The sequence below is a fragment of the Eptesicus fuscus genome, chromosome 17, assembly GCF_027574615.1.
Source record: "Eptesicus fuscus isolate TK198812 chromosome 17, DD_ASM_mEF_20220401, whole genome shotgun sequence".
NCBI lineage: Eukaryota > Metazoa > Chordata > Mammalia > Chiroptera > Vespertilionidae > Eptesicus > Eptesicus fuscus.
Genome location: NC_072489.1, coordinates 7,080,759 through 7,152,847, shown reverse-complemented (window position 1 = coordinate 7,152,847; position 72,089 = coordinate 7,080,759). Strand labels below are relative to the sequence as shown.

The following is a 72,089-nucleotide window of genomic DNA, read 5'->3' as shown; positions in this document are numbered from 1 at the left end:
ATTTCCAAAAATTGGACACAACCAAGGTGCCCTTCTGTAGGTGAATTGATAAACCCTGATACATCCAGACAATAGAATATTATTCAGCACTAAAAAATGAGCTATCAAGACATGAAAAGACATGGAGGGATGTTAAATGCATATTACTAGATGAAAGAAGCCAATCTGAAATGGGTACACACTGTATGACTCCAACTCTATGACATTCTGGAAAAGGCAAAACTGTGCAGACAATAAAAAGACCAGTGGTTGCCAGCAGTTGGGGAAGGGGAAGGATGAATAGGTAGGTGGAGCAGAGAAAATACTCGGTATGGTATTATAATGCTGGGTATATGCAATTAAATCCATAGAATGTGCACCACCAAGGGTGAATGCTAATGTAAACTATGGGTTTTGGGTAATAATGATGTGTCAATGCAGGTTCATCAACTGTAACAAATGTACCACTCTGCTGGGCGATGTTGATAATGGGGAGACTGTATATGTGTGGGGGCAGGGGTTGTATGGGAATCTCTGAACTTCCCTTTCAACTTCTTTAAACAAAACTGCTCTAAAATTTCTTTAAACAAAAAGAAGACATGGAACTGAAATATGGGTAAGATTCTAGAAATTAAACATGATGTAAAGGATCAAGAGTGATTTGGAAACTTTGGTAAATACAAATGACAAGCAAATGTGTTCCATCATACACATTAATTGATATATTTGAAACAGAGAAAATAATGCATCGAAGCATAAAATCATTCAATATTCAATATTATTTTGTATTAGTTTAGGTGCTTAGCATACTTTACAGAGTGTTCCCCTGATATTTCCAGTACCCATCTGGCACCATACACAGTTATTGCAATATTATTGAATGTAAACTGTCATTGAAAAATAAAATTTAAAAAGAATATTATTCAGTAAGGATTTAAAAAAGTTTTTTGAAAAAAAACTTTTTAAATGACAAAAATAGCCTACATTATTAGATCAGGAATGCTTATCTGGTCTTAGGGAAAAACACATAAAAGGTAACCATTCACCAAGACATACTCTGTGGAAGTGACTATATTTCAAAAATGAATATAAATTTTATAAACACCCAGGAAAAAGAAAACCATTTAACGGGGGAAAAGATTATTCTTGCTCCTGTCAATTGTTGGCGCCAATTTCATGCCAACAGAAACTTGCAATTTGAAGTGTGGGGAAGAGAAAACTATTCAGTGCAAAGAGCTCAGTTGTGATTCGTTCCCACGGCTGTGAGACAGCGCGGCTGTGCAGCAGCTCAGTGGTGTTACAGCCCAATGATGAAGCAGCCGGCTCTGGGACCGCAGGGCTGAGGGGTGGCCTGGGCGAGGGGCCCTGAGAGGAGCTCCCGCTGGGCCGGACAGCTCAGCTACACTCTGCTCCGCTCCATCTGTCTCAGCTCCAGTCAGTGAAACACGGTTTTCAGTGGGAAAGTGCGCGCCCTCAGCCAGAGGGGAGCTGACTTATAGAACAATAACAACAACAACAACAACAACAACAACAACAACAACAACAACAAAACCACTAGAGTATCACTTATCAGCCCAACACAGAGTAAATTGTCTCATTAGCCTTGGCGGGAGGAGGGAAAGGGTCTCGCAGACACTCTGGCAGGAGCGTGCATTTGTGCATTGCTTTTGGAGAGCAGTTTCTTACAAATGAACAAAGCACAGATTCTTAGACCATATAATTGCTCTCCTAAGACTTATCCCATAGACACGATTCTTCCATAAAATAAAATATGGGGTCTTGAAATAGAGCAATTTGGTCTGTAGGTGCTGACATGTGTTGTTACAGTGAAGAAAAGCTAGATGCAAAAGATACTGGTACTGGATACTCTCATTTGATAGGAAAAGGATCTGAAAACACACAAAAACCCAGGGCTTGTGCATGCAAGGACATTCTTGGAGGCACACAACACTATTAATGAAGATTACGTTGTGCAGGAGTTTGGGGGTCTGGTTTGTGAGGAAGATAAGCCTTTCATTTTTAACCTTTACGTAGTATTTGGATTTTTCCCCAACACATCTTGGTTACAGAGAGAGGAAGGGAGAGGGAGAGATAGAGATAGAAACATCAATGATGAGAGAGAATCATTGATAGGCTGCCTCCTACAAGCCCCCGACAGAGGATCGAGCTTGCAACCCAGCCATGTGCCCTGACTGGGACTTGAACTGTGACCTCCTGGTTCATGAGTCCATGTTCAATCACTGAGCCACACAGGCTAGGCTTGTGTTACTTAAAAAAAAAAATTAGATAAAAACTAAAGGATGAATCTGTGATATGGCTCAGCAATTCAGCAAACTAATAGTATGGACTATCTCTCTCAGAAATCAATATTAATTTGCAAAGTTGGCCAAGTTATGAGTTCCCAAGTTCTGCAAAAATGGGAATTCAATCCCATTGTGGTTTTAAAGTTTGAGGGCAGGTGGTTTGAAACCCACCTGCGAAGGGCAGTGCATGCCAGGGATCACTTTCGATTAGAAAAAAAGAGTGACTTAGGTTGATTAACCTGGTGAGATTAACCTTCACAGAGAAGGTAAGAATGACTGGGGTGGGAAGGGCGAGAGGGACAGTGATTGGAGGTGGGGTGGGGGACGGGTGCGGGGGTGGGGGTCTATGTGTTGCTGTCCTGTAGGAGAAACTTGCTCAGCGTTTGCTTTCTTGGCTTCAATTTCTTAGGGGTATGCATTTTAAAACAATTTTCTGTACCTGAGTAATACTTTCGTTTCAACCCTTTCTGTCATAAGAATTTTAATTATTTCCCCAGCCTTTGGTCTGACCAAGGTTAGAGTCAGTTTCTTCTTTTCCTGGATCTTTCCAGAATCCTGGTTGTAAGGTTTTCTGTAGAGTCACACAGAAATAGGCTGCAATCTATTAACTGAACAATTGCTCATACCCTTTGTGGGTTCTGAGAGTGCTGAGAGCTTTTTAGAATAGTCTGGAGATAATTCCCTGGCCTCGCCTACGCTCATTTTTGAGAAAGCATATGTGAGGTGATTCGTTGTTGGCTCCATGTCTGAGTAAGTTTTTTCCTGAGAAAATGCACAAAGCCGATGCATTTCCCCCCAGCAGCAGGCGGAGTGCCATGGAGGACATGCCGAGGTGTGCGGGCCTGGGGGAGGACTCAGCGAGGAGGGTGCCTCATCCTAAGGGGAAGATGGTCAGGCAGAATCAGAGAAGGCAGGCAGGTGAGGAACTGGCAATCAGCCCTTGAGTTAACAGGCCCAACTAGGTTCAAGACTCAGGTGTAGGATGCTGCAGGGCCTGCACTGTCAGGGATCTGGAGAGGAGAGCCACGGGGATGTGTCCCCTCCTTCCTCTGCTAAATCCCGCCCTTTGGGGCCGACCTGGCTGCCAGGTACAACTCCCCGCACCAGGTGTGTGCTAACCTGTAAAAGACCCTCTCAGAGCTTCCATTTCCTCCGTGAAATGCAAATATTTAATACCAGCTTCACACAATCCTGTGCCTGGCACATAGCAGTTTCTCAATAAATACAAGTTCTCTTTCTCCCTCATGGATTCCCTCAGTCCCAGTGTTTCCTGTGAACCGGCTTAACATTCCGTCTCCCCTGTTTGAACTACTCATCTTATTGAACAGATGTGACTTTCTAACACCTCCGAATGTTAGATCTTGACTTTAATAATAGAAACAAATAATGTTACTTTAGCAAGTTACTCCTTGCACAGGCTTCTAGATCCTTTTATCATATGCACCCCATGATGAAGCTGGGCTAGGAATAATATGGTCCCCAATAGATGGATGCAGACCTGGAAGCTGAGGCATAAGTGACAGGCAAGGTCACAAAGATTGATGGGCATAGCCAAGCCTCAACCAACCTCCTCTGATGCTCTGGCCTAGGGTGGTCGTGGCCCCTTATGCAGGTTCTTAAATATCAAAATCATGTGGTTCTTCCTTTTTCAAACATTTTTTGTTTCTCCCCATGGAAGCCTATTCATTTTTAGGATTCATCTTAAGGCTTTCATATTCCAGGAATTCTAACACCAATGCGAGGTATGTGTGTCCCTGTTGTAATAGAAATCGGCTGGCGTTTTTATAGGAGACCCTTTGGAGACTCTGAAATGCCTGTATAACCCTTCTTCTTGCATGGGAAGAAAGTGGGTAACAGGCAGTGACCGCGCTTTCTGTTCTTAAGCAAGGAAGAGTGAGGGGCCGCATGCCATAGAAGATGGACTGGGCAGACTCTGAAAAAGGAAAGCAAAGGGATGTGTGATGTTTGCAGGTCCCTGGGAGAGGCCCCTTTCTGCCTAGAGATTATTTATGCTTCCCTTTTAATGCTTCTGGGGGCACAGAAAGAAAAACCTACTTCCCGCATGAGATAAGAAATTAAAAACAACTTCACCCAAGGACATGTTTTCATTGATTTGAGAGAGAGAGGAAAGGAGAGAGAGGGAGAGAGAGAGAGAGAGAGAGAGAGAGAGAGAAAGAGAGAGAGAGAGAAGGGAAGAGAGAGAGAGAGAAACGCTGATGTGATAGAAACATCAATCATTTGTGCCCAGATTGGGGATTGAACCCTCAACCCCAAGTGGAATCAAACCCACCACCTCCTGGTGTACGAGGTGATGCTCCAACCAACTGAGCCACATGGGCCAGGGCGAGATAAGAAATTTTTGGTTGGGTGTCTCCATTGAACCAACCCCAAATGATACAAGAATTGTGCTTGAATGTCACTGTTTACCCTTCAGTTTAATCCCCACAATAGTCAATAAAGGCATCAGAATCCCTCCCCACATTTGGAATGGTTGCTGGCTTGCCCCACTGAGGCTTGGTTTTGGTTAGCAGGCCCCTCTTCCTCTTCTGTTATTTGCCCTTGTAGACCGCCAGCTGGTTTTAGGCGACCAACAACTTTGTGGGAATTAAAAAGACATTAAAGCCCCTTTGTCCTGACATTTCATTTCCTTGTGAGAAAAAGAATCAAAGCAAATTGTGGCCATAGGGGAGACTACCCACATTGGAAGCTCCCGGACTACTGTACGTTTGCCTTTTTTGGAGCCATAAGACCTGGATGCCCCTGCATTCCTGGCAAAGTGCTCTAACTCCCTGGCTGTGTCTGGTGACATGGTGAATAAGGGAGGCAGAAATGGCCTAGAGTCTAGGCCCTAGACTAAAGGTGTGTTCCAGGTGGGATGTGAGCATAAAATCAAAAGTCCAGATGCTAAATGAGAGTAAGAGGCTGGGTTGGAGGAGGCCCTGTCGTATTGGTGGGGGCACAGTGGGAGAGGTTTCAGAGGGATGGCTAGATCACAGCAGGGATCATTTCCCCAGAATGCAGAGGGAAAACACTGCCTGTGCTAAGGTTTAAAACAGCATTTATCACAGGATCTATAAGGGATTAAAGTCACAACACTTGGGAGAGAGTGGGTCTAGGGAAGATGTAGGGCGTACCCTGATTGGACAGATAAGTAAAGTTAGGCTTGAAGAGCAAGATCAGAAAGCCCAGGCCCCTGCTCAGGCCACCACCAGGCCACTGGGCAGGTTGGCCTCCAGATTACAGGGCCCTGTCTAGTCAGCAGCCCTGGCTGGGCAGCAGCTAAGCTGGTCCCAGGTGAGTCAGCTCTGCTGGGACTCTGTTTTCTGGAGCTGGCCACCCCTGGCTATCTGTGACTTCAGGATCCAAGAAAGAGGGTGTGGCTGAAGTACTGCAGAGGGTCATTATGGGAACTGCTCCCTCTTGGTATCCATAAAGATGAAGAGGAGGCCAAAGAAAGGCCTTTTCAAAAGACACCTTGAAACTGAAAGCGATTTCATAGCAGTTGTAGGTATTTATACTCAGGGAAGGTGAGTTGGAGAAGCCACCAATGAGTGGATCAATGATTCTATTATCAAACATCTTTAGTTTACCTGTCTGGAAATTAGTGTTCTCTTTAAAAAACAACAGCTGGTCTTTTCTGTAAACACTAGAGGCCCAGTGCATGAATTCGTGCATGGGTGGGGTCCAGCTGGCCTGCCCGATGGGGGCGATTGGGCTGGGCCAGCTGGGGGTAGGGGCCACAGGAGGTTGGCCATCTGGCCCCACCCCTGAGGGGGCCAGTTGGGCGGCCGCAGCATGCATCAGAGCGACCAGTCATTCCGGTTGTTCTGGTCATTCCAATCGCTTGGCATATATATATTGCTGCCTCTGAGCTTTTCCTCTGCGGTGGGAGTTAGTTGGTACACTGAGAGTGTGTAAGGTGTATGGAGGGACTTCCAGAAATAGACACTTTTTCCCCATTGGCTGAGCCATTCCATAACTAAGGAACTAGTGGACCCTTTAATGCTCTAAGTTTTTCTAAAACTAGACTCTGGAGGATGCCCCCGAATGAGCTAGGAGGTAGATTTTGACTTTTTAGACTTGATGAGGCTTTACAAAAAGAAAACTGTGTTGGCCTGGGTCATGCACCACAGCTATTGGACACTCCCAGAGCATCCCACTCAGCATGAAGAATGAGTTGGAAGTGGGGAACCTGGGAAAGCAGAGGAAGAACTATTTATTCCTCCTGGGAGCTGTGCCATCTTGAAGGCCTTCAGTTAACCAACCAGTCAATCCATTAGATATGGCAGTCTGGTTGTTATTACATGTCATTTTTTTAATGAAATTCCATCACTTGCAGGAGGGAGCTTTGGGTGATAATGACTAAATCCTTGATTTCAAGGATCTCACCATCTAGTTGAGGGTCTGGGGTGTGCAGATAAATGACTTGGGGAGAACACAAACCACCAGGTGTGTATCTGTGTGCTCTGGCTATTATGGAATTTGAGTGGAGAGACAATTGACATTCCTTTGGTCTGGAGTCACCAGGGAAAAATATTGGACATAGTTGGACTCGAGTCAGACTTTGAAGATCACGTTAATTTCAGCTAGACCAAGAGAAAAAAAAAATCATTTTCTGTGAAAAATGGTGTGTCCCAAGGACACCCTGGGTCACTTTTGTCTCTACTTCCCAGCCTCTTCACCCCAGGGAACACCAGAACTATGGAGCGGGGGTTGCTACCGACCGATGCCAGTGACAGGGATGTCCCACAGTGCCTTGCCGGAGCTACCGCAAAGCCTACCGAGCCTGATCAAGGGATAAAGTGACACCACCAAGTGCAGCCTGTCGTTTTCTGCAGCACTGTGCTGGATGACTCACCATGAACCCAGAACTTTCTGCTGTAAGGAAGTTGTGGACTTTCTGAGGTTTATAGTATTTTTGATTATTACTGGTATGTAAGGGGAACTTACATTTCTTATTTATGCTGACTAGAAGCTAGACTTTCTAAGGTGTGTTTATTTATTTATTTTTTTTTACCACTTCCTTATCCGATCACTTAGAACTTTATAATTACATAGTGAAATCCGCCAAACTTCCTAGGAGACTTGCTCTCTTTCAAACCACAAACATAGTAGAGAAAAGCAAAAAGCTAGAAAACTCCTTCTCAAACTGAGAAAACCAGAGGTTATATGTTTTTTGCAGACAATTTTCTCAAGAAAACAAAGAAAAGCAAGCAAACTGGAGACTGTGGGTCTATAATCAGGCAGGAAGAGGAACGGCTGAGGCATCCTGCAGTCTGAGTTTATAGATACTTCAAGTGAAGGGTTGTGGGTAAAAAGAAAGGGTGGGGTTTCTAAAGACTTGTAAGAATAAGATTAATACCAGCATAAGTATTGCAGTAGAGTGTGTCAGCTGAGGTTACACCACCAATTCACCAACAACTGGAGTCCCCAATTTGGGGTGCATGAGGGGACAGACTTTATTCAGTGATAATAGCTCAATTTTAAAACAGCTTTGGAACAGCATGGTTGTGACAACTCAATCACAGAAGAGCATGGCTGTGAGGTGGCCTTGGTGTCATGGCTCCGGGGTTAACAGCTAAGCTCTGGAACTGCAGCTCATATCCAGTATTGTTGCTCAGCTTTGATGTTGGAATTCCAGCCAGGAAACACAGTCTTCAATGAAAAGTGGAAGTGTGCTCCATGAAGACACAGGTTAATCTGGTTTATATTAATCTGCCTCCTGATTGGTCCCTTCTCATGCAAATGAGGACTCATATTCTCACAGTTTGATTGGTCCAAAAAGCATCATTCTGACTGGTCAGAATGGAGCCACTTTGATTGGTCAGTAAAGATGCAAATGAGGATATAAACTTTGCAGCCTTGATTGGCCAGGGGAGGTCTTCAGCCAATTGGTTGATTTATGAGCCTAGGAACTCCTTTGTAAGATTCAGCTCAGACAGTAGAAACCACGTTAAGGGGGGAGGCAGCCCAGTCTGTGGCTTTTTCCTGAAATGCAGCCTGCATGAGGGACCTCTGCAGACAATGGCTGCTAGACTCTGGTTATGCATTTTGGCTCTGTTAACTATAGGAGTCCTTTTTGACAGTTATATTCCTTCTTGGGGCCAACAGGTGCAGCAGCCCTACAACAGATACATGTTCCTTTAGCGTAGAAAGGAGGCCAGGTGCCATGCACATGGACCTTTACACTCTTCTAACTCTGAGGGGACTGCAGGGTTAGCTAACCCTTTCCTCCTCCCACCCTGACGACCACACACTGTGTATGAAGGAGGGAAAAAACCCAGCTTCTGAGAGGCTGGGTCTGGGGAGAGGCTGAGCTTGGCCTCACACCAACTCAGGGAGCAGGATATACAGTGTCGGGGTGGGGTGGGATCTGGCAGCCACAGCGGTCTCAGGGTTGAGCAGTGTTAACATGGTCAGTGCCCCCCTGTGGCAGCTTTCAAACATGGCCTCCAATTCTGTGATACTTCTCCCATCAGGAGGTGGGATCTGTGGGCCCTCGCCTTGATCCGAGTGGAGTCTCCACCAATAGTATATTGCACAAGGGTAGTTGAGTCACTCTCGAGGCCGATCATAAAGGGCCTCCACCCAGGTCTTTTGGAATGCTTGCTCATGCGCCCTGCCCTCTGGGAGCAAAGCGGCCCTGCCATCAGGAGGCACACAGGCAGGCCCCAGGCAGGTGCTTCGGTTGACAGACCTTGTTGAGCTCCATCTTTGGGTGATCCCAGTCCAGACACCAGACGTGTAAATGGGGAAGCCTGTGTGGGGACAAGTTGTTCCCACTGTGCCAACTGAGCTTCTGGGCCACAGAATCTGAGACCATCATAAAATAGTTGCTTCATGTTGCTGAGTGCGGGGACACTTGTCATGCGGCTATAGATAGCTCATGCACAACCCAGCCGTTTTGGTTGCTCTCTACCTGGGCCATGGACCTCATCTGCTTGCAGGTGACAAGCTGGACGATGGCCATGCTCACTCAAAGACGAGCAATGGGACACAGTTAGTGCTCTGTGCGTCCTGGGAGGAGAGTCTGCACGTGGCAGCATGAAGCATTGTCCTGATAACTAGAGGACGGCTTATTGACTAGATCAGAAAAGAAAAAAATTAGATAAAAACTTGGTTATCTTTAGAAAAACACAGGACACCATGGATAAAATGCATAAAAAAGAAATCCTATGAGCACCCTGGCATTAAAAACAGAAAACAATTTCCTACAAAACCTGGCCTAGTTTTAGCCCTTTCTCTGCCAAGAAACTATTTTCACAGATACACGAGGCCAGAACGTGTTTCCTCTACAAAGCCGCCCCAGGGTTGCGTGGCTCCCTGAGGGTAAGTCAAGGAAACATCCGCGAGCAGCTGTGGCAGAACAGGCTCAGCGACACAGGGAGGAATGGTCTTTCTGGCGCCCGCCCTCCCTCCCTCTCCTCTGCAGGCTGCTCCTTGTGCCTCCTCAACACGCTTAGAGCCACCTCTTCCTGCTTCCCCCCCCCACCCCCCCCCCCCCCCCCGCCCCGACGCCCTGACAGGCTGACCCACCCCTCTGCTCCAGTTGGGGAAAGGAGAGTAACACAAGTGTAGCCACACGGCTCTGCAGCTGAGCGTGTCTCCCAGGCTCCCTTTCCAGCCCCGTGACACACTGCCCGGCTGTGTTCGCCCTGGGCGGGTTCTGCTGAGGACTGCCCTCTCTGATCTCCTGTCCTCTCCCTGGGGACTGGTCACTCCCCAGGGACATCACTCCATCCATGCGTAGTCCAAGCCAGCCCCCACCTTCCCAGCAGCTGGTGCTGGGGGCAGGTGGTCCTACATCTGAAGACCTGGCTGTGCCCCTCACTTACCCCTGAGCAACGGAAGGCAGCACCCCCCCGCCCCCCCCCCCCTGCCCCAGGCCTGCCATGCCCTAGCCTTCCTATTGGCCCTCTGTCAGGGAAGCAGTGTTTGCTGAAGGGGAACAAAATTTAGGGGAGGTTGAGAGGAAAATAACTTAACGATAAATCCAGGCAAAAAGCCTGTATGTAAAATTAAACATGACAAATAATGCCTGGCTGGTAAAAACAGTGCTGTTTCTGGCAGAAGCATTATTTTCTTTTTTAAAAATAACAATTCATTGATTTTTAGAGAGAGAAGAAGGGAGAGAGAGAGGAACATCCATGTGAGGGTGTAACATTGATCAGCTGCCTCCTGCAGGCCCCCTACCGAGGATCAAGCCTGCAACCAAGGCATGTGCCCTGACCAGGAATCAGACCAGCAACCTCTTGGTGCAAGGGACGATGCCCAAACAAAGGAGCCACACCGGCCAGGGCTGAAGCATTATTTTCTATTGTAAATACTATGGTTATTATGTTCTTGTGTGATTTTTGGCATCTTTTCATTTTCTTGGAGGATATTTTCAATGGTTTGGTTTCCATCTGACTACCCCCTTACATGACTCATAATGCTATTTGGGGGAAATTATGGGACCTTTGAGGCCTTAACAGAGAATATTAAATGCATAGTCTCAGAGTGCTTTACCAATGTTGTCATTTGTGTTTTTGGAATGCTGTTTCTGGTGTGTGTGTGTGTGTGTGTGTGTGTGTGTGTGTGTGTGTTTCCCACTTATACACGTTATGGCATTTTCTGAGAAATGCATTATATTTTAGAATGTTATAAGGAAAAAGTCAGATTTGGATTCTATTACAAATATATTGACATTACACCATAGTTTGTGTTTTCTTCCCGCCCCCCCCCACTTTAAAAAAAAATTCTTACCCAAGGATATTTTTCCTCCATGTATATGTATTTTTTTTAGAGAAAGTAGAAGGGAGGGAGGTGGTGGGGAGGAGGAGAGAAAAGCATCAATGTCAGAGAGAGACACATCGATTGGTTGCCTTCTGAATGCACCCCTGGCCGTGGTTGGGGATTGAAACCTGCAATCCAGGTACATGCCCTTGACTGGGAATCAAACCTGTGACCCTCTAATGGTTAGAGTCTAACCAATGAGCAACACCGGCCAGGGTGATAGTTTGTATTTTCTACTTGTAATTTTACTTGCTAACTCCGTCGTTCATGACAAAGGAGTTTTAGCAGACAAGAAAAGTACCTCATATTTTTAGAACTGCTGAGAGCAACCGTGACATAAGCACAGAGAATTACTTCTAGGGCTTTATTTACAAAGCTCTTCTCTAATACCACTCTGGATGCTCTCATCTGACTGTGAAAATTAAGGTTAATATGATATACTGAAAATTCACCGCATTATGAAATGTGGCTATGTTTACCTGCTTTAAAATATTCTTTATTGATTAAGGTATTACATATGTGTCCTTATCCCCCCTTTACTCCCCATCCCCCCACTCAACCCCCTGTTGTCTGTGTCCATTGGTTAGGCTTATATGCATGCATATAAGTCCTTTGGTTGATCTCTTCCCCTTACCCCCACCCTCCCCTACCTTTCCTCTAAGGTTTAATTAAACAGGTACATGATTCCAGATATCTACAGAATTGACATTATGCATGCAAAAGTGAGTTTTTGTAACTGGATTACAGCGCTTTACTTGTGTGTTTGGAACTGTGTAGACATGTCCTTGGTGTACATCTATTCATTAACAATTTTAAAGGACAATAAAAACAATTTTCACACAAGCACTATCCTGAAAGTTTTGTTCCAAATGATGTTGTATATCTATTTACACCAATCTGTTCTGTTCATTTGCTTCAAAAGAAAAATTTTAATTTGTTTCAATTTTTAAAGATATATATTTTTATTGATTTCAGAGAGGAAGGGAGAGGGAGAGAGACAGAGATAGAAACATCAATGATGAGAAAGAATCATTGATCGGCTGCCTCCTGCACATCCCCTACTGGGGATCGAGCCTGCAACCTGGGCATGTGCCTGACCAGGAATCCAACCCAGGACCCGTCAGTCTGCAGGCCTCTGAGCCAAACCAGCTAGGGCTGTTTCAATTTTTGATGGCTTTCTACCTGCCAAAATAATTCTGTGGTACATTTTCCCATGGTTGGCTCTGACATAAATAAGAGTAAATTGTTGGTCAACACTAATCTCATCCTGCTGACTTGAGAGGCAGCTCCAGGGCACAGTGAGTGAGCTTTGAGTCATCTGGACTTCGCCTGGGATGTTGTCCAGGAGATTATGGGAAGAATTTGTTTTGAAGCTGATTTAATATCTTGTGGGCTCCCTATTATTATGTAACACTTACAAAGAACTGGGCCCCATGAGGTTCAGTCCCAGGGCAGTGTTGTGGGCAAATGAACACAGTGCAGCTACCAACAGTTATTTCAAAATAAGGAGAAGGGGGAAGAAGAGTATGAGGAAAAAGAGGAAGAGGAAGTGGAGGATGACTATTGATCAAGTCTTCCATTTCCAGGAAGATATAATATTTTAGACTGAGGCTTGACTAATAAATCATCATTGAACAGATCATATTTTGAGTCTACAGTGCATTTAAACTAGAAAAAAAACCCCAAAAGTTATTTAGTAAAGTCATCATTTATTTGGTAGTTTAAAAACCTATTTCCAAATAACTCATGGGACAAATAAAAAATCATAATGAAAATTCTTTTTCAAATGAAATTTATTGGAATAACATTGGTTAACCAAATTTTATGAGTTTCAAGTGTACAATCTTATAATACACTAGTAGCCCGGTGCTGAAATTCGTGCATGGGGGGGGGTGGTGTCCCTCAGCCCGGCCTGCATCCTCTCCAATCTGGGACCCCAGTGGGATTGGGCCTAAACTGGCAGTCGGACAACCCTCTTGCAATCCGGGACTGCTGGCTCCTAACCGCTCATCTGCCTGCCTTCTTGATTGCCCCTAACCACTCTGCCTGCTGGCCTGCTTGCCCCCAACTGCACCCCTCTGCCAGCCTGATTACCCCCAACTGCCCTCCCCTCCTGGCCTGATCACCCCTAACCGCCTCTGCCTCACCCCGCCACCATGGCTTTGTCCAGAAGGACGTCTGGAAGGTCTTATGGTCTAATTAGCATATTACCCTTTTATTAATATAGATAGGATATGACATACTGCCATAACTATAACATATCTACCAGTATTACTCTATGAAAATACGTACTTTATGTGATAGGAAGGCATCTAATACATTACATTGTATATGTTGTAAGTAGTAGGAAATACTGTATTCATAGCAATAATATACACCCTGTGACTTCCCTTCCTGATTTGGGAATGGTTCCCCAGTTCTTTGAATGTTTCCTGGCCCCTAATGTATTTTTTTTTTTGTCATTTAGTGTAACTTTATTTACTGTTTATTGCACATGATTTGAGGTCTTTAATTTCTAACCACCAATTCATGTATTCATATGTTTTTATTGTAAACATCTGAATTATTCACATTGTCATAGATCCTGAACTCATAAGCGTGGACCATGCACAGGCTGTCAGGAAGCCAGGAAGCCACTCTGCAAGCAAACAGATACTCTGCATAAGGAGAAAAGTCATAGCACAACATTTAATGTCCAACCTGAGTCACCTTAGAATGTTATATATATTGACTTCTTAATTCATATAGTATCGGGAACTCAACTGCTTGGTTGGTGATGGGGTTGACTTGGTTTCAGGAGGATTATTCCTGAAATAAGTGAGGAAAGGGGGGCTCAATCTTTTCTTGGTTGCTTGCTCCTCCCCAGCACCTTCATCTTTCTTCTCGTCCTCAGCTTCTTGGGCATCTTCTCCTTCTCCTTCACCTTCACCTCCTTCTTCCTCCTTTGCATCCTCAAATTCTTCCTTGGCACCTTCTTCCTCTTCCTCTCCTTCCTCTTCCTCAGCCTCTTCCTTCTCCTTTTCCTCCTCTTCAGCTTCTCCTTCAGAGGGGGGTTCATCCTTAGCTTCCTGGGCTTTTGCAGCCTCAATGGTCTCTTCCACCTCAATCAGCTCCTCCTGGTCAGAAGGGAAGGAGCGAGTGGACATCAAGTAGGAGCTGGTCTGTAAACCACCATAGGCAGATCGGCCAAAGACCTGGGAACTCTGGGAGTAGCCTCTGGCTATGCTTCCCACGCTGGTGAAACTGAGCCGGGTCTCCTCACCTTCCAAGAGTTTACTGTAAGCTGCAATGTCAATGTCCAAAGCCATGTTCACATTGAGGAGGTCCTGGTATTCTTTTAAATATCGTGCCATTTCACTCTTTGTAGTTCTCAACTCATTTTCTAATTTGTTGATTGTGTCCTGCGTAGCACTAATGTCTGCATTCTGCTTATCCTCCAGCTCTTGCAGCTGCTTTCCCAGCACTTCGTTCATGCCTCAGCTTGCTTCCATCTCCAGGGTCTTGGCCTTGAGCAGGCGGCGGCTCTCGGACACCTGGTCCTCGGCGGTGCGCACCGCATAGGTGTTCTTGACAGCTCTCTCAGTCAGCACGGTGAAGCGGCTCTTGTACCATTCTTCAGCATTCTGCATGTTCTTGGCAGCCAGCTTCTCGTACTGGGCACGGATGTCCTTGAGCATGGCGGAGAGGTCAGACTTGGAGAACTCGTCCATCTCCACGGAGATCTGAGCATACTGCTTGGCGATCTCCTCTTTGTGCACCTTCTTCAGAAAGGCGATTTCATCCATCAGGCTGTCGATTCACTTTTCCAGCTCAGCGCCAGCGAGAGCCTCCTCATCTGCACCTTTGCGTGCCTCCATCAGCCAGCCCTCTGCATCCTCATGGTTCAGCACCTCTTCCTGGTAGCACACCTGCAGGTTTCTGAGCCCCGGTGCCTCCTAACTGCCCACTTCCCTCTCCTCGCCAGAGACAGGGCGCGGTGGGGCAGGGCACAGGCATCCCATTTTCATTAAAATGTTCAACCTGGGCCTGCTCCACCGGTGTCTGCAGGCGGCCCGGGGGCAGACAGTGATCCCGGAGACCCTGGCCACCCCCACCTACCCAGGTCCCCGATTGCGGCCTGGACCCCACTAGCGACGTGAGGCGCTGCTGGTGCCACCTGCCCGGGTCCGATCATGGCCTGGACCCCGGGGGGAGCATCAGGTGCTGCCTGCTCCACCTGCATATGTAAATTTACCTGACATCTTTGTTGGGTTAATTTGCATATCACTCCTGATTGGCTGTGGGCGTAGCAGAGGTCTGGTCAATTAGCATCTTTCTCTTTTATTAGTGTAGATCATCTGTATATGGCATCATGTGTTCACCACCATATATTTGACACCCTTTACCCTCTCCATCATTCTCTTCTCCCCCTTCCCTTTTGGTAAACACAATACTATTGTCTGTATCTATGAGTTTGTTTATTTTGCTTGTTCATGTGTTGCTTTCTGTTTTATATCTCCCATATGAGTGAAATCATAGTGTTCTTGTTCTTTTCTGTTGGACATATTTCACTTAACATGATTCTCTCAAGATCCATTCATGTTGTCACAAATGGCAATATTTCATTCTTTTTTATGGCTGAGTAGTATTCTATTGTATATATGTACCACAACTTCTTTATCCAATTATCTATTGAAAGACACTTTGGTTGTTTCCATGTCTTGGCCACCATGAATAATGCTGCAGTGAACATAGGGGTACACATGTCTTTATGAATAAATATTTTCAATTCTTTGGATAGATACCCAGAAAAGAGATTGTTGGGTCATACAGTTAACTCTATTCTTAAGTTTTCCACAGTGGCTATCCCAGTTTACATTCCAGCAGTGTATGAGGGCTCTCTTTTCTCCACATCCTCTCCAACTCTTGTTATTTCTTGTCTTACTGATAACAGTTACTATAACAGGTGTGAGATGGTATCTCATTGTGATCTTTTTTAAAATTTAAATTCTTTATTGTTTCAAGTATTACATAAGTCTCCTTTCCCCCCATTGACCTCTCCCCAGATGCTCACAGCCCCCAGCACATGCCCTTACCCCCTTACTGTCTGTGTCTATTGGTTATGCTTATATGCATGAATTCAAGTCCTTTGGTTGATCTCTTACCTGCCCCCCTCCCCTTTCTTCCCTCTTAGTTTGGATGGTCTGTTTGATGCTTCTATGACTATGGCTCTATTTTTATTCATCAGTTTATGTTGTTCATTATAATCCACCAATGAGTGAGATCATGTGATATTTATCTTTCTCCGACTGGCTTATTTCACTTAGCATAATGTTATCCATGTCCATCCATGCTGTTGCAGATGGTAAGAGTTCCTTCTTTTTTACAGTTGTGTAGTATTCCATTGTGTAGATGTACCATGGTTTTTTAATCCACTCATATGCTGATGGGCACTTAGGCTGTTTCCAAATCTTAGCTATTGTAAATTGTGCTGCTATGAACATAGGGGTGCATATATCCTTTCTGATTGGTGTTTCTGTTTTCTTGGAATATATTTCTAGAAGTGGGATTACCAGGTCAAATGGGAGTTCCATTTTTAATTTTTTGAGGAATCTCCATACTGTTCTCCCCAGTGGCTGCACCAATCTGCATTCCCACCAGCAGTGCACGAGGGTTCCTTTTTCTCCACATCATCGCCAGCATTTGTTGTTTATTGATTTGTTGATGATAACCATTCTGACAGGTGTGAGATGATACCTCATTGTCGTTTTGATTTGCATCTCTCAGATGATTAGTGACTTTGAGCATGTTTTCATATGTCTCTTGGCCTACTGTGTGTCCTCTTTTGAAAAGTATCTATTTAGATCCTTTGCCCATTTTTTTTTATTAGATTATTTATTTCCCCTTTGTTAAATTGTATGAATTCCCTGTAAATTTTGGAGATTAAACCCTTATTGGTGATAACATTGGCAAATATGTCCTCCCATGCAGTGGGCTTTTTTTGTTTTGTTTTGTTGATGGTTTCTTTTGCTGTGCAGAAGCTTTTTATTTGATGTAGTTCCATTTGTTTATTTTCTCCTTAGTTTCCATTGTCCTAGGAGCTGTATTGGTAAAGATGTTGCTACGACATATGTCTGATATATTATATATATTTATATAATATATATATATATTTTATTGATTTTTTACAGAGAGGAAGGGAGAGAGATAGTTAGAAACATCGATGAGAGAGAAACATCGATCAGCCACCTCCTGCACACCCCCCACTGGGGATGTGCCCGCAACCAAGATACATGCCCTTGACCGGAATCTTAGTACAGGTCTTTTACCTCCTTAGTTAAATTTATTCCTAAGTATTTTAAATTTTTTTGTTGCAATGGTAAATGGGATTGTTTTATTGCTCTTTTGTATTATGTTTTTGATCTCTATGTCATTTATTTCCACTCTGATCATTATTATTTCCTTCCTTCTGCTTACTCTGGGCTTTTCTTGTTGCTCTCTTTCTTATTCTTTAAGTTGTAGGGTTAGATAATTTATTATCTTTTTATTTTATTTATTTATTTATTTATTTGAGGTAGGCCTGTAGAGCTACGAACTTCCCTCTCAGGACTGCTTTCATGGTGTCCCATAGATTTTGGATTGTTGTCATTGTCATTTGTTTTCAGGATGCTTTTTATTTCTTCTTTGATCTCTTTGATAACCCAATCATTGTTTAATAGCATGCTATTTAGCTTCTAATTGTTTGCTTTTTTCCCCATTGGTTTTATTATAGTTGATTTCTAATTTTATGCCATTGTGATCTGAGAAGATGCTTGTTATGATTTCTATCCTCTTGAATTTGAAGAGACTTTGCCTGTGTCCTAATATGTGGTCTATCGTTGAAAATGTTCCATGTACACTTGAGAAGAATGTATATTCTGTAGTTTTGGGGTGAAACGTTCTGAAGATGTCAATTAGTTTCATCTGATCTAGGGAATCATTTAGAATTGCTGTTTCTTTGCTGATTTTTTTGTTTGAGTATTTATCCAGTGGTGTCTATGGGGTATTAAAGTTCCCTACTATGATTGCATTGCTGTTGATCTCTCCCTTGATATCTTCCAGAAGTTTTTTTTATGTATTTGGGTGCTCCTATATTGGGTGCATATATGTTTACAAGAGTTATATCCTCTTGTTGCATTGCTCCTTTTAGTATTATGAAGTGGCCCTCCTTATCTCTTGTTATTGTCTTCACTTTGTGGTCTATGTTGTCTGATATAAGTGTTACTACCCCAGCCTTTTGCTCATCTCCATTTGCCTGAAAAAAATTTTTTCCATCCTTTCACTATCGGTCTGTGTGACTCCTTTGTTCTGAGGTAGGTCTCTTCTAGACAGCAAATATATGGGTCATGTTCTCTTATCCATTCAGTTACCCTATGTTTTTTGATTGGAGCATTTAATCCACTTACATTTAAGGTTCTTATTGATAGGTACTTGTTTGTCATCATTTTTATTGTTATGTCTGTGTTTCTTCTTCCCTTCCTATTTCTTGTTTTTACAGCAGTACTGTTAGCATTTCTTGCATTGCTGGCTTGTTGGTAATATATTCCCTTAGCTCTTTTTTGTCTGTGAAGCTCCTGATTTCACCTTCAATTTTGAATGATAGCCTTGCTGAGTATAGTATTCTTGGATTTAGTCCCTTGCTTTGCATTACTTAGTATATTTCATTCCATTCCCTTCTGGCCTGATTTGTTTCTGTTGAGAAATCAGTTGATAGTCTAATGGGAGATCCCTTGTAGGTAACTTTTTGTCTCTCTCGTACAGCCTTTAAGATTGTTACTTTGTTGTTGATGTTTGCTAATTTAATTATGATGTGTCTTGGTGTCAGTCTTTTTGGGTTCATCTTGTTTGGAACTCCTTGTGCTTTTCTTGGACTTGTGTCACTTCCCCCTCACCCCCCAATATCAGGGAAGTTTTCTGTCATTATTTCTTCAAACAGGTTTTCTATTCCTTACTCTGCCCTCATTCCTTCTGGTAAAGCTATTATATAGATTTTGTTTTGTTTTGTGTTGTCCCAAAGCTCCCTTCCTGCTTTTTAAGTTTTCTCTCCAGTTGCTGTTGTGCTTGGGTGTTTTTTCTACCTTGTCTTCTAACTTGCTGATGTGGTCCTCAGCTTCTTATAGTCTACTGTTGAAACTTTCCATTGTGTTCTTTATTGCAACTATGTCATTCTTCATTTCCTCTTGATTCTTCTTCATTTCCTCTTGATTCTTATACATGTTGAATTTGTCTTCCATCCTTTTCAGCATCCTTATAAGCATTGCTCTGAATTCTTTCTCTGACAAATTCTTTGTCTCCCCAATATTGTTGTTCCTTTGTTATTGTTTCTATGTATTATATTAAACTGCTATGCCACCCAGATATTTTGAGTTTGTCTTTAATAGTTGATATTTTGTGGGACCCAGTGGTGCAATCTCTTTAGTCTTCTGGGCTGGGTAATCTAGGGATGCCCCCTACCTGTGATATTTGGGTTCTCTTGATGTAGTTGGGTTTTGAGTATTATTGTCCCATTTGTAGATGCAGGGTGTCTGGTTATGTGGCTTGTTCTCTGCCATGTTGACTGAACAGCACAAAATACAAGTCAACAAGACATGACACAAAGGGAACAAAGCACGAATGTACTCACAACACTGATAACCACAATATAAGTAACCAGCAGAGAAAAGAGAATTAGGAAAGATAAAAGAGAGCAAAAATGATATCTAGAAAAGAAAAAAAGGTAAGAGCGAAAAAAATAAGAAAAAAGAAGAACAAAATATATGGGGAGAAAACACCATAGAACAAACAGATAAACCAAAAAATGCAAACAACAAACACCCATATTAAAAAGGGGAGGGGGAAGAATCTGTAGAGGCAGAGGTTATTTACAGATACGAAGGTTAAGGAATTGAATGAATAGGTGGAGGACTTTAGTTCAGTATAGAGGAGGTAGAAAGAATGACTGGATAAGAAGAAAATAAAAAAATAAGGTACAATAAAATAACAATAAAAATAGAATGAAGAAAAATAATGCAAAAAAATAAAAACAAAAAAGATAATAAAGAAAACAGATTAAAAATAAAAGATCCTATCGAATAAAAGAGTAATATGCAAATTGACCATCACTCCAACACACAAGATGGCTGCCCCCATGTGGACACAAGATGGCCACCACAAGATGGCCAGCAGGGGAGGGAAGTTGGGAGGGACTTGGCCTGCAAGGGAGGGCAGTTGGGGGCGATCAAGCCTGTAGGGGAGGGCAGTTAGGGCTGACCAGGCTGGCAGAGGAGGGAAGTTGGGGGCAACTGGACCTGCAGGGGAGGGCAGTTGGGGGTGACCAGGCCGGCAGGGGAGGCAGTTAAGGGTGACCAGGCCTGCATGGGAGGGCAGTTAGGGACAATCAGGCTGGAAGAGGACAGTTAGGGACAATTAGGAAGGCAGGCAGGTGAGCAGTTGGGAGCCAGCAGTCCTAGTAGGATTGGGCCTAAACGGGCAGTCGAACATCCCTCGAGGGGTCCTAGATTGGAGAGGGTGAAGGCTGGGCTGAGGGACACCCACCTGTGCACTGGGCCTCTAGTAAAAAAACAAAAACAGAAAACTGAAGTGTAATTCATTTCAGCCAAGTTTTAATGCCCCATGAGGGCTGGTTTAAGATCCCACTCTTCTGTTCTGTCAGCCACTTCTCAGTTTCCTGTTAGGTAGTCAGTAATATGTTGAAGTTATAAGCAATCCATTGGTCCTCTGTTTGTGTCTATCTCCACAGCCTTGACTGCAAGCAGGTGGGCCTAATCTGCTCACTTAGCCTGTATGCCTGCTATCAACCTTAATCTCTCAAGCAGCTGTTTCTGACAGGGCTATATGTAGGGAGGGTGCTATATCGCTTTCTGGGACTGAATGGCCTCTCTTCAACTTAGTCCCTGAGGGCTCTTTGGGGCTTTTCAGAGTTTTTGTGTCCTTTGTACAACTTCTGGTGTAGGCTGGGTATAGCTGTATTAACTGTCTTGAGGCTGCTGGGAGGGGCTGGTTCTTCAGGAGAAAATGGCTGCTTAGGTCGGAGGGTCAGGATGTCTCAGTGCCAGACTCCTGGTCACCTCTCCCCGACCCGCTGTCCTCCACAGCCTCTTCCCAGACACTACAAGTCCGCACATCCACCTGCACCTCAGCCATGGGTGAGTGTTTGTGTTTGAAAGGTCCTTTGAACTGGGTTTAGTGAATAAAAGCCAAGATCAAATAGAGACAAAACAATCACATGACTGTTAGTTTCTCCCCTCCCTCCCACAGCAGCGCATGGCTCGGGCAGTTCTTCGGGCTGCCCCTCTGGACTCAGCCTCTTGTGGCCGTCCACTTAGATCTAGAACCCCCTGCTGCCAGCAGCCCAGTGGACTTCCTTTCCACAGTTGGATGTTATGCCTGTCCCCAAGGGACGTGGATTTGGTGCTGTGCAGCTTCCTTCTGACTCTCTCGTCTCAGTGGTCTCATGACTCTCTTCAGCCCAGATGCTCAATCCCACCATTCTCCCAGTATCCTCTGCCCTTCCTGGCTGTGAATTGTCTCACCAGCTGTGTCTATTTCACCAATTTTGGGTGGATGTTATTTGATTTAGATGCTCCTTTTATCTGCTCTAGGATAAGGCTCGAGACACGTCTGCCTATTTGGCTGCCAATTTTTTTTCAGTCTATAGTTAGATTTTAATATAGATTTTTATTAGACACAGGTCACAGCTCAGGTGGCTTAAGGCTGAGTTGCTGATGTCTCTTTCAGGAAGGAGCAGGCTGGAGCCACTCTTTCTGCTCGGGGTGTATGCTGCCCGCGGCCTCTGTAATGGCTCACTCAGTGTCCCCAACTCATTCCACCAAAATGAACTGGCACCAAACCTGGAACCAACTCTGAAGTGTGTCCTCATTGTGATCTTAATTTGCATTTCCCTTCTAGCTAGTGAAATTGAGCGTCTTTTTATATGTCCATTTGCCATTTGTAGGTCTTCTTGGGAAAAGGGTCTATTCAGGTTCACCCTCTCCACCCTGACCTAGCGAGCCTTTGTGGATGTACTGGATGCACTGTAAAATTTTCATGCTCAATAGCAAGGAGGTAACTTGGTTTTCATTTTGAGAAAGTAGAGGCTGAGGGCATTGTTTCAGTACAGCTTTAACTCCAAGATTTTTCCTCATAAAATTTAAGAGAAGATCTTGTTATTGATTAAGCATTTTCTTATCACTAGCTATTCACATGTTCATGCTCTTTCTGTATCTAGTGCTGAAAAATTTTGTATTTGTTTATTTGACTAATGGTATAATTTTCATTTCTATATTAACAGACCTGTAACATTAAATATATTTTATTAAATTTGGACTGGATGTACATCTCTTGCAATATGAGGCACTTTCTAAACTATTAAGGAAGGGGTGGTATCCCCATGTTGAGATAAGATAATGGTTGTTTAGATTTTGCAATTTTCTTTTGGTATGCAGAGATATTTTGTGTTCATGTGTTCAAAAAAGAAAAAAATTGTCACTTTTGTGCCAAACGTTGTTCTTCTTGTTAACAACAACAAAAAAGAGCATCTGTTTGGGTCCTTTGACCATTTCAAATTGGATTTTTGTTGTTGCATTGTGTGAGTTCTTTAAGTATTTTGGATATTAGACCATTATTGAAAGTATGGTTCACAAACATCTTCTACCATTTAGTGGTTGTATTTTTTTGTTGTTGATTGTCTCTTTTGCTGTGCAGAAACTTTTTAGTTTGATGTAGTTTGATTCATTTATTTTTGCTTACACTTCCCTGGTCTTTGGGGTCAAGTTCACAAAAACCTCTCTGAGATCAAAGTCCATAAGTTTAGTATCTATTTTTAATGTATTTTATTGGTTCTAGTCTTATATTCAAGTCCTTAATCCATTTTGAGTTAACTTTTGTCTATGGTGTCAGATGGCCTCATTTCATGCTTTTGAATGTGGCTTTCCAGTTTTCCCAGAACCATTTATTGAAGAGGATTTCTTTTCTCCATTTTATGTTTTTGGCTTATTTGTTGAAAATTAGTTGCCCAAATATGTGTGGGTTTATTTCTGGGCTCTCAATTCTGTTCCATTTGTCTCTGTTTTTCTGCCAATGTGCATTATGTTTTGATTATTGTAGTTTGAAGTCAGGGAGTGTGATATCTCTGGCTTTTTATTCTTCAGGATTTCTTTGGCTTTTTGGGGTCTTTTAATGTTCCTGTAAATTTGTTAGGGCTAAAAAATAAGCTAGCACATATTAAAACTTGTATGTTACAGGTTTTTGAAACTGGAGACGCAGGCCTGCGGAGGAGTGGGCAATGAAAGGTCAGCACCTGTGGGAGAGAAGGCAGAACAGCAGCCGTGGGTCCTCCCTCTGTGTCAGGCACTGTTCTAGGCTCTGAGCACATAGCAGAGGACAGATTCCAGGAGGGTAAAGTCCAGAAGCATAAAAAAAAAAAGAAATATTCAGAAGTGTCTGTAGTTTGGAACCTCAGATCAACACTACCAGAAAATGAAGAAGAGAAGCACTGTGTATTTGCCACCAAGTACAATTAAACTGTGCCCTTGCCTCATTTCATTTCATCAGCTGCCATACTTCCTAGTGTGAGAAGGATTCCATGCACAACGCCTGACTTGTGGCCTCCTGGAGTCAAGAGCAGCCCCCGCCTGACAGTCTACAAGGAAAGAAGAACCTAGGTACTACAACAAGGAACTGCTGATAAACCAAATGAGCCTTGAAGCAGACCTTTCCCAGAGCCTTCAAATAAGGGCTCCACCCTTGATTTTGGCCTTGGGAAATTCCAAGTAAAGAACCACGCCAAGCCTGGCTGGATCTCTGTCCTACAGAAAAGAGGTAATAAATGGCTGATGTTTAAGCCTCTAAAAAACTTGTATGTTACAGCTAAACTAATATTTAGAAGGAATTTATAGCTTTGAATGATTTGATTTTCAGGTTGCCTCAGGTTGGTTAGCTGTTGGAAAACTTCTCTTTAATCTCACTCCACTTCAGAGTCTATCCAAAGTGTCCTTTTCTTTCTTCCTTTTCTTTTACATTTTAAGAAGGCTTTTAATTAAAACGAAGCTCTGAAGCACACCTCAGAGACCTAAATGTCTTTTCATTTGCACTTTTCTATCAAGAGGCTTAGTCTGTGCTGATGAGACAATGGGTTTTGTAAGGTTGATGGTGAGCATTTTTTTATATGTCTCTTGGCCATCAGTATGTCCGCTTTGGAGAAGTGCCTATTCGGGTCCTGTGTCCATTTTTTACTTGCGTTATTTCTTCCTCCTCTTCTTCCTCCTCCTCCTCTTCTACTTCCTCCTCCTCCTCCTCCTCCTCCTCCTGCTCCTCTCCTCCTCCTCCTCCTCCTCCTCCTCCTCCTCCTCCTCCTCCTCCTCTTCCTCCTCTTCCTCCTCCTCCTCCTCCTCCTCCTCCTCCTCTTCCTCCTCCTCCTCCTAGCAATATGAGTTTTTAATGTTTGGAAATTAACTCCTTATCAGATGTTTCATTGGCAAATATCTTCTCCCATATAATGGGTTACCTTTTCATTTTTTTTTTATGGTTTCTTTTGCTGTGCAGAAGCTTTTTAGTTTGATGTAGTCCTATTGGTTTATTTTTCCCTTTCTTTCCCTTGCCCTAAGAGATGTACCAGTGAAAATACTGCTACATGAGATGTCTGAGATTTTACTGCCTATATTTGCTTCTAGAATTTTTATGGTTTCATGACTGACATTTACATCTTTTATCCATTTTGAGTTTATTCTTGTGTATGGTGTAAGTTGGTGGTCTAGTTTCATTTTTTTGCATGTACCTGTCCAATTTTCCCAACACCATTTATTGAAGACACTGTCTTTACTCCATTGTATATTCTTGCCTCTTTTGTCAAATATTAATTGAGCATAATGGTTTGGTTCGATTTCAGGGGTCTCTGTTCCATTCCATTGATCTATATGACTGTTCCTGTGTCAGTATCAAGCTGTTTTTATTACAATGGTTTTGTAGTATAGTTTGATACCTGATATTGTGATCCTTCTAACTTTGTTTTTCTTTCTCAAGATTGCTGTGGCTACTTGGAGTTATTTTTTACTACATATAATTTTTTGCAACATATGTTTTAGATCTGTGAAATATGCCATTGGTATTTTAATAGGGATTGCATTGCATCTATTGATTGCTTTGTGTAGTGTGGACATTGTAATGATGTTAATTCTTCCAATCCATGGACAGAGTATATACTTTCACCTGTTTGTATCTTCCTCTATTTCTTTCTTTCAAATGTCCTACAGTTTTCCAAGTACAGGTCTTTTACCTCCTTGGTTAAGTTTATTTTTTTATATCTTTTTGTTGTTGTTGCAGTAGTAAATGGGATTTTTTTTTTTTTAGTTTCTCTTTATGAGAGTACATTATCTATATATATAAAACCCTAATATGCAAATAGACTGAACAGCGGAACAACTGAACAACTGGTTGCTATGACGGGCGCTGACTATCAGGGAGTGTTTGCGGAACATGGCGGGCATTGGCTGCGGCGGGATGGTGGAGCAGGTAAGCGGGGGCACCAGACCAAGGCAAGGCACCGGTTGCTGTCATTGGGGTGAGCCTTTGGTGATTACTCAAAATTCTTTGCTCCCGCATGCTGTGGTCCTGCCGGGTGCTTGCACCCACTGCAGGCATCAGGGCTGATGCTTGCAACCCACTGCTGGTGCCAGCCCCACTGGCACCCGCTGCTGGTGCTGGCCCCAATTACTCCACGCCATCAGCGGGTGCGAGCAGGGCCAGTGCTGTCAGCGTGTGGGAATGGTGGCGGCGGGGGCTGCCAGCCGACAGGGGACTGGGGCCGTGGTGGGAGGGGCCAGGTGGGGTCACGGAGGATGGGTTGAGACCAGCCCCTGTGCCTACCACAACCTCACAGCCCACAGTTCCTTTTAAGGTGCATGAATTCATGCACTGGGCCCCTAGTTGGTGTATAAAGATGCCTTTGATTTCAGGATGTTAATTTTGTATCCTGCTACATTGCCAAATTCATTTATTAAATCTAGTAGGTTTTTGGTAGAGTCTTTAGGGTTTTCTATGTACATGTACAATATTATGTTATCTGTAAATAATAACAGTTTTACTTTCTCCTTTCCAATTTGGATGCCTTTTATGTTTTCTTCTTGTCTGATCATTGTGGCTAGAACTTCCAGTACAATGTGGAATGAGAGTGGTGAAAGCGAGCATCCCTGTCTTGTTCCTGTTCTTATGGGAAACAGTTTTAGTTTTTGCTCATTGAGAATATTATTGGCCATAGGTTTGCCATATATGGCCTTTATTATCTTGAAGTATGATCCCTTGATTCCCACTTTGTTGATAGTTTTTATCAAAAAAGGTTGCTGGATTTTGTCAAATGTTTTTCGGCATCTATTGATATTGTCATGTGATTTTTATCCCTCATTTTATTTATATAATGTACCAGATTTATTGATTTGTGAATATTGTACCAGCCTTGCATCCCACATGGTCATGATTTATGATCTTTTAAATGTATTGCTGGATCTGATTTGCCAATATTTTTTTTGAGAATTTTAGCATCTATGTTCATCAGGGATATTGGCCTGTTTTTCTTCCTTTGTAGTGTCTTTATCTGGGTTTGGAATAAGGATAATGTTTGTTTCATAAAAAGAGGTTGGAAATGTTCCTTCCTCTTGAAATTTTTGGAATAGTTTGAGGTATTAGTTCTTTTCTGAATGTTTGGTAATGCTCATCTGTGAAAGCCATCTGGTCCAGGACTTTTGTTTGCTGGGAGTTTTTGATTACTGTTTCAATTTCATTACTTGTTATCATTCTATCCAGGTTTTCTGATTCTTTATGATTGAGTTTTGGAATATTGTATGTTTCTAGGAATTTGTTCATGTCTCCCAGATTGTCTAATTGTTGGCATATACTTATTCATACTATTGTTTTACAATCCTTTGTATTTCTGTGATTCAAGTTGTTACTTCTTCTCTCTCATTTCTGATTTTATTTATTTGGGTCCTCTCTCTTTGGTTCTTGATGAGTATGGCTAATGCTTCATCAATAGAACCAACTCTTGGTTTCATTGATTTTGTTAAATGTTTTTTGGCATTTATTGATATTGTCATGTAACTACCGAACAGCAGGCTGCATGGGGTGACCAGCCCAGCAGGGGGGTTAGTGAAGGACTACCAAACGACTGAACAGCAGGCTGTGTGGGGCGACCAGGCTGGCAGGGGGGTTAGTGAGGGAGACCAAACAACTGAACAGCAGGCTGCATGGGGCACCAGCCCGGCAGGGGGGTTAGTGAGGGACAACCAAATGACTGAACAGCAGGCTGTATGGGGTGACCAGGCCAGCAGGGGAGCAGTGAGGGGTGACCAGGCTGGCAGGGGGGGCAGTTGGTGGCAACAAAGCCAGCAGGGGGGGCAGTGAAGGGTGACCAGGCTGGCGGGGGGGGGCAGTACGGGGTGACCAGGCCAGCAAGGGGGGGGGCAGTTAGGTGCAACCAGGCCGGCAGAGGGGGACAGTGAGGGATGACCAGACCGACAGGGGGTATAGTTGGGGGTGACCAGGCCAGTGGAGGGGGCAGTTGGGAGCGACTAGGCTGGCAGGGGGGAAGTTGAGGGTAATCAGGCTGGCAGAAGGGGCAGTGAGGGGCGACCAGGCCAGTGGGGAGGGCAGTTGGGGGTGACCAGGCCAGCAGGGGGGACAGTTAGGGGTGATCAGGCTGGCAGGCAGAGGTGGTTAGGGGTGATCAGGCTTGTAGGGGGGGAAGTTAGGGGCAATCAGGCAAGCAAGCAGGTGGGCAGTTAGGACCCAGCTGTCCTGGATTGTGAGAGGGATGTCTGACTGCTGGTTTAGGCCTGATCCCTGGGATCGGTCCTAAACTGACAGGTGGACATCCCCCGAGGGGTCCTGGATTGGAGAGGATGCAGGGTGGGCTGAGGGGACCCCCCACCCCCATGCACGAAGTTTGTACACTGGGCCTCTAGTATATATATCCTTTATAATAAAAGCCTAATATGAAAATAAACTGAATGGCGGAATGACCGGCAGAATGACCAGATGCTATGACTTGCACTGACGACCAGGGGGCAGATGCTCAACACAGGAGCTGCTCCCAGCCCGCAGAACCCAGGCCAGCCAAGGTGGGTGCCAGTGGGGGCCCCCCCAGTCACCCTGCCAGTTGCCCCACAGAGGGAGGCCACTGTTGACAGTGGCAGTGGGGGGGGTGGGGAGGGGAGTGGTGGGGCCAGCTAGTGGGCAGTGCCAGGCTGGCCAAGGCGGGTGCCAACAGGGGCCCCCCGATTGCCCAACTGGTTGCCCCACAGATCAGCCCTGATCACCAGCCAGGCCTAGGCACCCTACCCATGCATGAATTCCGTGCACCGGGCCTCTAGTATATATACATACATACATATATATGTGTGTGTGTATATATATATATTAATGTCTATGTCATTTATTTCCACTATGATCTTTATTGCTATCTTCTTCCTTATAGTTACTCTGGGCTTTTCTTGATTAAGTTTTGGAAGATTGTATGATTCTATAAATTAATCTAGTTCTTCCAGATTGTCCAATTTGTTGGCATATAGCTGTTCATAATATTTTCTTATAATTTTTGCATTTCTGCGGTGTTAGTTGTTACTTCTCTTTCATTTTTGAGTTTATTTATTTGGGTTTTATCTCTTTGTGTTTTAATAAATCTGGTTAAAGATTTGTCAATCTTATCTTTTCAATAGTCAGCTCTTGGTTTCAATGATCTTTTGTATTTTTTTATGCTCTATATTGTTTACTTCTGTTCTCATCTTTATTATTTTCTTTCATCTATTAACTTTGAGATGTGTTGATTGTTCTTTTTATAGTTCTTTTAAGCATAGGGCCAGATTATTTGAGGTTCTTTTTGTTTCTTGAGGTAGGGCTCTACTGCTATGAATGTTCCTCTTTGGATTGCTTTTGCTGTGTCCCATAGAATTTGCATTGTTGTGTTTTTACTTTCATTTGTCTCAAGGTATCTTTTCATTTCTCCCTTGTTCTCATTATTAACCCAGTCATTGTCTAGTAACATGTTATTTAGCCTCCATGTCTCTCTGTGTTTTTTAGTTTTCTTTCTTGCAATTGATTTCTAGTTTTTACAACTGTGGTCAGAAAAGATGCTTGATATGATTTCACTCTTTTTAAATTTATTAAGACTTGTTATGTGTTCAAACATGTGGGTATACCAGAAAATGTTTCATGTGCACTTGAAAAGAATGTATATTGGGCCGCTTTGGGGTGAAATGCTCTGTAGATATCAATAAAATCCATCTAATATAGTGTGTTATTTAAGTCCCTGTTTTTTGTTTTTTTTGTTGTTAATTTTCTGTCTGGAAGATTTATCCATTGATGTCAGTGTGGTATTAAAATACCTTACAATGATTGTATTACTGTCAATCTCTCCCTTTATGTCCATCAAGATGTATTTTATATATTTAGTTGTGCCTATGTTGGGTGCATACATGATACACGGATTATGTTCTCTTGTTAGATTTATTTTGTTATTACTATTTAGTGCTCTTTGTCTGTTATGATAGACTTTGTTTTAAAGTCTAGTAAGTCTGCTAGAAGTATTGCTATCCAACCCTTTTTTCATTTTCATTTGCATGGCATATCTTTTCCCATCTCTTTACTTTTAGTCTGTGTGTGTGTCTTTCATTCTCAGGTGGGTCTCTTATAAACAGCATTTATATGGGTCTTGTTTTCTTATTCATCCAGCTACCCTATGTCTTTTGATTGGCATATTTAAGTCATTTTCAGTTAAAGAGATTAATAATAGGTGTGTATATATTGCCATTTCATTACTTATGTCTATCTTTTTTATTTCTTCTTTTTAAAAAGGGCTCTTTAATCTTTCTTGCAATACTGGTTTGGTAGTAATGAAACCCTTTTGCTTCTTTTGTTTTTATTTTTTTTGTTTTGGTCTGAGAAGCTCTTTATTTCTCTTTTAACTTTAAATGCTAGCTTTGCTTGGTAAAATAGTCTTGGTCGTAGGTTCTTGCTTTTCATCACTTTAAATATTTTGTGCCAATGTTTGTTGAGAAATCATCTGACAATCTTATGGAAGGTCCATTGTAGGCAACTAAGTCTCTTTCTTTCTTTTTTTTTTTTAAATATATTTTATTGATTTTATTACAGAGAGGAAGAGAGAGGGATAGAGAGTTAGAAACATCGATGATAGAGAAACATCGATCAGCTGCCTCTTGCACACCCCCTACTGGGGATGTGCCCGCAACCAAGGTACATGCCCTTGACGGGAATCGAACCTGGGACCTTTCAGTCCGCAGGCCGACGCTCTATCCACTGAGCCAAACCGGTTCGGCAAGTCTCTTTCTCTTAGTGCTTTTAAGATAGTCTCTTTGTCTTTAACTTGTGGCATTTTAAGTATGATGTGTCCTTGGAGTGGGCCTTTTTGGGTTCATGTTGTTAGGGACTTTCTGTACTTCTTGGACTTGTGTGTCTTTTTTCTTTACCACATTATGGAAGTCATTATTTCTTAAAGTAGTTTCTCAATTTGTTGCTCTTTTTCTTCTTCTTCCAGTACTGCTATGATGCAGATGTTGTTACACTTTTTGTTGTCCCAAAGATCCCTTAAACTCTTCTCATTTTTAAAAATTCTTTTATTTTATATATATTTTTTGCTGCTCTGATTTGAGTGTTTTCTGCTACCTTGTCTTCCAAATCACAAATTTGATTTTTTGCTTTATCTAACTTACTATTTGTTTCTTTAATGTATTCTTCATTTCAGATACTGTATTCTTCATTTCTGACAATTTTTATGGTTTCTATGTCCTTTTTCATGCTGTTGATTCTCACTAAGTTTCTTGAGTAGCCTTATAACTATTGTTTGGACTATATATCTGGTAGATTCTTGCCTCCATTTTATTTAGTTCTTTTTCTAGAGATTTCTCCTGGTCTTTTATTTGGGACATGCTTTTTAATCTCCCCATTTTGGCTGCTTCTCTGTGTTTGTGGGTATTAGGTAAATCTGCTATGTCTTCCAGTCTTGGTAGACCTTATGTAGATGTCCTGTAGGTCTCAGTGGTACAGTCTCCCTGATCACCTGAGCTGAGTCTTTCAGGAATCTTGTGTGGTTTATATGAGTCCTCCTGTTGTAGTTGAGTCTTGATTGCAGTTGGGCTGTCTGTGCATGGTGTTAACCCTCAGGCTTGTTCACTCTGAGGATTGACCCTGATCACAGTATACAAACTGTGTGGGTGCTGACCACACAAAGCAGAATTTGTCTCAGGAGGATCTGGTACATGTTGAGATCTCCCTTTGGATGGGCTCTTGTGGAGCTAATTGGATCCTGCTCTGTTATCGTCTGAACCTTGCCACTTGGTGTATTGGCTTTGGGGCCTCTTGGGAGGGACTGTAGTGCTGGTCAATGTCAAATGCTGTGTGTGACTGGTCCTGGACAACCTGTTTGGAGCTACTAAGTGAAACACACTTTGTGACAGCCCCTGCTGGGCCTGGATGTGTGTGGGAAGTACCAAGCTACACACCAAGGTTGGCTTCTACTATAATGGAACCCAGGGGCAGGTTAACAAAAGGCCAAAGGCACCCTGAGATCCACCTTTTCCTGCCTCTGATTTCAAGCTGCCTGTTAGGCTCAAGTCACTGAAAGAGCTTTTGGCAGTCTGTAAGTTGTGTAAGGTAGGCTCTCAGTGAGTCACCAGCTAGGTGCGAATGGTGCTCACCAAACTGATACAGACTCAAACTTGGCACCAGTGCTGGGACTGAGGCCACTCAGCAAAATTTCCAGCATACACCAAGGCTAGCTGCTATCCACTGGTGCCCACAGACCTTTGTGCTGGAGCCGGGTCTCAGGGAGTTTTCAAAGGAAGGCCAGCAGAGTTTATCAGTCCCAAACAGAACAAAATTTGGCCTGGTGAAGAGAAGTCTCTACACCAGTCAAGCTAGTGAGGAAAAATGACCCCCATCCTAGAGACACAACACTCAGTCTGTCGTGGATTCTGCTTGGAGCTCCAGGAGAGCCTGAGCTTGGCAGGGAGGGCCTCAGGAATTGGAAGTGTGGGACTAGTGGATTTCCCATTGGGGTGGCATTGGTCAGCCATGTGGGGAAGGTAAGGGAATGGCCACACAAGAGCCACACAACTCATTCTCAGACATCTGCTGAGTCTGCCCAGACCACTGCATCCTGGACCCAGGCAGCTGACTGCTCTACAGGGTGTGAGCTCCACAGGATGGGACAACAGGGAGTTGGGAGGTTGGGGCTAAGCTCTTTCAGTGACTGAGCTAATAGGCAGCTTGAAATCAGAGGCAGGAAAAGGTGGATCTCAGGGTGTCTTTGGCCTTTTGTTAACCTGCCCCTGGGTTCCATTATGGTAGAAGCCAACCCAGGTTGATGGCATATAGAGGAGAGTGCTTAACCCAAGAAAGATTGTGTCTGTGGGTAATGTGAGAGAAGGACCCTGGAGGCTGTCCTTTCAGTCTCTCCCCAGAGCCACATGACCCAGTCTCTCCTCACACAACTCTAGTCTGCTCTGAGCTCTCCTCCCCCCAACTGGAGTTTATGGTAAGTGGCTTCAAATGAGATTTTGTGTATTGGCCCTTTAAGAGGGCAAGTGGGTTTCTAAGCATGCCCTGTCTCTTCCTGGTGTATAGACTCCCCACTAATTTTCACAGTCAGATGTTGTATGGTCTCCTCTCTCTGGGTTTGGGCCCCGTGTGAGGTAGAGACTTCATGCTCTTCAGGGGGGACCTTAGCAGCTGAAATATCCCACCGGATCCTTGGTCATTGCTCATTGGTGTGGGGCTAGACTGTTTTGTGTCATTGCCCATCCTACCAGTCTCAATGTGACTTCTTCTGTAAGTCCTTAGTTATCAGTCTTTCGTTAAGCTTGTCTTCATTTGGTTATTCAGGTGGATTGTTCTACATTTTAGTTGTAATTCCATTTTCAGGCCTGGGAAGAGTGAGTGTAACTTCTACTTATGACTGTTTGGGTCCTCACAATAGGAACTCTTATGCATTATCAATGGAGGCATAATGTAATCATTTTGGGGGAGAAATGGCATAACTTATTAAAGCAGAAGTTGTGACTACCTAATCACCTGGCAATTTGTCTCCTGTGTATAAACCTTATAGAATGGCTTGCTCTTAATTTTCCAGTCATAGTTTTCTAATGAATAACATAAAATATTCAAAAACCTTGTGTGTGTATGTACGCATGTATATATGCAGGCTGACCATCTGTCTATGTCTGTCTATTTAGATATATATATATATATCTAGTCAGCCAAATGGTGAATCTTGTTTTTAAAAAATATATATTTGTTAATACTAGTAATTTGTCTTTTCTCAGGAAAACTTTTTTGATTTTATCTAAGTTTTCTCATTTATTACCAGATAATTGAACAAAATATTACCTTACAATTGCTTTAGTGTTTTTTGTGTTTGGAATACATCTTCCTTTCTCATTTTCAATTTGGGTATTTTTTCCCCCTCATTTTGTTATTTGATTAATTGATTTATTCAATAAATATGTTGAATGCTTAGTATTGTGATTGATAAGAATTGTGTGAAATTTATTGGTTAGTGAGGGAAAATTGATAATAAACAGGTAAACATAAGTAATATAATATTATGTCCTGGTAAGTATTAATAACAAAACCTACACAGTGTAAGAGCATGGACAATGATCCAGGGGGAACATTTTTTCTTTTCTTATTAAGGTATAATTGGCATATAACATTACCTTAGTTTCAAGTGTACAACACAATGATTTGATATTGTATATATTGTAAAATGACCACCACAACAAGTCCAGTTAACAGCTGTGATCATATGTAGTTACAAAAGTTTTTTTTTCTTGTGATGAGAATTTTTTACTCTCTTAGGAACTTTCAAATATACATTACAGTATTACTAACTATAGTCATCGTGCTGTATATTTCATCCCAGGACTTAATTATTTTATAACTGGAAGTTTGTACTTTTTTGTTTGTTAATCCTCACCCAAGGATATTTTTCCATTGATTTTTAGAGAAAGTGGAAGGGATAAGGAGAGACACAGAGAGAGAAAGATCCATGTGAGAGAAACAGATCGATTGGTTCCCTCAAGCATGTGCCCTGACTGGGGCCAGGATCGAGCCTGCAACTGAGGTACATGCCCCTGACCAGAACTGAACCCAGGACCCTTCAGTCCTTGGCTGATGCTCTATCCACTGAGCCAAACTGGCTAGGGCTGGAAGTTTGTACCTTTATCCATTTCTCCCACTCCCCACTCCCTGCCTGTGGCAATCACCTCTCTGTTCTGTGTATCTATGAGCTTCACTTAAAAAAAAAAAAATTCCGGCTGAGACCGGTTTGGCTCAGTGGATAGAGCATCGGCCTGTGGACTCAAGGGTCCCAGGTTCGATTCCGGTCAAGGGCATGTATCTTGGTTGCAGGCACATCCCCAGTGGGGGGTGTGCAAGAGGCAGCTGATCGATGTTTCTCTCTCATCGATGTTTCTAACTCTCTATCCCTCTCTCTTCCTCTCTGTAAAAAATCAATAAAATATATTTTAAAAAAAAAAAGAAAAAAAAATTCCACATATAAGTATTTGTCTTTTCTCTGACTTATTTCACTTAGCATATTGCCCTCAAGATCTATGCAAATGACAAAACTTTGTTCTTGTTTATATCTGAATAATATTACGTCTCTCTCTCTTTATACACATCTTTATCCATTCATCCATCAGGGAACACTCAGATTGTTTCGATTTCTTGGCTATTGTGATAATGCTGCAATAACATGGGTGCACATATTTTCTCAAGTTAGTGCTTTCATTTTTTTGGATAAATACCCAGAAGTGGAATCGCTGGGTCATATGGTTGTTCCATTTTTAATGTTTTGAGGAACCTCTACCCTGTTTTCCACAGTGGCTGCACCCATTTGCATTCCCACCAACAGTGCACAAGTGTTCCCTTTTCTCCACATCTTTGTTGTTTGCTGTCTTTTTGAAAATGGCCAATCTAACAGGTGTGAGGCAATATCTCATTGTGGTTTTATTTGCATTTCCCTGATGAGGTTGACCGTCTTTTCATGTACATGTTGGCCACCTTTATGTCTTCTTTGGAAAAATGTCTATTCCGATCCTTTGCCCAGTTTTTCCTCAGATTTTTTGTTTGTTTTATTATTGAGTTGTATTGAGTTCTTTATATATTTTGGGTATGTGAATATTTTCTCTCGTTCCGTAGGTTGTCTTTTCGTTTGGTTGATGGTTTCCTGTGCTATGCAGGAGGGGAAGCTATTTTTGATGAGGAGTGCATCTATAAGGAGGTGTCCTATTCTTCTATTTATAGCAGGTTGTTGCTTCGGTTCTCTGAGGCACAGCTGCCAAAATAAATAATTTATGATATGTTATTTGACACATAAAGAATTAAGATTGTCAAAATTTTTCTGAAGTATGTATTTCATTATTATGTGGTTTTAATGTAATTTTAATGCTTTTTTAAACTTCAAATTCAACTAATTTTGTGATATTAATGTGGAAGTCCTTTCTTTGTTTTTATGTTTGCTCTGTCTCTCACCTAACCTTCCCAAGATGCTTTGCTGAGTATGTTCTCATTTATAGTAGCATGTAGTAATTTTTATTCCATTGAATGCATGTCATTTACATACACTATAATTACAGCTACACTTGCTTTTACTTCCATCCTCTCATTTTCTGTTCTGTGTTTCTTTGAATGGTTGTTTGTGTTTTCTGTAGTTTGTTAAATGTTCTATGTTTTATTTTTCTTCTCCTGGTAATCAGAAAAGCTCACAATCTCTTTTTTGTTCTATGTGAAGCAACATTTAGGACTAAAGGGCTACAGTGTGTGTGGGAGGGGCTGCAGAGCCTCCTGCTCAGAGGCTAGTGCTTCACAGGTTGTCAGAGAGGATGGGCAACAGGCTGCTGGGTGACCTGACTGAGGCTGCAGGGGACACACCACTCCGCTGCCCTGCCCTGAACTTTCAGCCAGGCCAGCCCCATCCAGATTGATCTCCCCCATCAGGAAAGGTGGTTCCATGTGGTTCCCATTGAAATGTCCAGAGCACAAGAGCCTCTCACAGAGGTTGCAGGGGCTGCTGCTTCCCTGGTGAGGGATGTCTCAGACTAACGAGACAGCTGTGCCCACGGAGCCGCCTGGCTCCATCGCTCCAGCCTTGGCCACTGAGACATGGTACGAGAACAGGCCAAGAGCTCCCGATCTTTGAGGGATCTGCCCTTCTGGGAAGGGTGGCTGCCAAAGGGTGGAGGTGCCAGAGGCTGCTTCCAGAAGACACTGCTGAGGAAAGCAAATAAAAAAAGAATGAATGAGTGAAATAAAAAGAAAGAATGGAAGAAACAGAGATGAGGAAACAGAGGTGTCATGAGGGTAGCTAATGGTGGAGCCAAGAATCCAACTCTGGCAGTTGGATTCATGCCTCTCAGCTCTGCTGTCTATAAATGGATGAATGAATAGAGAGAGAGTGGGGGTATGGAATAAGATGTATAACATAAGTAACTTATTTACTGAAGATATAAGATAATTATGACCAGAATGGTCTATGGTGGACCCGTCTATGCTATTATAAGTCAGGACAATAGCTGCTCTGGGCAATGCTGGGCCTGGGAGGGTACACAGGAGGCTTCTGTGGTATTAGTCATTCCGTGGTTTGATCTGGGTGCTGGTTACTCTGGCCTGAGACATGGGGGAGCCAAGACTATTTAAATCTGAGGTCTTACTGACAGGCATGGCATCTTTGGGCAGTTGAGACTGTGGCTGATACAATTAGTAGAACAATAGAATGTGTCACTGAGTTAATGGATGCAGTGTGCCTGAAATGAGAGCACAATAAAAAACCCAGCCATAGATCTATGGCCACGGTGAGGGAATCTGTTAGAACTTTCCAAGCTTCATGGGGCTACGGACACTCGAATGCTGAAGCGAGGCAGGTTGTTGCTTCGGTTCTCTGAGGCACAGCTGCCAAGAGCCAGTGTGCCTTGGCCAGCTGGCTTTGTGCACTTTGGGATCAGAGAACTCCATGCACAACAACTTCTGGACAAAGATGCCTTGGCTTCAGTCTTTGGTTCAAACAAAAAGCATTTTTGTAAGCCTCTGTCTTCTTGACGAACTTTGAGTAAGTTCAGCTCAAACTCTGTTGCCTTTGGCTCTGGCCAAATTCTGCTGCTTGGAGATTTGTTTTGTTTCTTTTTGATGCTCTACAAGTCAACAATTGCAAAATATACCAAGAAGTGAACATGTTGTGAAGACAATGAGAAACAGACCCGTGGCTGCCAAATAAGGAAGTGAAAAGACAGAACCTTCTAGTTACATAAGCAGCCGAGTGCAGGGTGCGCACTCCAAGGGAGAAGACGCTGGGCCTGGCGCTGGAATTCCTCCGGAGCCAGTGCCGCTGTTTATATCTGGGTTCAATAAAGATAATTCACTCCATCCAGTGTAATCTTTAATCATATTATGGCTTCTTTCCTAAGATCTTTCACCTACTTTTAGATGCAACTCTGCGAATTTAGAGATGGGCCGGAGGAAATAATGAAAAGTTGGCAATTTTGGGTCCCATGTTTCAAAAGCCGCCTGCATCTCACCGTTGCAAGGCAGGCTTCTGAAATCCTTTCTTGTCCTAAAAACAACTTGTGAAATTCCACACACAAAAGGAGACACAAAGCCCCATCTCACACAGAAACTGCTCCACCAGGTGGATAGATGTTGGCATTCTTGTGATTTGAAAGTGTTACCAATGTGTAAGGCTGATTTGTGTCCACAGAGGAGGGAGTTCTTTAGTTTGCCACTCAGTCTATAGGCATCAATGAAAAATTTGAATGCAATTGCCTTTGACACTAGAAGAAAGGGCAGAAATATGTATTTCAGACTTCTTGAAATCTGGCTGATAGTTATGGTGGAGCAAGTGAGAATACCAAGAAATAATTTATCTTCATAAGAGTGGATGACACACTTTCATGTTAATATAAAACTCCCAAACAAAATCAATCCCCTAAGCCTGGTAGGGTGGAAATGGCAGAATCTCCTTATAATATTCTTTTTTTAAAAAAATATTTTTAACGATTTCAGAGAGGAAGGGAGAGGGAGAGAGAGAGAAGCATCAATGATGAGAGAGAATCATTGATTGGGTGCCTCCTGCAGGCCCCACACTGGGGATTGAGCCCACAACCCGGGCATGTGCCCTGACTGGGAATCGAACTGTGACCTCGTGGTTCATAGGTCGACGCTCAACCACTGAGCTATGCCGGCTAGGCCTTATAATATTCTTAACTCTTTAAAAAATATATAAAATTATATGTATTAATTATATATCAATGTGTATATGCGTTAACTCACTTTTTCCTCCTCTTTTTTCTTTTTATTTCTATTTCCCAGTTCTAATACAATGCTTGTGAAATTGTTGCTTTATAATTTATATAGTCATTTATTTATTTGACCAAGATTTATTGAGTGCCTACTATGTATTGGACACTGTTTTGAAGGATTTCATAGTGAACAGAAGGGACAAAAATTCCTGTCCTCCCAACCTTACATTTGAAAAGGATAAGAAAAACACTCCCCACCTCCCCTCTTTCCCCAACCTCCCCCCAAAAAGGAAGAAAAGATGAAAGAAGAACAGGAAAAAATAATAGGGCTGGGAAGAAATTATGTGAGTATATGTATTTGACAGGGGAGACTGTGGGGAGGTGTTGGAATTATATGAAGCAGTCCAGGAGGTCTTCATTGAGAAGGTCCCACTTGTATAAGGTTATCAAGGAGTTGTAGGGGAAAAGCATTCTGCCCATAGAAACTACAAGTGCAAAGAACCTTTGGTGGAGCATGCCCCAAATTCAAAGACCAGTGCAGAGGTCCATGTGCTAGAGCAGAAGGAACAAGGGATGGGGGAGGAAATGGGAGATGAGATCAGAGAAGAAATGGGACCAGGTTAGGAGGCTCTTGGGGCCTTTGACATCACTGGCTTTTATTTGGAAAGAAATGGAGAGCCAAAGAAATGGATGATATTGAGCTGAGAAGTGATTTGATCTAACGCCAGTTTTAATAGGACCACTTTGGCTGATCCCTGAAAATACATTAAAAAGAGGTGAGTCCTAGCTGCTTTTGCTCAGTGGTTAGAACATTGGCCCGTGGGCTGAAGGGTTGCAGGTTCGATTACGGCAAGGGCAGGTACCTTGGTTGCAGGCTTGCATCCCTGGCCCTGGTTGGGGTGTGTGCAGAAGGCAACCAATCGATGTGTCTCTCTCATGTCGATGTTTTTCTCTCTCTGTCTCTCCCCTCCCTTCACTCTCTCTAAAAAAGAGGATTAACAACAACAAAAAAAGTCAATCATCAATCAATCAAATTAAAAAAGAGGCTAGAGTGGAAGCAGATAGACCTGTAAGGGGCTATTATTATGGTCTAGGAAAGAGATGATGGGGGCTTGGTCCTGAGGGCATGGTAAGACATGGTAGGTTTCTGGATATATTTTGACATAAAGCCAATAGGCTTTCTGAGGTATCAGATGTGGTACAAGAGAAACGGGATTCAAGGATGGCTCCAAGACTTTTGATCTAAGCAACTGGAAAAATGGAGTTACCATTTATGGAAATGGAGAGCCTATGTGAGAAGAAGGGAGAGGGAGAGAGAGAGAGATAGAAACATCAATGATGAGAGAGAATCATTGATTGGCTGCCTCTGCATGCCCCACACTGGGGACTGAGCCTGCAACCTGGGCATGTGCCCTGACAGGGAATCGACTGTGACCTCCTGGTTCATAGGTCGATGCTCAACCACTGAACCACACTGGCCGGGCAATCAGCTTTTCTATTTTTTAAAAAAACTTTTTTCTTAGCTTTTTTGATGATTGCACTTCCCAGTTACCTCTCCTGTCATAACCTGCAACGTAGGCAGGTGACTAAAAGAGGAGCTGATTTATAACTCATTCCACTTCCCTTTTTAAGAAATCATCCTTGGCATTCTCTGCACAGCTCCTCCTTGAAATAATTTTTATTTTTATTTTAGTGGCTGTAAATCTTTGTTTTAGGTTTGTATTCGTCTTACCACTTTCTTCAAAGGAGAATTGGCAGGCAGGACCCTGCAGTTATTTCCTGATGGAGTAGCCACAATTCAGAAGATATCCTTGTTCTTTATTTTTTAAAACTCAATAGCAGAACTTTTAAAGATATTAAATGGGGAAATTTAGGTCTATTGCAAAGTTTGTCTTTTTAAATTTAAATTTTATTTTTTAATTGCAGTTTACATTCAATATTGATTTGTGTTAGTGTCATGTGCACGTCATAATAGTTAGATAATCAGACACTCTGCAAAGGGTTCCCCCATTATTTGCAGCCCCCACCTGGCACCATACATCGTTATTACAATATTATTGACTATATTCCTTATGCTGTACTTGATATCCCTGTGACTATGCTGTAGCTATCAAATTGTATTTCTTAAGTTCTTCACCCTTTTTATCCAGTTCCCTCCATCCCTCCCCTCTGGCAACCATCAGTCAGTTCTCTGCATCTGAGTCTGTTTCTATTTCGTTTGTTCTTTTATTTTGTTATTTAGATGCCACACATAAGTGAAATAAAGTGGCATTTGCCTTTCTCTGACTGACTTATTTTGCTTAGCATAAGACCCTCTAGGTCCATCCATGCTGTTGCCAATGGTAAGATTTCATTTTCTTATGGCAGAGTAACGTTCTATTGTATATATGTACCACAGCTCTTTTATCCACTCATCTGCTATTGCAATTTTTAAAAAGTCCCCACCCCAGGATATGTTTTTATTGATTTTAGAAAGAGAGGAAGGGGGGGGGGAGAGAAGAGAGAGAGAGAGAGAGAGAGAGAGAGAGAGAGAGAGAGAGAGAGAAACATTGATGGGTTGCCTCCCTGTACACTCCCTGACTGGGGATCAAACCCACAACCAAGTTATGTGCCTGACTGGGAATGCAGTCTGCAACCTTTTGATATACAAGGTGATGCTCCAATAAACTCATCCACCTGACCAGGGCTATCCACTCATCTATTGATGGGCACTTTGGTTGTTCTGTATCTTGGCTACTGTAAACAACACTGCAATGAACATGGGATGCATATATTCTTTCAAATTAGTGTTTTGGGTTTCTTTGGATATATTCCCAGAAGTGTAACTGCTGGGTCATAAGGCAGTTCCATTTTAACATTTTTGAGGAATCTCCATACTGTTCTCCACAGTGGCTGTACCAGTCTGCATTCCCACCAATAGTGCACGAGGTTCCCTTTTCTCCACATCCTCACCAGCACTTGTTGTTTGTTGATTTATTGATGATAGCCATTCAGACAGGTGTGAGGTGATATCTCACTGTAGTTTTAATTTGCATTTCTCTGATGATTAGTGACATTAAGCATCTTTTCATATGTCTATTGACCATCTGTATGCCCTCTTTGAGAAGTGTCTATTCAGGTCCTTTGTCCATTTCTTAATTGGATTGTTAGTTATTTTGGAATTGAATTTTATAAGTTCTTTATAAATGTTAGACATTAACCCCTTATCAGATGTATTGGCAACTATGTTCTCCCATTTAGTGGGTTGTCTTTTTATTTTGTTGATGGTTTCCTTTGATGTGCAAAACCTTTTTGGTTTGATATAGTTACATTTGTTTATTTTTCTTTTGTTTCCTTTGTCCAAGGAGATATATAAAAAATATATTGCTAGAGAAATATCAGAGAGCTTACTGCCTATGTATTTGTAGGAGTTTTCTGATTTTGAGTCTTAAATTTAAGTCTTTAATCCATCTTGAATTTATTTTTTTGTGTGTGATATAAGAAGGTGGTCTATTTTTTTTGCATGCATCTGTCCTATTTTCCCAACACACTTTATTGAATAAAGTGTCTTTACTCCATTGTATATTCTTGCATCCTTTTTCAAATACTAATTGACCATATAGGCATGGGTTACTTCTGGGCTTTCTATTCTGTTCCATTGATATATGGGTCCTCTTTTTAATGCCAGTGCCATCCTGTTTTGATCACTATGGTGGCTTAGTATAGTTTGATGTCAGGTTTGATTCCCCTCCTCCCCCCCCCACCATAGGATGTAAGCTCAGCGAGTTAAGTGAATGGAAGAGTGGGTGCATTTATGAATCAATAGGCACTTCTCTTATGCTGTTATACAACTAAAATCTAAATGACTCTCTCTTCATGTCTATGTCCTATTAGAACGGGAGGGAGAGAGACCATATCCAGGTTAACAGAGAAGAATCACTTCAGCCAATGATACCAAGAAAATAAGGTGGGGAGATAGGGAGAGGGGAAAGGGAGGTGGTGGAAAGGGAGTTGCATTTCAGAGTGATTAGGGAAATTCTCTCAGAGGACAGGAGAGGTAAGCTGATACTGAAGGATGACAAGGGTCCAGCCAGTACAGACCTGGGGCAGAACCTTCTGGGTAGAGAGAACTGACAAAGCAAAAACCCTGAGGCACGCTGATCTTGGGGGTGTTCAAGGAACAAGAGGAAGGCAGCATGGCTAGACCTCAGTGGCTGGGGCGAATGATGTGAGTGGCCAGGGAGGGGCTGCCTCAGTGCAGAGACCATGGGGCTCATTCTACATGGAGACCCTGCTCCTCACAGAGCCTGTGGTGAGTGAGTTGGGTCTTGAGGGATTCAAAACTGCATTTGAGTCAAATGGATTTACAATGATGGGGGGATCATGAGAAGCTCAGGTTGGAGGCAAGGAGAGATAATAGTAGGTTATTTTATTTTTAATAGTAACACAGATTGCTAATGTTTACTTACTCCAGGCACAGTGCTGCATGCTGATACCATTCAAACCTTCTGATCTCTTTATTATATTAGGTGGGTGATCTTTTTACCCTTTTTTACAGAAGAGTAAAGGGAAATTGTGATCATTTTTGGGGCTTGCTGACTTTGGGGGAACCCCTAGGAGGCATGTAGGTGAAGATATATAAAGAAACCATTGGAATCACACTTTGCTCATATCAGGCAGTCAGTCAGTAAGTGTTGAATGAAATAAGGGTGAGATATAACGTGGGGAGTAAACCCTCCCTGGGTAGTACTGAACTTGAGAGGGTGGATGAGTGTGTATTTTTAGCTGTGTGGGCACTGAGATGAGGTTGCTGAAGCCAATTCAAAGCTGCTTTACTTTCCAAACTGTTTACGACATTGTGGTGGCTGTGTGTCTTTTCTGGTCAGCGAGTCTCTGTTGTGCCTTTATGAGCAGAGCCCACCTCCCATCAAAGAAGGGACATTTACCGGGGTGATCACTTTGTAAGGTATAAATGTCTAATCACTATGCTGCACACCCAAAATGAATATGATATTGTATGTCAACTGTAACTGAAAAGAAGTGACAGAGCCAATGCGTGGCCAGGTGAGCCAGACTCTGACACCAGGTGCACCTGTGTGAGCTTTGAGGTGGAAGCTGGCTCACACAGCATCTATTTGGGAGATGTCTCCATAGGGCCTGGGAGTGGTGACCTGGGGACAGGGACCCCAGCAGTTTCAGGCAGCGTCCATAACCAGATACGGGTCCTGATGGTGTGAGCTGCATATATGATCCCTATGATGTCCTGTGGTCTGTTCAAATTCTCTTATTTTACTTTAATTTTATTTGCTTTCTTAAAACATTGCCTAGTTCACTTACTTAATCACATTTATTGTGTAAAGTCGAATGTGGTGCTATCTTATAATTAATCTCTACTGTGCCTGTGTTTATAGACCCTTGCTTATTTCTAATGCTCTTGTGCTTGAAGTCTTTTTTCTTGGCTGAGTTATTAAAAAAAAAATAATCAGCTGTTCATTTTACTTATCCATCAAGTGATTTCCCCATTTATTTCTTAAATTTCTGAGTTTACATTTTTAATATTTATTGTGGTTTATTTTATTATTATTTCCAGCTTCTTTTTGTCTAATACTTAATTCATTTATTTCATTATTTTTATTTCTAAAAAAAGGCAGTAAATTCTGTGAATTTTCCTCCAGGTATTACCTTGACCAGACTCCATAGGTTTCTGTATGGGGTACCCTCATTGTAATTTTTACTTCCATTTGAGTGTCCAGTTGCTTAGGATTGTTGGCTCTTCTTTTGTTATTTGTTGGGAGATGGTAACACACATACATGCACACACACACACGCATACACACTGTCAAGTGCATATATTTACATATCCGGTCTGGAAGTTGGCTATGTTAGCTAAGTCCTGGAGCCCTTTCAATGCAAGCTCATCAGTGGCCTTATCCATTTCATTCTCAGCTCTGCCCCACACACCTAACAGGATCTGATTTATACACAAATTAAGTAAACATGTGTTAAATGAATTTTTAAAATCTTATATCCTTAGTTTTATTTCTATATGAGGTATCATTTTCAAAGTTGTCCTAAACTCTTCTCATTTAATCATGTATTTTTGTGAAATGTGTCTTTATTTAAATGTCTTTAGTAAGGTATTCTTGAAGCTTAAGGGTACCTAAAGATTTGTGATGTTATATATTGGCATTCATCTTAAGAATACTTATTAAATGCTTATCATGTACTAAGCACTGTGCTAAGCACTAGAAATACAAAGGCAAATTAAAAAAACCCACAAATTTTCTGCATTTTGTGATTCATATATTTATATTTATGAAAAGAAATAATAAAGTAAATAAATATTAATTTAGAAGAATTCTGAGAGTTACAATGAAGAAAGCAAACGAGTCCTTGTTAGAGATATCAGAGAGATGGCTATTAATGGGATGGGCAGGGGGTCCTCCCTGGGGAGAGGGTGTTGATGAAGATCAAACACCAAGGGGAGTCAGTTCTACAAAAAGCTGGGGGACCATCCACCAGGCAGAGGGGACACCACCTGCTGTCACCTGGACCTCTGCACTAGCAATATCAATGTTTTCTTTTTGTCAGTGCTTACATGATACATGTTTACCTAAACAATTATATAATCCATACAATTATCAATATTTTAACATAATTTTTATTGATCATATAAACAAAATTATCTTGGATTCTCTCACCGCCTCCCTGCCCCAATCTGTAAATTCCTTATTTGTAGTACAGAATTTAGTCCTTTCCCATTTGTAACAATGTGTGATAGTTTGGTTTTGTTCTGACCTTTTCTGGATGTTTTTAGGTACTATCCTCTCGTTTTCAACACTGCTTGGCCTTCCTGCTGAGTTTTCTACCAGGGCGTTACTTATTTTTTGTCCACTGTCAGCTCTGATAGAAAACAGCCTAGTTTCTGTGTTAATCCATTGGTTACCTTTGAACCCCTCTGGGGACACTAACTGAATTATCCGCTCTCACAACTATATAAAAATTGTATATAGTTAAGGTGTACAACACGATGTTTAAACATACATACACATTGTGAAATGTTCACCACAATCAAGATAATTTAACACACCTATCCCCTCACACAGTTACATTTTAATTTTTTTTGTGTGTGAGAACAATTAAGATCTACTCTCAGCAAATTTCTGGTATACAACACAGGGTTACTAACCATAGTCACCCTGCTGTGCATTAGATTCCCAGAACTTGTCCATCCTGCATAACTGAAACTTGGCACGCTTTGAGCAACACTTTTCCAAGTTCTGTTTGCATCAGTATCTGTTTCTTCAAGTGCACTGGTTCACTTGTGTGTCTCCTTAGGCAGGTGGCTTTCCTCAAATTGGGGCAACCATTCAGCATTCACACTTAGAAAGAAAGTTCTAGATGGGAGATACTGATAGTAGTTGCACATTAGTGCTCCGGTTGTGATGTTTCCCCTGCCCCACTTTCTAGCCTGGCCTCATCTGGGGGTTCTTTATTCCCTGGTGGGAGGGTGATGTGCAAGGGGGCAGCAGGTGAGCTGGGGACCCCTTCGCATTGGGCTGAAGGTGAGTGCATTAGGAGATGTTAATACTCTCAGGTAGACAGTTATTTTCCTTCCCGCCCTCCCCTCCGCCCCCGTATCCATGAAGGCAGGGGGATGTTCCCAGGGTAGTTCAGGCCACTCTGCTCGGCCCAGTGCCCTAATGGTACCTCCCTCATGGTACTTCCCCTTGACCCAGAGTCAAAATTCCTTGCAGTTTCTGGTCCTCTGATGGGATCTCTTCTGTTTGATGCTTTTAAACATTTGCATCATTATTACAGTTTTTCAGTTATTTCAATGCGATCTCAGAGGGGAAGGATTAATATGTGACCCATTTTGACGTTAGGGTCAGAAATCTGTGTGTAGGTAGACTTTATTGGGTGATTCTGTTTTACACTTTTTCCCTTTCCACTTTGCTGGCCATAACAGAAGGACTAAAGCAAAGATTCTTGAGTCATAATTTAAACAGTAAAGCTTAAAGAATGTAGATTTAAGAGTTTGCTGGGTTTTAACTGTCACATGGGGCATTTCAGGATTCCTACTCAAACAAAACTCATGAAAAGTTCTCTCCCTCTTCCACCTCCCTCCCGACCCCCCCCAATCACCACACTGGCATGGAGGGATAAATGGTGATGGAAAAAAGAAAAAAAAAAAGAGAAAAAGTTCTCTCTTTTCCAAGTGTGGTGCCAAGTCAATCCTGCTGACTCACAGTGGTATCTCCTGTGGGCCAGTGTTTAACCAGGGATTAGAGGGGCTGACGGAGGTGGTGGGGGACAGTTGCTTATAGGCACACGAGGATAAGAGCTAATGCAGTTAAAACCCCAGCTCTGTGGAAATATAGCAGAGGGAGGAGCGAATTGGGATGTTATGAAGGTGTCAGCATTTGTGACAAATGGCATGAGGCAAGGAAGTGCAAGGCTCATTTGAGGAAAACAGAGTCTCACGTGACTGGAGCAGACAGAGGTGTTGCGGGATATTGTTAAGCAAGCTGAGTGAGTAGATCCAGGTGTTTAAGAGCCTCACTTGCTGAAATAGTTGGATTGACTTGAACAGGCAATGGAGAATCACATAAGCTTTTAGGAAGGCAATGGCATGATTGGAGAGTTGTATTAGGTGCCAGTGTGTGCCGTGGAGAATAGACACTGGCTATTTGGGACAAATGTACAAATGTACCTCAGGAGCAAGGACAGCGCTGAGGCCTGCACTGCTCAAACAAGTTGACTGACAGGAAGGATCCTGTGAGTTGTCAGGGGTCTCAGAGCTGGGCTTAGGTTGACAGACGACTGCAGGGCAAGATGGGCAGTGTCATGGATGAGCCAGGTCAGGATCCCAGCAAAAGGAGCCCGCCTGTGCAGGTGTGGATGTGTGCTGAATGAGGGGAGAGGCCAGGGTGAAGAACTGCATGGGGGAGCCAGGGACACTGCTGGGAGGGTGGTCAGTGCGGGGAGCATCACAGCTCTGGTGCTGCAGTGATTCAGGGCCCAGCATAATGGCAATGGCTAATTTCTCTGTCTTGGGTCACCTTTGGAATTGACCAGAAGGGTCACACTTAAAGGAAAAACCTGTGAATTGAGAAGAAGGGTCATACTTAAGGGAAAGAATATGAATTAAGTTTGGGGTATGTGGAATTTGAGGTGCCTGTGGCATACCCATGAGGAATGTTCAGTAGACAAGTGGGAGCATCCAGTTCAGCACTGGAAATGGGGCTCTGGAGAAGCCAGGAATTGGGTCATTGTCTGCGACACGGTTTTGGCAGTGGAGGAATCAGTAAGATTGCTCAGACTGAAACAAAGAAAGCAAGTGAAGGAAAATCCCGGCCAAGGAGAGTACAGCAAAGGTGTACTGCATCCTTGAAGTATTTCTTCATCTATAAAGGGCATCTTATTTCATGTGCAATGAGAATTCCAGCATTTTTTTTTTTTTTAAATTTCTTTATTGATTAAGGTGTCACATATTTGTCTTCATCCCCCCATTCCCATCCCACCCCTCTCCCCACGCATGCCCCAATCCCCTGTTGAACTTAACCGTTGGATAGGCTTATATGCATGCATACAGGTCCTTTGGTTGAACTCTCCCCCTCCCCCCACCCTCCCGAATTCCAGCATTTTATTACCATTAGTGTTTAGAACAAATGACTCAGAGGAATTTGGCCCAGCATGAGAGTTGCCAAATGGGCCAGCCTTGTTGCCTGCCTTTTTGAATCACCCATGGTGCAATTGGGCCATTCACTTCATGCGTTTCTTCCTTTCTGGATGAGATCTACTTTCTAAGGGAAAACAATGCCGTTATCAGGTTTTCAGTTTTATGTATCAATGATCTATTACTTTATTTCTCTAATCTTTTCCCCACAGCCCAGGTTTTTACTACCTGGAACTAAAAACAACCTACAGGACACCAGAGCTCAAGTTAGAGAAAATCATCTCTGATTTCAGTGGGAGGGGGAGGAGCAAGCAGTTCACCTATTTGCCTGGAAGGACATGGGTCCTAAACAGCGATTTGACTTTGTATTCACTTTTTGACTAGGTGTATTGGCCTTATGTTTCTTATTACCCTGTAAATCTCTTTACCATGTTGAAAATTGAGGAACACATTTCTTCTCCTTGGCTCCATGCATCTGAAAACCATGCGTGGCTAAGTGTACAGTGCCAGTGGAAAATGGATTTTCTGGAATATCAGCTCTGGCCCTCAGAGATTAAGAGTACTCCATGTGGTGAGCAATAAATCTGGACTCTGCTGTGTTTAATTAAGATAATTTTCCTACTTAGCCCCAGATGTGGAGATGAGATTCAATTTTATTGTGCCTAAAAGAACACATCCTTCCAAATATGCATGTCACCGACGTGGAATGTGACCACAGTTTTGCCTGCGACGAGCCTCCGTCTCCTAGAAGGAGAAGAACTTTGGCAGGAACAACTTCCAGCCCTGTCTTCTGCTTCTGCAGAGTTTGCCACTAAATGGGATGACTTGGGAGGTGAGGAGTCCCACTGCTTAGGTGCCAGATGGCAAAGGAAGAGGGAGAAAGGCCAACTTTGGAGTTAGCACTTTGGGATGTTCACACCACTAGGGAAAATGGGAAGTAATTTTTGCTGAGATGGTAAAGGGAAAGCTGCTGGGTGGCATTTCTTGCCAGGTACAGCATCAATACATAAAGACTTTGACCACCAGAAAGACCAAATTTTTGTTCTGTTCTGTTTTTGCAAATTAATAGACAAATGTTAAGAGAATCATCTGATATCTCTTTACCAGTCCCTGAAAATACTTTGAAAAGAGCAATATAACCACAAAATGAACATTGGGAATCCTAAGATAAAAGAGAGCTGATAGCCTTGTCATTCATTTCTGAATTTCGTCCACAGGTTTCTTGTAATGAGGTAGCCCAATCTGTGCTTGACCATATCCCGAAAGGTAAATACATCTTGTCACAGGGAAGCCCATCCTCCCTTTGAAGAATTCAGGTGATTGAAAGTGTCTTAATTATATTATTGTGACAAATTCCTTTTCTCTGAGTCTTTCTCCCTTTTGTTTTATTGTTTTTAATTTATTTATTTTACAGAGTCTGCCTTAGGTTCATTTGTACAAACAGCACAAGAGGACACTAGCTCTATGTTGACAGAGTCCAGCAGTCCTACCAGTCCTGTCCTCATATCGGCAGACAGAGGTCTCTACTCTGGAGCCTTGGTGGGGGCCTGGGCACCTTTGGGAGCCTGAGCCTGAGCTGGAGCTGCAGCACAGACTGGGGCTTGGTTTGAGCCCTGGCCTTGGACTTTGGCTGGTGGAGTCTGAGACCCTTGGTGATGTGGGCATGAGCACGTTTCCCAGGCTTGGGGGTGGGGAAGGGCGGGCAATGTAGGCAAGTTGATTGAATTTGCAGCTGCTGCTCTTTAGGATCTTGGGCTTGACTTCCTTGGGCTTAAGGAGAGCCTTGATAGCCTTGGCACGTGCATTCATGACCTTGGCATGGTTGACCTGTATCTTCTTCAGGCCCTTGTTGTTGTGCTCCTTGGCAAAGTGTATGTTCCTCAGGAACTTGGAGTCTACCCCATTAAGTGTTTCATATCTTTGTGATTGGGGTTTCTTGATGCCATGTCTGTGGTTCCTGGACTTGGCCATATGTGCACAGAAGCCCACAGCTCCCAAAGCGCCCAGGACCAGACTTTTAGTTCATTATTTTACAGGAACACAAAACAACAGAATGTCCCTTATTAAGGCCAACTATCTCTTAGGCTCCAGGCATCCAAAAGGATAAATACACATCCTTGTTTTTAAGAAGATTATAATTGAGTGGACAAAGGGAGAAAACCACAAACTCCCCAGGGTTCGGGTCGCATCTTATTCATCTGTAGTTTCAGTGAGTGGTAGAACAGCTGGCACAAAGTAGGCACTCAGATATTTTTGATCAAAAGAATAATTGCATTGTTTTTCTCTGATTATGTCCCATGCCAAACTGTGGGACTTTCTGGTCATCTTGGGTGATGACTAGAATTCTAGCTCTCACTTTTTGCTCTCTCACCTGACTCACAGCATCCAAGTTTTGTAAGGTATTAGCACTCCATCCTGACTGGTCAAGTCTGCACATGTGTCTGTGTAGCATCTGCCTGAGGTCCTCCTTCTCCGTGGCCTGATTCCAGTGAGCCTGGCCTAGACAGAGACTCTAGGGAGCATTTGAAATCTTGGGCATCTTTGCAAGACATCCCCTCCCCCCACCACTTTGGAGTTAGCACTTTTGGATGTTCACACCACTAGGGAAAATGGGAAGTAATTTTTGCTGAGCTCAGTCTGGCCAGAGAGATAACATAGATATGCAAAGAACCCAAGACAGTTGTGGTGACAGAGAAGGGATGCAAATTGGCCCTGGAGTTGAAAGAAAGAATAAGGTACAGCATTAGTGCTCTGTAGGCAGTACATACCTAGAAAGAGAATTGGTAAAACCACTGGCACATTGCTCTCTAGGCAACCAGTGTCAGAGACTCATTATTGTGTCAGGGAATGCTCAAGCTTTCCCTGGAGGATTCATTCACTCATTCATACAGTTGCTAACAGGAAGTCAACTATGTGCACTGTTATAGACAGGGAGCTGCCTCAGTGCCTAAGACAGTCCACATCCCTGCTTTCAAATGGGGTGGGATTGAGAATAAACAAACAAAATACCTGTAGTTAGGCCTTAGAGATGTTAACATTAGAAAGCATTCAAACCTGTAAAGAATTTTTGTGAGTTTATTTGAGCCAAACTGTCGACAATTGCCGAGAAGCAAAAACTCAACATATTGGGATAATGCTCTGGAGAATAATGTCTATTTTATTTTTTTAAAAACTTAAAAAAAATTATCATCAAAGGAGGAGACGTAAGTGGGTTATATGAAATCCACTGGTGACAGATTAGGGAGGTGAGAGAAAGCAAAGTAGGGAAACCTCTGTGATTGGATAAAAAGTAAAATGATAACCTGACCAGTGTGACTTGGTGGTTGAGTGTTGACCTATGAACCAGGAGGTCATGGGTTAGGGCACATGCCCGGATAGCAGGCTCAATCCCAGTGGGGTGGGGTGGCATACAAGAGGCAGCCAGTCAATTATTCTCTATCATCATTGATGTTTCTATCTCTCTCTCCCTCTCCCTTCTTCTCTGAAATCAATAAAAATATATTAAAAATAAAATAAAATGGCCCTAACCGGTTTGGCTCAGTGGATAGAGCATTGGCCTATGGATTGAAGGGTCCCAGGTTTGATTCTGGTCAAGGGCATGTACCTTGGTTGTGAGCACATCCCCAGTAGTGGGTGTGTAGGAGGCAGCTGATGGATGTTTCTCTCTCATCGATGTTTCTTTTTCTTTTTAATTTCTTTATTGATTAAGGTGTCACATATTTGTCCTCATCCCCCCATTCCCATCCCACACCCCTCCCCACGGAAGCCCCAACCCCCTGTTGAACTCAACCGTTGGATAGGCTCATATGCATGCACACAAGTCCTTTGGTTGATCTCTCCCCCCTCCCCCCAACCTCCCCCACCCTCCCTCTGAGGCCCGACAGTCCGATCGATGCCTCCTTGTTTCTGGTTCTGTTCTTGTTCATCAGTCTATGTTGTTCATCATTTCCCCTAGATGAGCGAGATCATGTGTCACTAGAGATATACTTATAAGAACTGAATGTGAGACGAGCAATAATAGTTATGCTGACAGGCAAATGAATCAGTCTGTAGTGAGTTTCTTTCTGGACCAACAGTTCTTTAGAGACCCAATTTCAATGTCCACCAGTTCCTTATGTGTACATGTCAGCACTGACCCCTCAGCTCTGGATGGTGGACAAATGGTGGTAACGGAGGTCCGACTCCCTCTGGTTTGGTCTCGGCCGGACCCAGAGGCACAGCTTCACCCGGACTCAGGTGCACGTGGCCTCACCCAGACCCAGGTGCGCGTGGCCTCTCCCAGACCCAGGAGCGCGAGACCTCTCCCGGATCCAGGGACACATGGCCTCACCTGGACCCGGGGGCGCGTGGCCTCACCCGAATCCAGGGACACATGGCCTCTCCCAGACCCAGGGACGCGTGGCCTCACCCGGACCTAGGTGCGCGAGGCCTCACCCGGATCCAGGGACACATGGCCTCACCCGGACCTGGGGGCATGTGGCCTCTCCCAGACCCAGGGACGCGTGGCCTCACCCGGACCTAGGTGTGCGAGGCCTCACCCGGATCCAGGGACACATGGCCTCACCCAGACCCAGGGGCGCGTGGCCTCTCCCAGACCCAGGGGTGCGTGGCCTCACCCGGACCCAGGGGCACATGGCCTCCCCCGGACCCGGGACCCAGCCTCACCCGGATGCAGGGGCACACGGCCTCACCCGGACCCGGGATCTAGCTTCACCCAGACCCAGGGGCACGTGGCCTCACCCGGACCCAGGGGCGTGTGACCTCTCCCAGACCCCTGGTCGCGTGGTCTCACCCGGATCCAGGGGCGCACGGCCTCACCCGGACCCAGGAATCAGCTTCACCCGGACCCAGGGGCGCATGGCCTCACCTGAACCCGGAATCCGGCTTCTCCTGGACCCAGGGGCGTGTGGCCTCACCCAGACCCAGGGGCGTGAGGCCTCACCTAGACCCAAGGGCGTATGACCACACCTGAGCCCAGAGGCTCGCAGCCTCGCCTGGACCCGGGTCTCAGCGGGGTTTCGTCTTCTTGATCCCAATTCCTGTTGGTCAATTCCCTCTCAGCAATTCCTTCGGTCATTTTCTCAGAGCTCCAGGGCGGCTGCCGCAGAACTCGTTGGGCGGCGGGCTCGGCGAAGCTCCGGTGTGCCCAGTGTGCGGCGGCGGGCTGGTCCGGTGTCGCTGAGTCAGCCCTTGGGTCTGCAGCGGTGGCCGGTCGCCGAGCGTGCGCACCTGGCCGCTTCCGGGGCGTTGAGATTCTTGAAGGACTCGGAGGTCAGCAAGCGCGGAGTCTCCCACCCCATGTCTCCCAGGGGCTCGTCTGTCCATGCTCGGCAGCGAGTGGAGCCGTCCCCTCAGCCGGAGACCGCCGGGGGAACTGCGCTGAGCACGTTCCAGGCCGCCATTGTGTCGCCTGAGCCGTAGTTCTTAAAGTGTGGACTTTGGGTCACCGGCGTCAGCATCATCCCACGTACCCCTCTCTTTTATTCTAGTTGTAGAGCATCTGCTCAGCCAGCCCTCTGGTGGTTCTGGATGGTGTCTGCTCTGCTCTCCCGTCGTAGTCTCAAAATTGTTGTGGTAGGCAACGATCAGGCTTCCGCCCTATGCCTCCATCTTGGTCCTCCTTTGTATAGTTAAGTCTTGATTGTTGGTGTCACTGGGAGGAATTGTCCTCCAGGCCAATTGGCCGTGAGGACCATCTTTGTCTATATAGGAAGAGTTGCTGTGCAGGAGACATGTTTATGGGCCAGGTCTTGATGCAGCAATGCTTTGGTGCTCACTGAGTCTGCCTCCTGAATGTGTCCCTTGTGCGCGTGTTTGAAATCTGGTGTCATCTCACACCGACCACTAGATGCCCTCGTTTCTGGGTCTCCAATGTAGTGTAGGTCAGCTACTGCCTGAGGCACTCAGCAGGGAAAAGCTTCTGCTCAGCTTGGCTGGGGCGGAGCTACAGGGTGGAGCCTACAACCTTGGCTTCCTGTCAGCCCCGCCCTATGAGGTTCCTGTGTCTGTGTCCCTCTGTACTCCTTGGAAACACCTCTGAGAGAAACGCGCCCTGGAGTTTCGCCCGCTGCCAAACAGTCTAGTCTCTCCCCTAATGAATCTGGATTCCCAGATTCTCGCCTGGAACTGGGTTTCAGTGTAGTTGGAACTGGGTCTCAGCGCAGTCTGGTGCTTCAGCGGCACAGGCAACCTTCCCTCTTCTGCGCACCTTCCCGTGCGCGCCTCTGGAACTCTGCCTTCCGCCGCTCCTCTCTGCCTTCCGCCGCTCCTCTGCCTTCCGCCGCTCCACCCCACAGCCCAGATTCATTCCCCCAGCGTGCGCCTGGCTTCCCAGGGTTTCGCCCGGAACTGGGGTTCAGTGCAGTCGGAGCTGGTGTTCAGCGCAATCTGGAGCTTTTATCTCCTTCCTGCTAGTGAACGCCGGCCAGGCCGTCAGCCGCCCCTTCCTCTCCGGCTCCGTCCTCCCCACACGCGCGCATGCTCGTGTCTCCGCCCATGTCTCCATACCTCAGGCTTTTACGGCTCCTCTGATTATCCTTGTGGTTTTCTCTTTCCTTCTAGTTGTGGGCATTTCAGTCTGCCAGTTTTCCTGTGGTTCTGGATGATGTCCGTTTTGACTTTTAGTTGTATTTTTGAAATTGTTGTGCCCGACTGTAGGTTAGGTGTTTAACCTATGCCGCCATCTTGGTTTCTCTCTCATCGATGTTTCTAACTCCCTATCCCTCTCCCTTCCTCTCTGTAAAAAAAAAAAATCAATAAAATATATTTTAAAAAAAGTGAAATGTAAGACACATGCTTCTTTTACATAGGTAACAGTCAACAATCAACACCATAACAATAGCAATGAGAGAATTTGTGGTCTGCACCCTGATGCCATTTGTTGTACCCTGAGGGATCCAGAAAAAGGGAAGTTACAAGTTACCCTGACATTCCACAGATATATTATCTTAGATGCAAAAAAGACAATAGGCTCAGCAAAGATTGAAGTTGATCTTTGTCTGGAAAGATACCAGCCTAGTACTTGACTACCCACTATAGACTGCTTTTTAATGAAAAGGTTTTAATTTCAGACCATCCTTTGTGGTTATTTTAGCTCTATGAATTTGCAAGGCTGCCAGGCAGGCCTTTCCTGAGTTAGTCAGGTTAGCATGGGGCCCCTTTTCGTCCACAGAGACCATAAACAAGGATGCTATAGAGTAGGTGAGACAGGGCTGATGGGGAAAGCCTCACAAAGAGGTGACATTGAGTTGGGACTGAACGATAGCAGGGGAACAGGTATAGTCTGGGGTCATATAAGCAGTTTGATGACCTGGATGTGATGCTAGACTCCAAGAAAAAGTGCACCTATGAGAAGAGGAAAAACAGCAGCCTCTAATCCTTCCCCTTTTCCCATTATTTAAGAAATTCAATGGCATTGGTTGGTTAGCATCTAGTTAGAAAGATCAGAGTTAACAAATAAAAGTATAGGACACCCAGCCCTGCCGGTGTGGCTCAGTGGTTGAGTGTCAACCCATGAGCCAGGAGGTCATGGTTTGATTCTCTGTCAGGGCACATGCCTGGGTTTTGGGCTCGATCCCCAGTAGGAAGTAGCCAATTCATGATTCTCTTACCATGGATGTTTCTATCTCTCTCTCCCTCTCCCTTCCTTTCTTTGAAGTTAATAAAAAACATATTAAAAAATACAGGACACCCAATTAAATTAGAATTTCAGAGACACAATGATTTATTTTTTAAATATAAGTATGTCCTAAAGAAAAGAAAAGATCAAAATTCTCTGTAGTGGAAGCAAATACAAAAACGGATAGAAGAAAGGAAGGAGAGAAACAGGCAGCGTCTCCCATTAGGGACTAACCTCAAGGGGGTTGACCTCCGCTCAGCTTTGCCGAGACTAGTCAATCCATGGTCAGTGATGGACCCAGGCCAAGGGGCAGAGGAGGATGGGTGAGAGAGAATGTGGGTGGCCAAGCTGGTTCTTCCCCCTTCCAGGACCCACTATGGAAATGAACAGTAGGGAATCCCAATCCTCCTGGAAGCAGCATGGCGGGGGCAGTGAATCAGTGGATCAGAACAGCTGTTCAGAGCCAGGCTCCGGGGCCAACTGAGCCATTTACCTGCTGGGGAGCCTGGGACACGTTGCTGAAGAGAGCAGTCCCTCATCTGTCTAAGGCCGGTAAGAGGAGACTTTAGCCCTAAGGGATGTTGTGAGAATTAAGTGAATTAATGCAGGGACAGGCAATGGTAAAATTCCAGGCCCACAGTAACTACTTTAGAAAAAAAAAAAGAATTCTAAGAAAATAGAATATCTGTTTGCTTCTAGATCACATTGTACTGCAGATGACAAGACCAGACAGCAAGTTTGAGGTGGAGCCCTGGTTATCAAAATGGCCGCCCAGACCACAAAGCTGAGTTATCTCAATTACAGCAGCAAATTCCTGTCGTGGCAATGAATCACAGGGCGCATGCACACAGACGCAGGCTCTGGGCTGTGCTGCCCGGGTAACGAAAAGCAGACACTGCCATGGCCTAATGATGCGACGCGTGTAGCAACCGGGCCGTAGCCTGGTTATACAGCACGGGCCGTAATGAAATCCAGCTTCTTTGTAGAATATTTTCCCCAAATGATAAGGCTTTGCATATGGCTCTTGCCCCCAGTGCAGCAATTTTTCCCAAAGCAAACAGTATAAAGATTTTAACTGAGGCTGGAAAACGAAAGCTTGTCTCAGTCTAAGGACGGCAAAGCCATCTGCGAGGAAAGCAGCTTTGTGATAGAAAACACACAGAGCTGTGCTGCTCAAAATAATTTAATCATAAAATACCACTTCCCGGGTCTGGAGAGAAACATTTCTACTTGGCCACTGGGGCGTTCTGGAGAAAGGCGCTACATATCTGCAGTGTGGTCATAGTGATGTTGAATTTCAAAGAGGAAAAAAAACAATGGATTTTGGCAAACAAACACTGAAGAGATCATCTTTTCAATTATTTACAGATGATTTTGAAACAACTTTGACAAAACAGAAACATGGCCATCGGTTTGAAGGAAAAGAATCAGATTTTGCTGTTTGTATTTTATTTTGAACACATTTAATAAATGAGGACATTTCTGCTCTGTGAGAGCAAAGCTCAAAAGTGGCCATGTGACAGGGCTGCACACAAGCACGTGTCCGTGTGATGAGGACCACGTTCCCTGGGGAGAATCTGTGTGTAGGTCTTTAATAAACACTCATTCACTCATATTTCCCCTGTCGAGTCTCTTTCAGAACCACTGTCTAGTTAGTTCTGGAAAAATAGGTTCCACTATTGCTCCAGCCATTGGCTATAATAAGGTGGATCTTATCCTATTCTAATATTAATTGATGCTTATTTTTTTAGCTTTTATTTTTACACAAAGTAGTGCTCAGTGAACACACAGGGTTTTAACATGCCATATTCCCATGTTTGAAGAACACTTTATGCCATCCACATGATTGTCCTTTAGCCATTATGAACTTAAATTCAAACTTTTAGCTCTTTTAGACATAGATCCACATGCATATTAACAAAATCAGTTCTGTGCATTAACCAATAGTAACATATTTTTAAATGGGTCTCTGAATGGAATAAAAAATCCTTCAACATTGTATTTGGCATCTATTTACCTGAAGAAGGATATCCATATGGGCAAAGGTAACCCTGCCCTTCTCCTTCCCTTCTCTCCCCTCCCTCCCCACTCTCTTCTTTCCCTTAGTGTGCACACTCACACACCCGGACATTCTGTTAGACATACCTCATTTCATGCTTTTGGAAAAAGTCCACACAATTTTGAGGATATTTTATATGATTTTCATCAGATATTTTATAAGATTTCCCCCTAATTATCAATTTCATAAAGCAATATGCATTCAGACCTCCAGTTAGTCCTCGTGTGTTCTGTATTCTGGCTGGTGCCTGGTTCAATAACTCACTCAGTGGACATGGACGGAGGATTATTTCTGCATCATAACTACTGCATAGTGCTTTGGAATTTTCAGAATGCTTTCACATAAATCATCCTATTTCAGCTGGTGACAGTTATGTGAGCTACTACTTGTCAATATACCCAGGAGGAAATGAGGAATAGAGAAATTGCATATCCAACAGCCCTACCTCTGATGCCATTCATCTGGCTGTCACAATGGACAATGGTCCTCAGCCCAGGCTGCCCAGCAGAATCACCTGGAGTATTAAAACTCCCAATTCCCACAATGCCCTAAGGATCATTCCCACCAGGCCTAATGATCAGAACTCCTGGGGCAGGGTGGGGAGCGTGATGGAGGAGGGTGAAGACCAGGATCAGGAATTCCAATGTGCAACCCAGGTTGAGACTCGACTCTCTAGATGAGTGGTTCCAAACCTTTTATTGGCCACACCCCACCTAAGCATCTCTAAAATCCCGATGACCCCCGGTGACATATAATTCTTATTATTCAAAAAGTGAACTCCTGTTCATGTGGAGGAAACCTAAAAGGCCATTAACTTGGTCTAAACAAGCTTCTAAAGAACATGGCATCCATGAAAGAGAAAAATAAAAGAACGAAAGGACAGTTGAAGTACTGAGGAATAAATCACTAAGAAATTGTTAAAAAATCATAACAATATGAAGAGATATGAAAAAATAGCAAATAAAGTTTCAAAACATATAATAGAGAACTGAAATGCATAAATATGTCACAATATATATTTATATACTAAATATGAGGCCCCTAGAACCATAAGAAATGCAAAAAATTCACTGTTAATAACTCATTCTTGAATCCCCCCCTTAAAAATCAAATTGCTCCCCCGTGGGCATGCTCCCCACATTAGGAACCACTGCTCTGGATCAAGTGCCTCCTTTTCCCTGATTCCACTCTCTGAGCTGAATTGGAAATGTACTCTGAGGACTAGGAACCAGAACTCCATCTGAGATTTTATTGACAAAGTATTTTCTCTAGCTGTCATCCACCATTTCTTCTTTGGTTTGCCTTTTATTTCAATGCCAGATTTTCTAGGCGCCATTTTAAGAAAGGAGGGTGGGGTAGGGGTAGCAGTCTCTCTTCCCGTCATGAAAGTTAACATCAGTCTTTCCTCTCCGGGTGATGAATCAATGCCTCATGTTTCTGGAAATATTACAGCATTCCATTCAGATTTTAATCTGGATAAGTCACAGTTTTCCTCAAAATTCACTGTTGAGATCAGCTCACAGACTCATTAGTTTTGTTTACCACTGCTCTTCCTTAACCCACTTCCCACGTGTACCTTTGGCTCTATCAGGGGGGCAGCTCAGTCTGCTGCTCTGCCTGCGGAGCTCTCTCTCCAGGGGCAGCAGCTCCAGGTCTTCAGGCTGTGGTTCCCATGAAGGTGTGGGGCTGGTCTTCTGGGCACTGTAGCGGGCCTTTCACTGCACTCAGAACTTTAGCACGCTGGAGCCTGGGAGGCTTGGGCAACTGCCTCCCACCTAGACTCACTCAACTCAGGGGAAATGCAGGTAGAAGCAAACTGAGCAGTTGCCTCTCTACTCATGGATTCTCAGCCATCTGTTAACCCATGAGGTCAATATTGCAGCACCCTAAAGCTTGAGAAAACCAATCTTCTGGAAAAATCCAAGAACTCATTTTAGGGAATCTGGCTCTACCTTCATGTTGTTAAAATGATTAAAGAAGGCAATTTGGATGATACAAACCAACTTTATTTAACACTTCATGAAGTGAACAGTCTCCATTTGGAGAACTGCAAAATGGGGCTGAAGGCAAGAAAATTTTATAGGATAAAAATATAAAGAACAAGGAAGATAAAAATAAGAACTATCTTATTGGCTGGGGCCATAGCCCATCTTGTTTGGGGCGAGAAGGATAATGAAATAAGTACAGAGCCCAGAGTTGGCTTGGTGTTGGGGGACTGGCTGACTGGATATACTGTATTTCTGGTCAACTGGAGCATTTACAGAGTCACAAAAGTAATCTAAGTCTTGGTTTGCAGGATGGGCTCCATCTTGGGCCTAGAAATTTATTTCAACAATGTCCTGGATCATACATGGGTACATTTTCCATTGCAAACTAGAACTTGAGTATTGATCAATGGGCATGTTTTCTAGCTTTACAGATTAAGATTCTGAGACTCAAGAATGATGTGACTGAAGAAAACCACTTGTATTACTTTCTTAGTTTTATGCACAAAATGTTGTCCAATGAATAAGTAGGTTTTTAATAGGTGACTTATACATATCAGCAAAAATAAACACTTGCTCCTCTAGATCTGTTCCAGTTTTTCAGTAGCTCTGGACTTCAGCACGTGGAATAAAAAGAAAACCAAGCCATGGGAGTGGGGTCAGCACTAGGATTCAAGCCTCTGGTCACTGCTGAAAGCTCTGAGTCATGCCCTTGTAGTTCCCGAGGAAACTGTACCTAACAGCCTCTTTCTGACATTTTCTCCCCCAATGGACCCCCCTTTCATTTTATTTTGTTTTATTTTTTAGTTATTTGTTTTTCACACCATGGAATACTATGCAGCTGTAAAAAAGAAGGATCTCTTATCCTTTATGAACAGCATGAATGAACCTGTAGAGCATTATGCTAAGCGAAATAAGCCAGTCAGAAAAGAGAAATATCACATGATCTTATTTAAATGTGGAACCCAATGAATAAAACAGATAAACAAAATAGGTCCAGAGGCATGGATGAATGGAACAGACTGACAGATTTCAGAGGAGAGCAGGGTGGGAGGGACAGGAAGAGATTAACCAAAGAACATATATGCATATATGCATAGCCCATGGACACAGAAAATAATGTGGTGAAGGCCTGGAGTGGCATGGAGGCTGGGTGGAGGGAAGCAAATGGGGGGGAATGGAGGACATCATAATACTGTCAATAAACGTACAACAGCTTTTTTATCCACTCATCTACTGATGGGCACTTGGGCTGTTTCCAAATCTTAGCTATTGTAAATAATGCTGTTATGAACATAGGGGTGCATATTTTTCCCCCCTGATTGGTGTTTCAGGATTCTTAGGATATATTCCCAGAAGTGGGATCACTGGGTCATATGGCAGTTCCATTTTTAAAGTTTTGAGGAAACTCCGTACTGTTTTCACAGTTGCCGCACCAGAATAAATACCTTCAAGAGGAATTGCTGGGACAGGGGCGTTCATGCAGTGTTTCCTTCATGTAAATAGGAAGTGGGAACCCATTTCCAGCCCCGCCGGCAGTGAAGGTGAAGACAGTCTCGATGAGCTATTGTCTACACAGGGACTATCAGGTGTTGTTCAATATGCTGTTTTCATCAATAACGTGTAGACTTTGGTGCGCTTTTTAAATACTCACTGATTTTATTACCAGTGAGCCTGGCTCTTATTTCGCCCTTATACAGATTGACCATCTGTCACCTTTTCCCTCAAACTTTCTGCTCATATCTTTTGCTCATTTGGGCAGAGTATAATTTTTTCTTACAGATTTATAAGAAATTTTAAATTTAATGATAAGGCTAAGCTTTTTATGACATGTACTTTGCAAAAATTTTCTCATTTCATCACATGCTTTTACATGTTTTGCTAATAACTTAAAAATATACATTATTTCTTAAATTTTCATGGTTTTATCTTTTAATCATTTCCTGTTTGGCTTCTGTGGTATATTCTCTGGGAGCACCTCACTGTGTTAATAACCATGGGGTTTTTCTACGTTGGTAACTTTATCTCCTGTAATGGGAAGGCTTTTTAAAGAAAAATCTTGACTATTTCCACATTGAGCATGATATTGCTTTGGGATTAAAAATACTATACCCCAACATCATCACTTCTTTTCAGGTTTAACTTTATTATGAAAATATGAAACATATAGAGAAATAGAACAAACTGTATACAGAACCTCATTTATTCATCTCCTAGCTGCAATAATTATCAACACTCATTCTTATTTCATCTTTTGTTTGCTTTGAAGCAAATTCTATATACCATACCATTTCACACATAAATACTTCAGAATCTAGCTCTCACAGTAAATGTTTTTGAAAGAACACCATCATTCTGTTATTTTTCACACTCAATATAATACCAATTAATAGCTTAATAGGTATTTACATAAAAATTTACACCGAAACTATCTTTTTACAGGTATTTTTCTGGATTCAGGATCCAGACAAGGTCTCACATTGCACTTGGGTGATGTGTTTCTTAGGTCTCTTTTAATCTGTAGTAGTTCTTCCTTGCGTTTTTGTGAATTTATTTGTTGAAGTCACTGGGGCATTGTCCTACAGAGTGAGTTCTGTTCTGGATTTAGCTGACTGCCCTCTCATTGAACAAGTCTTATCTTCCATGTTTCCTGTAAACTGGTGTTTATGTCCAAGGTTCAATTAAACTCAGTTTTTTTTAAAGTTTTTTGGCAAGAATATTTTATGCGAATGCTATGCACTTCCTATTGCCTCATAGTGGGAAGCAATAATGTCTTCCATATCACTTTTAATGGTATTAAGACTGATTGCTGAATTCAGGTGCTGTAGATCTAGGAATCACCAGTTGTCTACATTTCTATCTATAATTTGCTCCAGGAGTCAGAGATGGTGGCGAGTGTAATGGTTGGGAGCAATAGGTTGAAGTCAGAGACACTTAGGGGGTGTAGGGTCAAGTGTAGGTTCTGTCAGCCACATATTCTACTTTGGCTGTTTCTCATTCTCTCAGATTCTCTAAGGCTTGCCCAGCTTTGAGGAGCAATGCTGCATGTGACCATTGCTGGAGTGGGGTGAGTTCTTTGGCAGGGCCATGGCGTGGTGCAGAGGAGTAGTAGCTGTAATCGCTGCCACTGGTTTAAGCAGATGGAATTTGTTTAGATGGCCTTTCTGAAGCTGAGGCCCAGGATGAATTACCAGGCAGCTCCTATAGCTGGGTTACCTGTGGATTCAGAGGAAATCTGTGGGCAGAAGAGCTCATTTTTCAGTTGTAATGGCTCAATGGTTATACCCAAATCTGGCAGAATTGGGTCCTGTGGACAGAGCTGAGAGGTCTATAAATTGGCATTTACTTTCCAAGTCCTGGTTTATAATGCTTGTCAATGTGTCACCAAGATGAAGATAGATTGATGACTACATTTTGGTAATTTACTTACTTTCCTGAAATCAGTGCTCAATCCTGTTATAGGCAAGTCTCCATCTGGTTCTAATGAATGACAGAGGGAGCACTGTGTCTGGCCAGGAGGGCTGAGTCCGTGTCTATGCAGGCAAAGCTGCATAGAGAGCTTCTCCTGAGCAATTACCCAACAGGCAATGGTGTGCACGGTGTGCATCACCAGCAGGGATAGGTCAGCAAGGCGGGAAATGCTATGGCTGCTACTCATTCATAAACATTGTGAACACTTTTATGTGGCAGGTACTGTTTGAGGTTATGGGTTAGTTCAGTAAGCATGTTACGTTCCCTTGTCCTCTTGTGGCTGATGCATATTGTAATTATGTGTGTGTGTGTGTGTGTGTGTGTGTGCAGCCAACAAAATACTGATGCAACCACAAAATAATAGAGCAAGTCAGAAAGTGATACAAACCATGGCAAAGAAAGTAGAGTGGACTAAGAGGCCTTAGAGTGACCTGGGAAGGGTGTGGGTTACAGTTGAGGTGGGATAGTCAGGGCAGGTAGGCCTGGCTTTCAAGCACAAGCAGGGCAATGATGGCTTCTCCAGACCCCACATACTCAGTAACCTATTTGCTCAGCACTGATCTTAGCCCTGAGTGAAATTGTCATGCTCAAAAGATCCATTGCACCCTAAATTGCTGCCCTGCATGACCAAATCATGGTTCCATCCATTCATCCCCTAGAAGGTGCCTTCCCCCACTCCCAGCCCAAGAGAGACCTAGGAAGCCTCCTGATCCCCACTTTGCCAGGACAATATTGCTTCCCAAGAAGACTCTGCACTGGTAGGTTTTGCACATTTCTGGAAGAACACCATGTCATCATCACTACCATCATCACCATCACCATCACCATCACCATCACCATCACCATCACCATAACCATTATCTTATCTTCCTCAAAAGTCTGATCAGGGACAGTCACATGTCAGCCACACGTGGGCTTGGTGAATGAGCTCTTTTGAGCCTGGCCTGACAGGTTGAGCCAGCCAAACCTTTTGTTTGTCATAGGAAGACGACTTTTCCCTGTAGAAGTAGACGTTTCACTGGATGAATCATGCCTAACTCACTTACTGAGCCAGAGACCGTTGGCTTCCCAGGCTGTTTACTGCAGCACAGACTTTTCTCCTAGGAGTTCTTAGGAAATGACAAGAGACAGAGAATTGTCGTTTTTGATTAAAAAAACCCGGAGGCCTGGAAATAAGCCAATCTTTAGTAGAAAAGAGTTCTTCTCTGCCAGCCTATTTTATTCAGTGTCATGCAGAGCAACTTTGGGGCCACTGCAGTGACCTGCTTTTAGCACAGGTGAGGCCTGCCAGCAGAAGCAGTGACAGCTTCTTATCTTTCACCTGCTTGTCTGGGACCTCCTAATCACTCCTAATCACTGCCTGGCTGGCGCTATTGTCACTTACTAATGGGGAAGTACTTACTTTAACGTTTTACTTTTGAGCAACTGAGAGTCTAAGGACACTTGTATTAGTTGCATACATGATGCCACTTAGAACTTACTTTCCCTTGACAACTTGAATTCAGGGCCTGTAGAGCCAGAGAGGGCCAAAAAGCTCATTCCTATCACCCTTTCCTGCCCCAGTGGATGAAGAAGGAGAGTGAGGCCAGGGAATTTGAGGAAACTTCCCTGCAAAGCCTGCCTGGTGGCAGGCCTTCCACCCAGACAGTCTCCTCATCTGCATCTGTCTTGCCTACCCAAGCTTGCTCTGATGACTGTATGCCCATGGGGTACTCTGGCCACTCAAAGACAGAGTCCATTACTGACACACGAGGCCATGCCCAGTATGTGTTATGCCTGATGGAACAAGGGGACAACTTGTGTCACAACTGTGCCCGGTGGGTACTGCTCCCTCGCTCAACTGACTTCTTCCCACCACCTCCAGGCCTTGGAATGGGAAGGGGTGCTGACAAGCTCAGGGAGGAAGGAGAGTGGTGAATGGGTCCGGGTTTGGGTTCTGATGACCTGGCTCAACTCCTGATTTTGCCACTTACCAGTTGTGCGTTAGGTGCTAACTTCCTGTGCTTGCTTAGCTTTGATTCTGCACCTTGATTATGGTTCCCTTGGCCTCTTTCCCTTTGTGACATTTGAGGCCATCTCCAATGCATCATGGTGTGGCCACTGAACTTGTCCCCCGTCCAGTGTAGAAAGCAGGTCCTGATACAGCTTCTTGGAGCCCTGGGGGCCCTTCAGAGGTCTGTGCAGCAGCTTGCTGTGCAAATGGAACCACAGCCAAGGTGGAGGGAACACCTTCTGTGGGGGCAGCCAGAAGACGGAGAAGTCCCCGGGGCCCAGAGGACTCATCCAGGTGTCCTGAGATGAGGGCTAGGAGCTCTAATGCCACAATGGCAATGGAGCAAAGAAAAACGACTGTCCTGTGACATTTGACCCTGTTTTAAATCCCAAATGGTATGTCTGGGAAAACAGGTTTTATTCCTTACTTTAAGAGAAGGGAAAATTTTTTTATTGTTTAATTAGCATGTTGGCTTACTACTGTGATGATTTTCTCCCCATATATTTATTAGCTATTTCTATTTAAAAAAATATATATATATTCCTCATCTGAGGACATGCTTTTATTTTCATTGATTTGAGAGAGAGAGGAAGAAACATAGATGTGAGAGAGAAACATTGATCAATTGCCTCTCATATGCACCCGACTGGGGATCGAACCTGCAACCTGGGTATGTGCCCTGACAGGGAATTAAACCTGCCACCTTTTGGTATACAGATGACCCTCCAGCCAACGGAGCCACACTGTCCAGGGGAGATATTTCTATTTGTTTACACCCAAGTCTTTTTATTTTTAAATATTTTTTGGTTAATCTTCACCTGAGTATATTTTTTTCATTGATTTTGAGAGAGAGAGAGCAAAACATTGACGTGAGTGAGACACATTGATCAGTTGTCTCCCATGTGCACCTTGACTGGGATTAAACCTGCAACCTAGGTCCATGCCCTTGACCAGGAATTGAACCTGACACCCTTCGGTGCTCAGGCTGACGCTTTAACCACTTAGCACCAGGCACACCAAGTCTTCTTCTTCTTCTTCTTCTTTTTAAAATATTTTATTGATTTTTACAGACAGGAAGGGAGAGGGATAGAGAGTTAGAAACATCAATGAGAGAGAAACATCGATGAGCTGCCTCCTGCACACCCACTACTGGGGATGTGCCCAAAACCAAGGTACATGCCCTTGACCGGAATCGAACCTGGGACCCTTCAGTCCGCAGGCCGATGCTCTATCCACTGAGCCAAACCAGTTAGAGCCCAAGCCTTCTTTTTAAAACATACTACAGGACAAAACAAGACAACTGGACTCCCTGAGCTCTCAAGCTACGTATCCTCCCACAGCCTTTCAGCACCATTGCCTTCAGACGGTCAGTCTGGGTTATGTACCAGCTGCTTCCCCTTCTGACCTTCCTCTTCTGTCTCCAGCCCTTCCCATCTGGCTTCTACTCTTACCCATGTGCCCTACCACCCAGAAAACTCTGCATCCTGACACTTGCATTCCCCACCTCCCTCAGTCTTAGTGAGGCTGACCACCCTTCTCTGCAGGACACTCTTGAACCTCCTCTGTCCTCTCAACTTCCCTCACCTTCCTCTCCTCCGACGTTCTGTCTTCTTTAGTTCCTACTGGTAACTCCACATCTACTTGCCCTGACCCCTCCTGCATGCCAGTTCTGCAAGTCACAATGCCTGGCAAACATCTCCATGTGACATTTTGGGACTAAAACGACAGCAGCTGACGACATTGTTGAGCACAGAATTGCTGGCTGTCCTCAGTCCGACCTGCAGCCTCTCTCCTGCACCAGCCCTGGGGCCCAGACCTTATCTGCTCCCTGTACTAGCAATCCGTTCCCTGCATGCATCTGGCCAGCGTGGTTGTGTTCAAAGCTTCATTATGCCACGTCCCTGCCTAAATTCTTCAGTGGTGCCACATTCTTTTATTCAGAAAGAAGAGCAAAATACTCAACTGGACTTCAAGCTCTCCCCAGTTGGGTCGCTGCCTCTCTCTGGAGGCTGCTCTCACATAACATCCCATGCTCCAGCCCAGCCACTCTGCCCTGGGGCTTCTCAATGTTACTCTGATGCCTCCCTGAGTTTCAGCCACTCTGTGGCCCATTCGTGCACACTTGCCCTCCTGATCCCAGTCCGTGTGGTGTCTGAGTCTTGAAGGGGCAGGGCCTGTAGCTTCACCCACACAGATTCGTCTCCCCCACCTCCCACCGCTGTCGATGGAACACCTACTTGTATGATGACTGGATGAATGGAGGTCTTTCCAGTGCTTTGAGAATCATGCTTCATTCCCCTAAACCACTGGTGTGAGAATAAAATATTCTTTTCTCAGCATAGCTTTGGTGTCACCATTCAGGGGCCCGTGCACAAGCCACTGTGGCTTTGGCAAGCACCCTTCACATGAGGAAGACGAGGCTTGATGACTTAAGAATCATCTTAGGGTAGAAAATCTGGAGACTTTGGGTCCCAAGCCAGCTGGGTCATGCCTTTAGGTCATTGCTGGTACTAATTTGGCCACAGTTTTAGCTGAGCAAAGTCCACTGGAGGAAAAGGCCAGGCCAGGGTGAGGGTGACTCATTCTTCTGCCCCTCTGTGCTCCTTTCATCTAGATGAAGCCCCGCTAAGCAGGGTCATCCTCTGGATGTGAGCTCTGTCAGCATGGAAGCAGAGCTCCTGAATTTGTAGTCAGCGAGTCCCTGGCTCCTTCCGGCCCTGTCTGCCACCTTCTGTCTGTCCCCGCGGTCTCTTTATTTTCAGATCCCTCAGCCTTGAGTAGACCCACCCACATCTGTCTTCTTCTCAGTGGTCCCTTCTGTCCTGCTCTGTGGTCCTCCTGTGCATGTTCCTGTCCTCCTCCCTCAGGGGGAGTTCCTCCCCTGACCCTTTGGGCTTCCCCTCTGAAGGCAATTATTGCCTGGTCCAGGAACATATATACGGAGATTTGAAGAGCTATCATGTTACATCCTTCATATTTTAGCAGCAGTAAATCCAGCCCTTTGCTCTTGAGTGGACTTTCAACTCCACAAATTACGAGTCTATTTCCAAGGAGGAAGATTTCATCATCCCTGAGACTCCCTACAGCCCCTTCTTATTTCAAGTGCTTCCCCGGAGTTGGACTAAGAAACCAGTGTCTTCCAGAAGGAAAGGAACTTGCGCTCTGGGAGCTGAGTCCACACACTTCTTGCTTCTTCCTCCCTGCCTGCCAGCTGGGACCTCCCATCTCTCAGATTCTATACTGCGCTCTGGCTTTGGTCACCTGTCCTCAGGCCATCTCTGGGTTCTGCTCTTCTTGATAATCGTGTCTCAGACCTTTCTTCAGAACATGTGTCCATGGCCAGCAGGGCTCTATACAATGTAGCTTCTCTATGCTGAGGCAGTCTGTGCAGTAGGGATCCTGAAATCCACACCTTCATTTCTCTTCTACATGTTAAGCTTTTGGGATCCAAGCTTCATTTCCCCAAACCGGGCCTGTGCTTGCTTCTTATTTCAAACTCTAGGCCTGTAGGAGTTGACCCAGAACCATTCTAGAAAACAGTTTTCAAAGCAGCCAGAGAGAAGCCCTCCATCCCTCTTGATCCTGGAAACTCCCCCCAGAGAGCTGGGCTCCTGGCTGCAGGGAGCCTGAGACAGAGGGGGAGGGGGATGGTCCTGCAGCAGCTCCTAGGAGGCTTTGTGTTGCCAGGAGAGAAATTTTCTAAGACAGTTCATAAACATGTGCAGGCAAACAGAGAACTAGATACTGTTTGCAAGGGCAGCTGACGTCTTGAAGATAAAAGATGGGACTGCATCTAAGCAAAGTGAAGCTGCAAGGGAAGGGGGCAGAGACAGGAGTCCAGCAGAGGGAAGGAGAGGTAGGCCAAGGGCGGGAGCGTGGAATGGATGGGGCAGCGGGGCAAGTGACGTCCAAGCAAAGAGTGGCCCCTGATGTAGGTCTGGGTTGGGCATCTGGGCAAGGCTGGCTCCTCAGTGGGCCCGTGCACACCTGTCTCCTCCCATGGCCTCCATCATGGAATTCAGGCTGGAATGAGGCATGACTATATGAGGTGCTGGGAAGGGCTGCCTGCTACATTTGAGATAGGCTAGGTGGGCCATGGTTCCACAGCATAACCTTCCTGTCCTCGGCTCATTCATCCAGGGGAACTGCTGCTGAGAAAGATGCCTTCACGCAGGCCGGCCCAAGACTCCAGGTCTCCTTCCTTTTTCCAGCTAACCAGCCATTCTCGTTCTCTCCTTGGCCTTTGCTAACCTCAAAGCCCTAGGCAGGCTTTAGACAGAAGCTTGGTTTCCTGGGCGGCAGCTCCATTGGTGAGCCCCTCTTCTCATAGTGACAGAGATGGGGTGGTGGCTCTGGTGGGGAAGTGCCAACACGTGGGGGAGAGAAAGTGGTTCTTGTTGGGGACCTTCTTGTTTCATCACATAGATTCACCCTATGTTGTTTGTTTCAAGTGCAGAGGGTCTGGAGACCCAGCATCCCATGAGCATCTGGGGCACAGGCCTTCAGCTGTGAAATAGGCAGTGTCCCCGAGTTGGTAGGGAGATAGGATAGAAGACTGTCCCAGGTCCACAGTGATTAAGGGCACCGCTTTCTGCTCAGGAAAACTTCTCCAGAGTGGATTCTGGAGTGTGGAGGAGGGGGCGACCAAGGAGGGAGCTTCAACTCAGCTCAGATCCACAGGAGGGACGACTGACTCATAGCTAACACTGCTATTACACAGTCAACAGGGCTGTCCCCATGGCCACTGAGGTGGATGAGAAGTTGTGTTTGCCCACGAGCCCTGTCTTATGCGCAGGAAGGACTACCAGTGCGTGTGGAAGTCTGGTGGGCATCAGAATAACCTGGGAGCTTTGAGAAACCCCAATGCCTACATCCTGGTCTTTTCCACGGGGCCTGGGCTCTGTGGTTCTATCATCCTCTGTGTAATTCAGACACATGTCCCAGTCTGAGAATCACTGACCTGTGACATGTCTGTAGGACAGAAACACACCTGTGTGGATAGAATTGCATCCAGCTGGTGGGAAGAGCAACAGACTTCACCTGAAATGTCTCTTGAGGCCTGATCCAGAATTTTGAACCCTGGCTGTCTATGAAAATCAGTTGGAGAGTTAAAAAAATAAAGGTGTCTGACTCCTCCCCTAGAGACCACTTTCCTTGATCTGGGCGGAGCCCAGGCTGCTGTATGCGGAACCTCTCCAGGTCTCCAATGTGCAGTCGTGGCTGGAGAGAGCCTAACCCATGTGGCTGCTGTCCTGTTCATCTTTGCTTTGCTTACAGGTAAGGTTCGGAAAAGCTACTCCATAGATTGCAACCTTACATTTTTATATTGAGAACTAGATATTGGGAGTTGTAACCATGATCTACCCATAGGCATTCTGAGGATGACTCCATTATGATAGAGGTATCTGTTAAAAGTTGGATTTTGCTTTCCACATAGTGTCCCTCATGCCTCCCCACTACCTAATACATGACAGGAGGAGGGTGAATTTTGCAAATGGACAAACTTCCAAAGAGTCTTGTCAAAGGACTGAACACATAAAGCATCTTCACAGAGAGGATAGTGGGTGGTGATGACAGCTTAGCTTACTCATTTTGTTTGCATGGCCCTTTTACGGGAGGGTGACTACTGATCTGTGTGTCTAGACCTTGTGCAGATGCCATTGGGGACAGAGCTCACACAGAGAACTGCTGTTGACAAAAACAATCTTTAGGACTTGCAACCTATTATTGTGCATTTTCATTCCCAGAGGCTAAGCTCCTTGAAGAGCTGAGAGAACACAGGAAGCAGTGCTTGCCACGTGAGGCGGGCCGTGTTTCGTGATCACAAAGGATGCGGGCTTGGCCAGTGCAGCCTGGAGCCTGCCAACTGCCTGACGGTCCCACCAGAGACGTGTTGCTCAGTGTACTCGGGTGACCTCCCCTGACTTCCCCAAGGGCCACACCCTCAGCATTTTCAATGAAGTGGCCTCCCTTCCTTTACCGGCCTCAGAGTTCAGAGAGGTTCAAGGTTGACCCATTAGCAGGATGAGAACACCACATGGTTACTCAGTGCCATGGCTGGCTGTACCACAGGGCAATGTGGACACTGGGTCCCGTGTTCTCCAAGATGGCAGGGGTTTGCTCACAGGAAACATCCGGCTTAAGTGGCCCAATCTCTTCACACATAGGTCCTATGGGGACCTTGGGGTTCCCATAGATGACCAACCAGGAGGAGAGGAGAGGGGAAGATGTCTTTAACTTTTCTTAGATGAACAGACCAAACACACAATACACAAAAACGTGCACTTTTCCAGGACAGTTCTTCTTTCTGAGATGTTTTTGGACCGTTCAGGCTGCACAGTGGCATATGAGGCAGTGGCCGGGGAAGCGTTGGGAAACCAAGCAATGCCAGCTTCCCCTGGAGCCTGATATTAAGTTTATTTTCCCAGGACAGTGGCTGGAGACCAGGAGTGACAAAGGCAGCCTTCTTCCCTCTTTGCCCTGCGGTGTCTACATTCAGAGCCTCTGCAGAGAGAGCTCTATCTCCAGCCCCATTCTGCCCCCTCCCTGGAGAGTGTTGTGGTTCAGACAACTAGTGCTGTGTGTTCCCACTTCCCTCATTTTCCAGGCCACCAGTGGGAAGGGTGCTAAAACAGGGTTCCAAAGAAACTTTATGCTGCTCCTATTTGAGCAACCACTAATAAGAATAGAAAAGCTAAAGGTTAGGACTGGGGCCAAGAACTAGAAGCGATTGTGAAGTAGATTTGGGATCAATCTGGAAATTGTAGTGATTGTGGGGCTCACACAGCACACTTAGCCTTGTGAGGAATGCACTGTCCTAGGCCACAGTACTTTGATCAGAGGTAGGTACCATCATTAAATAGTCCATCAAAGATTGCGAATCTACTTTGCACCAACGCACTGTGCTGGGCCCTGGGGAGGTGACAGTGAAGGA

General features: G+C 44.1%; 1 protein-coding gene across 1 annotated transcript; it reads right to left on the bottom strand.

Moving 5' to 3' along the window:
* Positions 1-13,900: 13,900 nt before the first annotated feature.
* Positions 13,901-50,000, bottom strand: LOC103292901 (neurofilament light polypeptide-like; the record flags this gene model as incomplete). Its single annotated transcript, XM_054729331.1, is given in 3 exon segments — positions 13,901-14,975; positions 19,530-19,632; positions 49,520-50,000. Coding segments are annotated over 3 exon segments (1,659 nt in total), but the record flags the coding sequence as incomplete, so codon positions are not given.
* Positions 50,001-72,089: the final 22,089 nt, after the last annotated feature.